The following is a 72089-nucleotide window of genomic DNA, read 5'->3' as shown; positions in this document are numbered from 1 at the left end:
CTCAACAAAATATTATGTCCAACAATCAAATGGACCAACCTACACCACCTCCTCCTCTTGCTCCAACTCACTCCTTCACAACATGAGCAAAAAATAATATCTTTAAACCCATTAATAAATTAAATCTCTCTGCCCAACGTACATCCGTTGAGCCTTCAACTGTTAAGCAAGCCCTTGTTGACCCAGGATGGAAGAATGCAATGGAATTACAATATAAAGCTCTTGTTGACAATGATACATGGGAGCTTGTCCCTCCTTCTCCATCTCAAAATTTAGTTGGTTGTAAGTGGGTTTTTCGGACTAAATACACAAAAGATGGACAGGTTGACCGGCTAAAGGCTCGCTTGGTGGCTAAAGGGTTTCATCAACGCCCTGGCCTGGACTATACAGAAACATTTAATCCTATCATTAAACCATCAACTGTACGTATACTACTCACTCTTGCTGTCTCAAATGGATGGAACTTAAGGCAACTTGACATCAACGATGCTTTTTTACAAGGAACCTTAACTGAAGATGTCTACATGGCTCAACCTGCAGGGTTTGTTGACCAAGAGAAACCTCATTATGTATGTCGTTTACGTAAAGCAATCTACGGTTTGAAACAGGCACCTCGAGCTTGGTATAATGAACTTCGAAATTTTCTTCTTAATAGTGGCTTCACAAACTCAGTCATGGATACTTCGTTATTTTTTAAAAAAGATACGCAGACACCCATATATGTCCTTGTATATGTAGACGACATCATAATCACAGGCCCATGCTCCAGTACTGTATCAAAGTTTATTAATCAGCTTGCTCTGCGATTTTCTCTGAAGGACCTTGGTGAGTTAAACTACTTCTTGGGGGTGGAGGTGCAACCTTGTTCTCGTGGCTTATTTTTAAGCCAACGACAATATATCATTGACTTGCTTCGACGTGCATCTATGTCGGAAGCCAAACCCGTCAGTTCTCCCTTGGATCTAAATGTTAAACTCACTTTAGAAGCTGGAACTAACCTGCACAATCCTACTGAATATCGTGCTTTGGTTGGGGGATTGCAATATCTCTTACTAACTCGGTTAGACATTGCTTTTGCTGTGAATAAATTATCCCAATTTATTCATCGTCCTACTACTTTGCATTGGCAGGCTCTAAAACGTTTACTTCGCTATCTTAAAGGCACTGTTGAACTGGGTTTAACTCTATACACAGGGTCTTCACTTTCTCTTCATGCATTCTCTGACGCCGATTGGGCAGGTGATATTGATGACTATAAATCCACTGGTGCATACATTGTATTTCTGGGCAAAAATGCTATTTCTTGGAGCTCTAAGAAACAAAAATCTGTTGCTCGTTCTTCCACCGAAGCAGAGTACCGTTCTGTTGCACAAACCGCAGCTGAGCTTGCTTGGGTTACTCATTTACTGTGTGAACTTGGTGTGTCATGTCCAAATCAACCAGTCATCTATTGTAACAATATCGGTGCTACCAAACTTAGTGCAAATCCAGTATTTCAATCCCGAATGAAGCATCTTGGTGTTGATTATCATTTTATTCGTGAACGTGTTCAAGCTGGTACTTTACGTGTTGTACCAGTAGCAAATGATGACCAGCTTGCAGATGCATTAACCAAGCCCTTGTCTCGATCTCGATTGCAGATGCTCATGTCCAAGATTGGTCTGTCCCTCCGACCGTCCAACTTGCGGGGGCATGATAAAGATATATGAGTGCAGTAGTTATCTCTTATGTGATAGCTATATTGGTTAGTCTGTTATAGAGTTTCGTAAATATCAGTTCCTAAGTTATAGGTTTTGTAATTCTATCGGTACAATGTGCTGTGTATAAATATCTGTAAAGCTAATACAAATGTATATACTTCTCCCATATATCTCCTATACTTGTCAGAAAGCAGGTCATCAAAAGAAAATAAGGTTTGCCTATACAAGCTGGGATTTTAGTAATAAAACTATAGAATAAAGCTAAAAGCAGGTTTAACTTGCACTGCTAGGTAAGATTCTTACGGCAGTATTCAGAACTGTTTACCTTTCCAACAAGTAATTTTGTACCTGGCCCTGCAGGACACCCACTGATGGTTTATACCACCTACAAGTGCACGATTACAAAAATAATCAAATAATAATACATAATCAAATTGCACTTTTATAAGCTAATCTCACTAGTTAACAACTCAGAAGTAATGAATATCCAATTGGTATGCATAATGCTGCATATGCCAGAAGGCTTGGTGCCAAATTTTTCTATGCGACGGACATATTCTTACACTGTTAAATAATTTACATGGTGGCCTACCACCCGCTTCAGTTAAAGAGGACAATACACGAAGTATTCCAAAAAAAAGGATATATAATCCAAGTTTTACAATCGTGCACATGCTATAGTAAGATTTCAGACACGATGACTACAACTATCCATATTGTATAACTACTGACAAAAATTAAAAAAAAGTATAAGATTTAATTTATATAATTACAAATATTATAAACTAAAAAGAGTTCAAATAAATAATATAACTACCAAAGGAGGTAGCAGATTTAGGATGGTGTGAAGAAGTACCCTGCTGTGTCCTTTCAAATCATGTAAGCAGGTTTTCTGTTTCATGCTCCTGGTCTGCAACATGGTTATATGAGTTTAAACTCTTTACTACTTGAATAACCATTACAAGTAATACAATGAGCAATTAAATTAATATCTAATGAACTACTGTATCTGTATGCATTAGGAATCAACAAGAAACAATGAGATAGAAATATATTGGAAAACTTTGACATGGTAACACACCGAATAAATTACCTTTGCAGTGTGATCGTCTGAGCATGAAGCATACTGATCAGTAGGATCCCACCTGACTGCATTCACTAAATTCTGAGTAGCAAAAAAATAGAAAAGCAGATTATTTTATTAGTTCGTATAGAACCGGAAGAAGTTAAATCTCTTACCAGATTTTGGGCAAGTAAGTTTACATGAACGTCGCAGCAAGGTATACTAAATTCTAAAAATAATAATAATTGAGCATAATTACAAAGCAGGGAAGAAATGCTACTGCACATATATCCTGGTCATCTAATTACTAAAGTCAATTCAATCAATACAGAGGAACGAAAATAACTGTGTCACATAACAATGTCTCTTTTAGAAATGATCATCTGATTAAGAATGACTTCTGTGGCAAGGGCAGGGGTAATGAGTTAGTTACAGCTTTGGATAGATGAGAATACTCTTCAGTAATGGACATCATATTTCGTTAAATAGTATGTATAAAGAAATTAAATAAGCAAAACAAACCTGATGCCCTAGATCCAGGTATCTTAAATTAAACTGTTAAAGGGTCTTATTTTAGGATCGGAAATGAAATAATGGAAAAAAGTGCTGATCAGACTCAGAGTCCCGATAAAGAAAAGATGGGAACTCTCAATTGAAGATATTGAAGGTGAATACTGGCGAATTATTAAGCAACCAACGGATGAAGTTAAACTATGCGCAACTCATATTTTTAATCGGTTTTCATGTATTCTTTTAATATCTTTAGGTTGGAATTTGAATATCTTTCCCATCTCCCAGGTTCTATGATCTTAGTTTTGAAGAATGTGACTTTTCGGGGATTCGGGTGCCATGGCTTTATGTTGGAATGTGATTTTCATCATTTTGTTGAGGAATTTTCTTTAGTCTAAACAATATAACTTCTCGATATTAAATAAAAATGGATTCTATGAGAAGATTAAAAGTGTAGACCAACTTAGTTTGGTCTACACTCGAAATCAAAGACACAAACTTCACCATTTGCTAAACAAGCTGCTATCCTATCACCTTCTTTATTCCAACATACTTCAAAGATCTCCGGTTTATAATATAATTTTTTACGATCATTGCCTCCTTGACAAACCAGACATGCTTGCTTATATACTGCAACCCACTGGCTAAGTAGTTATCATTGGGGCTAAAAGCAATTGAATATACAGGTTGCATGTTACAAAAAGTTTCTAATAGAAAGCAGTAAGTTGCAGTCAGTATACGTATAATTAGTGCATTGGATAAGATGTTATACAAGACAAAGCTAGAGCAGAATATATTTATTTAAAATTCGGATAACAAATAATCAAATATTAATACAGAATCCAATTGCACTTTTATAAGCTAATCTCACTAGTTAACAACTCAGAAGTAATGAATATCCAATTGATAGGCATAATGCTGCATATGCCAGAAGTCTTGGTGCCAAATTTTTCGACCTGACGAACATATTCTAATACTGTTAGATGATTTAAACGGTGGTCTAGTACCACTCGCTTCATGTAAAGAAGACAATACAAGATGTATTGCAAAAAAAGGTTATATAAACCCAATTTTCACAATCGTGCACATGCTATAGTAAGATATCAGACAGGATGATTACAACTATCCATATTGATACTACTGACAAAAATTAGAAAAAAAAAGTATAATATTTAATTTATATAATTACAAATTTACACGAAAAAGAGTTCAAATGAATAATATAACTACGAAAGGAGTTAGTAGATTTAAGATGGTGTATGGAAGTACGCTGTTGCGTCTGTTCAAATCATGTAAGCAGGTTTCCTGTTTCATGCTCTAGGTCTGCAAAATGGTTATATGAGTTTAAATAAATAATATAACTACTAAAGGAGGTAGTAGATTTAAGATGGTGTGAGGAAGTAATACAATGAGCAATTACACTAATATGTAATGAAGTACTGTATCTGTATGCATTAGGAATCAATAGGAATACTTTGACATGGTAACACATTGAATAAATTACCTTTGCAGCGTGATCATCTGAGCATGAAGCCAGTAACTGATCAATAGGATCCCAGTTGATTATATTCACTAAATCCTGAGTAGCAAGAAACAGAAAAGCAGGTTATTTTATTATATCGTATATATAGAACAGGAAGAAGTTAAATCTCTTACCAGATGTTGAGCAAGTCAGTTAAATGAAATAATAATTATCCAGGCTATAGTACATGGGACATGATAGGTATAATTAGGGTGCGCATGATTTTTTTTAATTTGAATATTAATATAAAAAAAACAATGATATGTGAGATTTTGAGAACAATATTGAGGGGAGAATAGGAGACATATGCATTTTAGACGTAAAATTTAAAAATGTAAGGTTTTGGAGGAGGGTTTGGGGGATCATTGCAACAATAAGCCGGCTCCCCTATCTCATCCAATCATTCTATAAGAGTATTAATGCATTGAAATTGATAGATAAATCTACAAATAAAAAAATTAATAATGAGGACCTTAACTTATAAATCATTTATAGTATACCGGAAAGCCTGAAAATTTTAATATACTCAAATTTTAATAAGAAAGATGAAATAAGTTATACCGGAAAGATGAAATTCAGAACAGTACATAAGGAAGAACATATACCAAAAGTAAACAACCATACATCAAGTATTTAATTAATTTTCAGATGAATACCCTTGGGCTTATGTATTCATGTAAAATGACCAAGTTAAAATATTTAAGGTCTAAGGGAAAGAAAAATTATCTGTGATCAGGAGGAGGGAAACATTTTCAAAATATATGTAAGCACTATAAACTTAATCCTCCTTCATAAATTAGGATTACTATATACACATTTGATTATAATCAGATTGTAATGTAAAATTATTATATCATAACAGTAAACCGTAAACCGTAACTATCCTTATGATAGATACATCTACAAGTAAAAAAAATGAGGGTGGTAAATCACAAATGACTTCTAATACTATGACATCGAACTTTGAAAACTTAGAAGCTTGTTCAGTTAACATATCACTTATTATTATCAGTTTCGATTCACTGAGAGATGTCAATCCTTGTTTTAAAAATGCAGGTGCTGTAAGGAGGATGAGTGTTGCAGAGGCGACACGAGGTGCAAACAAGTCACATAACGTCCCCGTCACAATCCTTGCAAACACAACTCCGGAAACTGCTGCAATCACAACATCTCCGATGTATGTTAAGGTCAAGATACGGTTGTCGCAAATCAGTGGTATTAGGGGCAGATCAGAAAAGGTAGATCCGAAACAAACAAAGAAAGATATCCATGATAGGTGAAATGGTCTCATGTGAGGTGATGCAATTGACTATATTCTTAGTTTAGTCGTCTTCTGCTCCGAATCCAGTGGAAACCTCTCGATTGTTCTTTCTGTTATTTTTTGTTTGATAAATATTCATCTCAGTCTTAGGGTACTAAATATCTCAAATGCTAGAAAGAGATAACAATAATATCAAACATTGTCTTTGCCGATTTTATACTAATTTTGGAAGAAGCTTACATATGTTGACGATGTTGACATATTGTATACTAATATCAACCTTGTCAACATATGTCACCCTCTTCCAAAATTTATTAATAAATTGGCAAAGACGACGTTGGATATTATTTTCATCTCTCTCTAGAATTTGATATATTTAGCATCCTAAAAATGAGATGGATATTTCTCAAACAGAAATCACCAATAGATGAAATAATCCAGGGTTTTCCACTCCGTAAATTCGGAGCACAAGGCGACTAAACTGAGAATACCCTCAATCGCAGCACGTCACATGAGAGCATTTCACCTATCTTGGATATCTCTGTTTGCTTGTTTTGTATCCACCTTTACTATTTCACCCCTCATGCCTCTGATTCGCGACAACCTTGACCTCAACAGACATCGGGAATGTTGTAATTGAAGCAACGTTTCTGGACCAGTGTTTGCACGGATTGTGATGAGAACATTATGTGACTAGTTTGGACCTAGTTTTGACCTTGTGTCACCTCTGCAGGACTGATGCTCCTTAAAGCACCTGCGGTCTCAAAAGCCGAACTGACATCTAAGGATTGTCTAAAAATTACCACATATACTTGTTCTGAATACACTCATAACTAAATTGCACCAATCTCGAAAACATGAACTGACATCAAAGTGAATCTGCACATACACGGGTGCATATTCACAATTTCATAAGTAAATTAATGCAACACATACACGCACAAACATTTCAAAAGTTTTTAAATTTTGTATCCTTAATTCAACCTCAATTAAACAAAAATGGATGATAATTCTCCATATTTAACATGCTTCCAACTAGATCATTGGGCTAATAAGAAATGGGTTTCTAAAATACAAGCACACATGTAACAAAGAAAGAAAAAGACTAAAAAAAATGAATTGATCAGTGAGCGTGTACCGGATTCTTGAAGATACCCAAATACAATCACGTTGAGATCAATTTTACTCAATGATATTATCTTTTCCAGTTATTGGATCCGTCACCGGAGAAAACTTTTATTGTCCCATTTTATTACGCTACATACAAGAAAATGAGCTGCCCGCTACACACTTGAATATAATCAGATTGTAATGTAAAATTATTATATCATAACAGTAAACCGTAACTATCCTTATTATAGATAAATTTACAAGTAAAATAAATGAGGGTGCTAAATCACAAATTAATTCTAATACTATGACATCAAAGTTTGAAAACTTAGATGCTAGTTCACTTAAGATATCACTTATTATTATCAGTTTCGATTCAGTGAGAGATGTCAATTCGTGTTTTAAAATTGCAGGTGCTGTAAGGGGGATGAGTGTTGCAGAGGCGACACGAGGTGCAAACAAGTCACATAAAGTCCCCATCACAATCCTTGCAAACACAACTCCGGAAACTGCTGCAATCACAGCATCTCCGATGTATGTTAATGGTCAAGTTACTGTTGTTGCAAATTAGTGGTATTAGGGGCATATCAGAAAAGGTGGATCCAAAGAAACAAAGAATGATATCCATGATAAGTGAAATGCTCTAATGGGAAGTAATGCAACCGAGTATATTCTCAGTTTAGTCGCCTTGTTCTCCGAATCCAGCGTTGTGGAAACCCCTCGATTTTTTCTATTGTTTTTTGTTTGAGAAATATTCATCTCAATCTTAGGGTGCTAAATATCCTAATTGCTGGAAGGAGATAACAGTAATATCAAACATTGTCTTTGCCGCGTTTATACTAATTTTCGAAAAAGGTTACATATATATCTTGACGATGCTGACATATTTTATACTAATATCAACCTTGTCAACATATGTCACCCTCTTCCAAAATTTAGTATAAAACCGGGAAAGACGATGTTGGATATTATTCTCATCTCTTCTAGAAATTGATATATTTAGCATCCTAAAAATGAGATTGGATATTTCTCAAACATAAACTACCAATAGAGGAAATAATCGAGGGTTTTCCACTCCGTGGATTCGGAGCACAAGGCGACTAAACTGAGACACTACAAGAAAAACATGATCCTACAACCGTTTTTCACCGTTGTTTGATGTCAAAATTTTTGGTCGTCTATTGAGGAGCCGTGTGATTTCGATCAGACAACAGTGCATCGAACCATTACTAGAAGCTACAGACACAACAGGTTCATAACTGTTACCGAAACTGTCATTCAACAACAGTTTGTATAAAAGACTGTATTGTTGGAACAGTTTACCTGCAACGGTTTTCCTCAAGAAGACAACGGTGTATTACTGTCAACTAAGAGTGCAAAATTTCTATATATTATTTGTCAAACAACGGGTAGTTTGTTGATTGTTGTTTGAAAGGCTAACCACAATAGGTTTAGGACAATACAGTTATGTTATGATGTCTTAGACAACACCTTGAGCCAGAGTATTGTAAGGAAGTCTTTCAAACATCGGTTTGTGAAATGTATTTCCAATAATGAGTTGTGGTTAACGGCCATTTTAAAGCTCTTTAGACCACATTTTTTGTTTAACTCCTATTGTAGTGCACCCCTTGAGACAACAGCGTCGTATATAATGTTGTTTGAAAGGCTAACCACAACAGTTTTAGGTCAATACTGTTATTTTATGTTGTCTTATACAACAGTTTTAGGTAAATATTGTAAGGAGCTATTTCAAACAATGGTTTGTGATAGTATTTTAATACTAAGTTATGTTAACTGCCATCTTAATGCTCTTTAGACCACATTTTTTGTTTAAAGCATATTGTAGTGTTATCCTTGAGATAACACCATCGTATATTTTGTCGTTATGTGAACATGATAGACACAATATTACCATGTTTTAAAGTGTTGTGAATAGAGCTTTAGTCAACTGTTAAAACAATGTTACAGTGTTGTTCCAATTAGTTTGGTACAATGGCTGTTTTTGATTGAGAACACAATCATCTGTTGTATATAAAATTTTGCATATAAAATCCTGATTTCATCCAAACCACCTGTTTTCTAAAAACTAAATCCCAAAAAATGATAGGCATGAGCAAAATGCAATAAGCAAACCTTTATCTGGTGCGACAATGATCAAGCCAAGCAAAGAGGAATTGCATCTAGCACACTTATGTGTTCTGCAAAATAGCAATCACATGAGGCAATATTTTGAGTAAGTTACTAACATATGTGTGTGTGTGTGTGCATTTTGTTATTTTCTCATTATCTGCAATTCGGTAAATATATTGAAGCAATTGATTTTACTTGTAGTGAACATATGGCATCTTTAATGCTAAGATACCAGCAGCATGAAAATGACGAGGTGTGGCTAAAAACCAAGCAGAATGAACAATTCCCCGAATGGTTCAGGAAAAAGGTAAGTTTTATTTATGTGTTTATTACCTTGTTACGTAGTCCTGATTAAAAACAATACAGACAAGTAATATAAGAAGTCGAAGACATCCAATAAAAAATAAAAACACAGACCTAAAAAAATTGTTTAATTTTTTTTTTATTGTACAGATTGAGACGGAATTGCTCCATGACCATAATAGCATAGGTGATGATATAAGGTGGATGGCAGAAGGGCCTAACAAGAATGTTCCTACGTTTAGTGGTTATAAAATCAGCGGGGTTATTTATAGCACCAAGGAGCGTGATAATAATAGACAAGTACAGTGTAGTGGTGTTTGTGTTGTTGCAGATACATTAATGCTTTCCGAAAAATTTAAATCTGTTGAACATACTTCACATACCTATTATGGAGTTATAACAAGTATATGGGAGCTAGACTATAATAATTTTAGAGTCCCTATATTTCGTTGCAATTGGGTAGATATGAACAAAGGGGTTAAGGTTGATGAGTTGGGATATACATTGGTTAATTTAAATAAATTAGGATTTTCAAATGATCCTTTTGTTCTAGGGAAACATGTTAAGCAAGTTTGCTACATTGATGATACTCTTGAAAAATTTTGGTCTGTGGTGTTGAAAGTCCCGGAAAAGAACTTTTATGACCACTGTGATGATGAAAATGAAGGCTCTGTAGAAATAGAACTTGAGAATGAGCTGCAGTTGCCCGTGTTCCCGAATGTTGATGAACTGGACGATGAAAATACTAGCTATATGCGAGAGGAAGAAGAATGGATTCAACTTCCATAGTGGTAATATATATAATTATTTATAGATACTTGAGTCCATGTACCGCTCACTTTATTCTTTTTGTAGGTGAAGCTCCCATTATCCATGTGTACTGCTCGTGAACCCCTTGATGAGATTACTTTTGCCGTGATAAAATCATCATCTAGTTGACTGAGTTTTCAATTTGTGAATGCTGCTGGTTGATGCTCTTCTTATAATAGATGATGATTTTATCATAGCAAAAATAATCATTCGGCGGACATACAAGTATGGCTAGCTTCTACTGCAGAAACAGGGCTTGGAGATATGTTATCTACTGCAGAGGATAAATTATAAAATTTTCCACATCAAACTTGTGCAAATTAATGTTGATCACTTGTTTTTGTGTTTATGCAGAATTACCAGCATACGGCGGTTGTCAAGGCGTGCAAAATTATGGCTAAGCAGCATGCATGTTACCAAAGGCAGTAAACAAGGATTGTGTTTCCATTTTCATTGTAATATTCACTACTAAACAACTCTGTCTTGTATATATGGAACAATGTAATTTGAAATCTCTGTCTTGTTTAATTGAAAGTGTATGGTTTGCCAATTTTGAGGAATGGCTTACAATTTTGATTGAGGATCTCTAGTTTGTTGTTGGTTGGACCTTTGGCTGATTTATGGTATTATATCTGTTGGTTTGGGTTTATTCAGATTGGACATCTTATTGTTGGTTTGTGTACAGCAGGGTTGGGATATGTAATATGTGCAAGTCAATTTTTTTTTCCATCTTTGCTGTATAGACAACGGTTTCTTTTGCTAATCAGTAAACTGTTGTATGAACCTCTATTATCCCATAATGTTAATAACCATTGTCTATGAACTTTGCTTTCTACAATGGTATTTTAAATCCATTGTTTGATAGAGTCTAAGATATCAGTTTTAGTAAACCATTGTCTAAATTAGACAACGGACTTGTCAAAAACTGTTGTCTTAAGATGGAATGAATTTTTGTACATACAACATGCATGCAACATTATGTAAAAGGGTTACAAACAACAGCTCGTAAAATAACAGTTGTCTTAAGATAGAATGAGTTTTTGGACATACAACATTGGTTCACGCTTGTTTAAAATAGTCATAAACAACAGTCCATGAAATCACAGTTGTCAAAATAAGTCAAATCGAAAAGCTTAGACAATAGTGTGCAAAAACCTCTATAAACGTTGTTGGATGGAAAGCAAGACAACTGTTTTTTCATAGCGAAGAAAACCCCGTGGTTTGATTTTTTGGGACAACGGGTATATTTTGAACCGTTGTCTCATGACAGTTGTGTGAATGAGATTTTGGTGTAGTGAGAATACCCTCGATCGCAGCACGTCACTTGAGAGCATTTCACCTATCTTGTATATCTTTCTTTGCTTGTTTTGTATCCACCTTCACTGTTTCACCCTGCATGCCTCTGATTCGCGACAACCTTGACCTCAGCAAACATCGGGAATGTTGTGATTGCAGCAAAGTTTCTGCATCTGTGTTTGCAAGAATTGTGATGAGAACTTTATGCGACTAGTTTTGACCCTGTGTCACCTCTGCAGGACGGATGCTCCTTAAAGCACCTGCTGTCTCAAAAGCCAAACTGAGATCTAAGGATTGTTTAAAAAGTAATGCATATACTTGTTTTTCGTACACTCATAACTAAATCACACCTAGTATCTCGAAAACACAAACTGACATCGAAGTGAACCTGGGCAAGCACATGTGCATATTCACAATTCCATAAGTAAATTAATGCAACACATACACGCACAAACATTTCAAAAGACTAAATTTTGTTAATTCAACCTCAATTATCCAAAAACGGCATATACATAATACTTCTCCCAATTTAACCTGTTTCCAACTAAAACATATATAGGGCTAAACAGGTTTCTAAAATACAAGTACATAATTCATAAAATACCATAAATTCAAAAAAGAAAGTAAAAAAAATAACTTTTGATTTGATCTAGTGAGCATGTACCAGATTCTTGAAGATACCCAAATACAATCACGTTGAGATCAGTTTTACTCATTGATATCATCTTCGCCGGCTATTGGATCTGCCATCGGAGAAGCCTTTTACTGTTATAAACCCCTTTATATTGCGCTACATACAAGGAAATGAGGTGACCACTCCTTTGTAAAATAGGACTACAGTATACACACCTGATTATATTGATTGTAATGAAATATTATTAGATCAAAACAGTACACCGTAACTACTCTTACTGGTACTTTGTGAAACAAGTACCTTATTTATCATGTATTAACATTATTATTCACACCATATTAATCAATAAATTAATAATCTCATTATAAGAATTAGACCCACCCTAATGCAAAAGCTTACCCGATGGACTCCAAGAAACATGCAACAACCTGCCAATATAAAAGCACAATATCAACAGCCTTTTAGTGGAATTCTAGCTCCTTTTTACTTGTACTAACTCTGAGAACAAACATTAAGGACAATCCTTTTTCTCCTGTCATAGAATTACATAACAGCCTCCTTACCCCTTCATTACACACATACATAGATATATACAGGCACTGGACATGATCCCTAGCTAAAATCAGCTATTTGCCACTTCCAGCCAACTTTGAACGCTTTATATCTACCAGTAGAGGAAACTAGAAATTGCACAGCCATTTATTAAAACACCGTATACACGATTGAGCATCCTTATAAACTAACTCCTATAGTCTTGGTATTCTGCATTATCCACATGTACAAGGACAGGTACGACCAGCACTTTCTATCACCGCAGAAATAATAAATCATGTTTTATATTTTTATGTAATTATCTGCTAAATTGGTATTCTACTCTTATTTGCATTCAACTAAAAAAACCATGTAACCTCAGAAGCTTTCCCTTCTAAAACCGTCATATCAGAGTCGGGAATAATGCCAATCATAGCTCGGTGAGTTTGATTAAATGTTAACTACCTCAAAGTCCTTCAGCTCCAGTTCTGATTTAAACTATCATAAAAACAGTAAGAAGACACTTACTTTAAGAAAGAGGAACCACTGAGAAATATAATTTCACTAATTTACTTCAAAATTTTAGAGACTAATAATGAAAGCAGGTTTTAAAAGGAGTTTGAATAGAAAGCTTGTGCAAAAAAAATCACGAAACTCAATAATTATGTCTTCCTCAAGTTCAATTTTTCATCCTCCACATCACTGAGTTCAGCATGTGGCACTTCTGTCTTTACCATTTTCTCTCTCTCCAATATCTTCCAGCTCTGGTTTTTTTTTTTTGGTATTTTTTTCACCATTTTCTCACTAGCATTATCATTCTCATGATCTTCCTTGCTCTTTCGAGCATGCTCTCTGTCAAGTTCACTTTTAAAAACATCAATACCTTTTTCCTTTTCTCTGTGTTTTGTTTCCGGAACACTATCTTTTGTTTCCTTCATGATCTCCTCTGATTCATAGGCATCCTTTGCAATATCCGAAGGTTGTAGGAATGAGAGGATCCACCAACAATTTCTGCATCATTATGAATAATGTATTAGGAAATAGTCGCTTAAAGTTCCTCTAATACGTATGGATTAATACATATAAAACTGGAAGGCGATAGGCTTACACAATTAACGTTTACTTCCAGATGAAAATGCTGGAATCCTTTCTGCACTGCTGGAATCCTTTCTGCACTAGTGCAAAAAGGTCTCCTGGTGGAACCATATTTTTATCTATGATACTTCTTCTAATCCCTGCTTCATTTTCGAACGTATGTGCTGAAGTTGAAAATCCTGCTCATATAACCAACCTGCTAAAGAGGGAAACAGACATACCGAGGCTTCAAGATATAAATATTCTCTTCCAATCTATCACAAAATTTACAATTTTCACATACGATACATAAATTCCTGAATGATGCAATACAATATTGAATGAGGGAATATCTTAATTTCTAATGAAAATGTCTTGTTGACCTCTGTACATAATTGATATATCAGCAACTCACAAAGAAATATATGACTTACACAGATATAAGCATGAACTTTAAAAAAAAAATCAGGTATAAGGCTGGAGAGAAAGTGGTGTATAGGTGAAAACTAAATGGTTGTGATATTATTGGTTTTGGAATATTATTATTGATACATATACAAAGTGGTTTCATCCAATATAAGCAACATTGCATCATTGTTATCCAGATCTATTACTAGGGTTAATAAATTTGTCAACAATCAAATTGACAAGAATCAATATGATGTGTACACAAGTCCTTAAACTTATTTGTCTCCTTTTTCAGCCTTCTGTTAGCAAAGCAAAAAGCCTTGAGTCGTACGCTAACCATATTTTATATCCCCGATCCGGACAGTATATTAGGGAAGAAATTATAGATGTGCTCGGCACCAAAGAAATTAGTTTGGAAGTTATTGAAAATCTTGTCCAGATCTTAAGCAATAACTTTCTCTTCCCAAAACATTGGATCCTCCACTCACAACCTATGTCACATACACCATGTTCCTTATAACACATTCCTTCTATTTCTGGCACTGCATTCTTTTTTCTTACTGAGCCTCCAACCGGACCATCAAACCATATTTGGAGCCCAGATTATCCACTTAATCACAGCATTTTTAATTTATTTGACCATTCTGATCTTCTCCCTTGCTCTAAATAGTGTACAGGGAAAGAGGGTCAATCCGGTACGTGGTACGAGTTCTTGTACGTGGGATGCAGTCTCCACGAATCTAGTAATATGACATCAGTTCACTTAGATTTCACTTCTTATTATCAGTTTAGATTCACTTAGAGATGGCAGTTCGTGTTTTGAATCTGCAGGTGCTGCAAAGAAGATGAGGGCTGCAGAGGCGACACCAGGCACAAACAAGTCACATAATGTCCCCATCACAATCCTTGCAAACATAACTCCCGAAACTGCTCCCAGCATTTCCGATGTATGTTGACCTAAAGTTTAGGTTGTCGCAAATCAAAGGTACGAGGGGTGGAGCAGTAAAGGTGGATACAAAACAAGCAAAGACAGATATCCAAGATAGGTGAAATGCTCTCATTTGAGGTGCTACGAGTGAGTATATTTTCAGTTTAGTCGCCTTGTGCTTCAAATCTAGCAAAGCGGAAAATCCTTGCTTGTTTTCCGTATTTGTTTTTTTGCTTTTTGTTTGAGAAATGTCTATCTCAATCTTAGGGAGCTAAATATCTCAAATGTTAGAAAGAGATATTTTTAATATCAAAGACAGTCTTTTCCGATTTATATTAAATTCTGGAACAAGGTTACATATGCCAATTTTGTCAACATATGTCAACTTCTTCCAAAATTTAGTATAAAATTGGCAAATGTGGAATTTGATATTATTATCATCTCTTTGTAGCATTCCATATATTTAGCAACCTAAATTGAAATGAATATTTGTCAAACAGAAACCAAAAGAAAAACAATATAGGTTTTCCACTCCGTGGATTCGGAGCACAAGGCGACTATATTGATAATACACTCAGTCGCAGCACATCACATGAGAGCATTTCATCTATCATGGATATGTATCCTTGATTGTTTTGTATCCACCTTTGATGTTCCACCCTTGTACATTTGATTATTGACAACCATGACCTCAACAGACATCGGAAATGTTGGGATTGCAGCAGGAGCTGTGTTTGCAATGATTTTGACCGGAACAGTATGTGACATATTTGGACCTACCGTCACCTCTGCAGGACTGATGCTCCCTGCAGCACCTGCCATCTCAAAAGCCGAACTGACATCGCTAAGAATAGTTTGGGAACTAATGCATATACTTGATCAGAATACACTCAATCTAAATTGCACCATGTATCTCGAAAACAAGAACTGACATCTAAGTGAATCCGTGCTTGCACACGTGCATATTCACAATCCCATACGTAAGTTAATGCAGCACATACACACACAAACATATCAAAAGACACTGAATTATATATATTCTTAATTAAACCCAAATTATCCAAAAACAACATACCTGGTACGTCTTCAAATTTAACATGTTTCCAAGCAGATCATATCTAGGGCAAATAAGAAACAGGTTTCTAAAATTCAAGCACCCACGTAGTAAAAAAATAAAAATACCATAGATACAAAAAAGAAAGTAAAAGAAATGAATTTGGTTTGATGAGGGAACGTGTACCAGATTATTGAAGATACCTAAATACAATCACGTTGAGATCTGTTTAACTCGTGATATCTTCGCCGCCTATCGGATGCAGCGCCGGTGAAACCTTTTACTGTTATTGTGAAACCCTTGTTATTGTGCTACATACAAGACAACGAGGTGGCCACTCTATTGTAAAATATAGGACTAGAGGCGGTCTATACAACAAGATAAGACTGACAACAAGATTGTAACTTCATAGGTAAAAAGCACGCACGTGTCTCTCTACGTGGCCATGTATACTCGGGGCATTTCATTGACCGATTATAATATTTGTAATGAGTGTAAAAACCCGTGCGAGACACGGCACTTCATATATACTGATATATTATCTCGAACAAATTTGTATTTATATAGAAATAATTTTTTTTGATTTATTAATTATCTTGTTATATTATAATTTTAATTATTAAAATTAATTTGGGAAATGTTTGGTTCCCTATAAACGAGCACTACAACAAAAATAATTAAATTCTACCAACTAAAAGCCACCGACGTTAAATTCCACCGATTTCGGTGGAATTTTTAGTCAACTAGAATTTTCATTGACGAATGAATAAAATCCACCGCGTGCGGTGGAATTTATAGTCGGTCGTTTTTAATCGGTGAAATTTATAGTCGGTCGCTTTTAATCGGTGGAATTTAATCTTAGATGTGCTTTTATTTTTATTAAATTCAATATTAACAGACGGGAAATTTGATTTTATACTAAAATCCACCGGATATGGTCGATTATAACTAAATTCCACCGATATTTGGCGGTGGATTTTAGTAATTTTTGTTGTAGTGGAGGTAAGAAATAAATTGGAGTGTGATTGAAAATTGAATTAGATTATAATTTATAGAGTTTGTAGTTATATTAGATACATGATTTAATTTTTTTATGATGGCGAAAAAATATACATTATGAGAGAATTTTAGTTTTTTGTGCTTGATAACATTCTAAAATTTAAATATTTGTTTAATATATTTGAAAATTTAAATATTTGTTTAATATATTTAAAAATTACAAGAGTTTCACGTCTATGTGCTTTATTCACTATAATTTTAAAAAAAATCGAAACATCGATATGTGACTTAAAGTACTAGTCAAATCACTAGTTGACTGAAAAAATAGCAAAACAAATGAATTTATTTTTTTCTGAAATTTTTTTCATCTCACTAATATATACAGGTCTTGACATGCGTATGGTTAAATAATTCATAATTATTTTTAAAAAAAGTGAAACATCGATATAGGACTAAACACTTAATTGTAAGAAGTAGGATTCAAACCACTGATTCACTATTAAAATAGCAAACCAAATAAAGTTATCTTTTTCTTGAAAATTTTGTCATATCACTAATATATACATGTTTTGACATCCGTACGGTTGGATCATTCATAAATATTTTTAAAAAAAATTAAAACAACGACATGGGACTAAAAACTAGTAAGAAGTACTAGTCAAATCACTGGCTGACTATTAAAAAGCAAAACAAATGAATTAATTTTTTTTTCTGAAAATTTTGTCATATCACTAATATATACTGGTCTTGACATCCATACCGTTGGATCATCAAAAATATTTTTAAAAAATCGAAACATCGACATGGAACTAAACACTAGTGGAAATTACAAGTCAAATCACTAGTTGACTATTAGAAAGCAAACCAAATGAATTTATTTTTATTTGAAAATTTTGTCATATCACTAATATATATTGGTCTTGACATTTTAAAAAAATTAAAACATTGAAATGGGACTAAACACTAGTAGAAAGTACTTGTCGAATCACTAGTTGACTATTAGAAAGCAAACCAAATGAATTTATTTTTTTCTAAAAATTTTGCCATATCACTACTATATACTGGTCTTAACATCCGTAGTGTTGGATCATTCAAAAATATTTTTAAAAAAATCGAAACATCAATATCGGACTTAACACTAATATGTAGTACTAGTCAAACCACTAGTTGACTATTAAAATAGCAAACCAAATAAATTTAATTTTTTTCTGAAAATTTTGTCATATCACTAATATGTAGGGGTCTTGACATCCGTACGGTTGGATCATTTAAAAATATTTAAAAAAAATGAAACTTCGACATGTGACTAAACACTAGTAGAAAGTTCTCGTTAAATCACTAGTTTACTATTAGAAAGCAAACCAAATGAATTTATTTTTTTTCAGATCATATCACTAATATATACTGGTCTTGACATCCGTACGGTTGGATCATTCAGAAATATTTAAAAATCTAAACAGTGGATGTGACTTAACACTAATACATAGTACTAGTCAAATCACTAGTTGATTGTTAAAATGGCAAACCAAATAAATTTAACTTTTTATGAAAATTTTGTCATATCACTAATATATAGGGGTCTAAACATCTATACGGTTGTATCATTCATAAATATTTTTACAAAAATCAAAATATTAACATGAGACTAAACACTAATAAGAAGTATCTGTTAGAAAATGAAAAGTTTGAGGCATATTTTATATATGTTCTTGAAATGATTTCCGGAAACTAACACTTGGAGGTTGTTCCTTGATATGAGGACTTAAACTTTCATATTTGAATCTAAGATATTTTCTTAGTGGAATCCATGAATATATTGAGACAAAGTTGCTTGTTTGAAATGGGTTATGGGGATTTTGTCCCACATTGATATTGTAAAATAAAGATATTGAGTTTATATAGCATCTTGTGTTAGTGTTGTTTGCAACTACTAGCATAGGTGGAATGCTTGTGTGACCTAGTGCTAGTGGGAACTCTTATATTTTTCTTTTCTATTACAAGTTTAATTATTTATATTGATTATTTAATTATTAATATAAAATATATTGAGTAATGATTATTTTAATCATACTCTGAATATATTTTGTAATATTAATATTAATTAATCAGGATATAATATAAATAATAAGGAAAACCCATTTTGTTTACTTTTTCTGTTTTGTTACTTTGTGTACCACATCGAGTAAAATAGAAGAAGAGCAACTTGTGATGCCTATATATTGAGAGGTATACTTGAGATTAAAATGACACAAGTCTCGGTGCCTACCTCGCAAACATATATGAGTTGCATAGGTTTTTTGGGCAAACTGAGGTGCGAGTCGCCGTTGATCATTGTTGGTTCTGTGGCCAGATTGATCTGTTGCTGTTTTATCCTGGAAGCGATATTGCTGCATTCCATCACAGCTTAAGGGGGGGCAATAATCTCTTCAAGATCAATCAAGTCATCTTGAAGGGTTTGGCGACTCAGCTGTTGTGTTCTTCTTCTTATCAGAATTTGGAAAGAGATAAGAGATAAGTTTTCTTTACTTTCTTTGTCAATTACAGTCTTTATAGTTTGTTATTGCCTTCGTATTTGTTTCGTTAGTTGGTTATTTGCCATGTTCTTGTTATTATATATATAACTGCCCATTGTTGCTGTGTAGTTAAGATTATACCTAACAATCTTGAAGAGATTATTGTTATATATAGTTAATTAGCAAGATGGTTAACGAAACTGATGTTCCTAAAATTATTGAGACTGATTTTGGTTCTGGTGGTACTACTACCATTGACTGGACCACGTATCGTTTTCCCCATCCAATTGATTTATCGGGTATGCCTAATAAATTTAGTGGTGGAGCTTCTTTTTCTCTTTGGCAGAAAAAGACGAAGCTCTAGTTAACGGTTAAGGGTCTATTGTTAGTGGTACAGTATGATCCTCCTGGGTTGGATCAAGAGAAAGTTGAATCTGTTAAGGTTTATGCTTTATGGGCTGAGAAGGATGGGGTGGCTAGGGCAGCCAATTTTGGCATCCTTGAAGAACACCTTGTTCGATGTTTATTCATCAGATGCCTATACTGCTAAAGTCTTATTGGATAAGCTGGACCAAACCCATAATACTGATTCTCAAGGATTTGAGAAGTATTATGTGGCTAGGTTTCTTGATTTTAAGCTGGTGGATGGAAAATCCATGACTGAACAAGTTCATAAGTTTGAGATGTTAGTTCATGATTTGGGTGAGTCCGGTATGGTCTTGCTTGAGAAGTTTCGAGTGATGTCTGTGATTGAAAAGCTCCCTAAGTCTTGGGAAGAGTTTGCTCTCTCCTTGAAAAGACAGAAAGGAGAGATCACATGGACTAACTTGATGTTGGACATCTCAGTACCGGAGCAGCACAAGTCCAAACAGGGACATGTGTTGCCTGTGGAACATGGGAGCTCGAAGGTGAATGTAGTGACTGTAGGACAGAAAAGAAAGGTAGTCACTAAGAAGGCTAACACTAAACATGACAAGAACAAGGCTAAGAAACCAAAGACGAACAAACCATGTTGGTCTTGTGGACGGGTTGGTCATTTGAGCAAGGACTGTCTAAGTAAGAAAGCTAAGAAAGCTGGAGTGGTAGCTCAAGCAAATACTGTGCTTGGACTTGGAACCATGAATGGGCCAGTAGCTAACATGGTCATTGGTGAGGTTGTTGCCTCTGGAACCGATGACGGGTATGTTACTTACAACCCTGTACTACTTTCCACTTATCTGTCACATGAGTGGTTGATTGATACTGGAGCTAATGTACATATTTGTGCTGATATTAGCTTGTTTGTATCTTATCAACAGAGTCATGGAGTGACAGTGACGATGGGGAATGCTAGTGCTGCACAAGTGCTTGGAATAGGAAACGTGGACCTGAAGTTTGCTTCTGGGCGGATTCTATCTCTCACTAGAGTGTATCATGTTCCCTCTATTCGTAGAAATATTATAAGTGGAAGTTGTTTAGTTAAAAATGGCTTTGAACTTTCTTTGAAGTGTAATAAAGTAGTTATTACTCATACTGGTACATTCTTTGGCAAGGGTTACTTGTCTGATGGTTTGTTTTTAATAAATATTGAACCCGTTTTGGGCGGTTTTATTAATGATAGTGTTGCACCTTCTGTTAATTGTGTAGAATCATCTGATTTGTGGCACTTACGACTTGGTCATTTAAATCTAGGTGCTCTAAAGAATATGTTGAATTTAGAGTTGATTCCAAAGTACGCCATTGATAAGAAATCTAAGTGTCAAGTTTGTGTAACTGCTAAACAAACAAGGAAACCTTTTCATAATGTTGTTAGGGATTCAGACTTGTTAGATTTAGTGCACTCAGACATATGTGAATTTGGTGGTGTGTTGACCAAGGATCACTGTAGATATTTCATTACCTTTATAGATGATTGTAGTAGATATTGTTATGTTTATTTGCTTAAACATAAGGATGAAACACTAGATAAATTCATTATGTATAAAAATGAAGCTGAAACACAAATTGGCAAAGTACTTAAACGTTTGAGGTCTGATAGAAGTGGTGAGTATATGAGTACCTTGTTTAATGAATTTTGCGCAAGCAATGATATAGTTCATGAGGTTACTCCACCATACACACATGAGTCTAATGGGTGGCAGAACGAACGAACAGAACTTTTAAAGACATGATTAACAGTATGCTAATTAATTCTGGGTTGCCTAAGTACATGTGGGGAGAGGCTCTGAATACGGCTTGCCATATTCTGAATAGAGTCCCTCTGAATCAAATGGACAAGACACCATATGACTTATGGAGAAAGCGTAGGACAAATTTGAGTTATCTTCGTGTGTGGGGGTGCCTTGCTAAGGTGCTTTTCCCTGAACACAAAAGAAAGAAACTGGGTCCGAAAACTGTTGATTGTATCTTTCTGGGCTATCTTGAAACCACAACTGCTATGAGATTTTTAGTATAAAAATCTGACATAGATGGTATTGTGGCGAATACGATAGTTGAGTTTCGTGATGCAACTTTCTTTGAGGAAGTATTCCCAATGAAGACTGGTATATCTTTGGGTAGTTCTGAGGATGATCCCACTCACACATCAAGTTCTATTCCTGATTATGTGGAAAAGATGACAAATGTGGGGGTGGATCCTGGTAGTAGCTCTACTCCTAACAAAGTAGAGGAACCTAGAAGGAGTAAGCGTGCAAAGGTAGTCAAGGACTTTGGAAGTGACTTTATCACTTACAATGTCGAGGATGAGTCTTTAACTTTCCGTCAAGCCAAGGATTCTTCGGAGTCAAGGCATTGGAAAGGCGCTTTAAAGAGTGAAATTGACTCAATTGTTTCAAACGGAACATGGGAGTTAGTTGATCTCCCTCCAGGGTGTTCTACTATTGGATGTAAATGGATCTTCAAGAGAAAGCTAAACCCTGATGGCTCAATAAATAAGTACAAGGCTAGGCTAGTTGCTAAGGGCTTTAGGCAAATTGAAGGCATTGATTATTTTGATACATATTCTCCAGTTGCCCGAATGACAACAATCAGAATGCTTATTGCATTGGCTTCTGTAACAGTTTTTCTTCATGGTGACCTTGAAGAAGAGATTTATATGGATCAGCCTGAGGGATTTGTTGCTTCTGGTAATGAGAGGAAAGTATGTAAACTAGTCAAGTCCATCTATGGCCTTAAACAAGCACCTATAGACTTCCATAAAAAGTTTGATGAAACTGTTTTAGACTTCGAATTTTTTAGTTAATGAAAGTGACAAGTGTGTCTACTATAAGGTTAGAGGTAATGATTGTGTGATCGTGTGCTTGTATGTAGATGATATCTTGTTGTTTGGAACCAATATTGAGATTATTAACGAGATAAAGAGTTTCTTGAAGATGCACTTTGAGATGAAGGATATGGGTGAAGCTAGTGTGATTCTTGGGATCAAGTTGACTCAGTCAACTGATGGAATAACTTTGTCACGTTCTCATTATATAGAGAAATCTATACTTGAGAAGTATGGTTATTCAAATTGTAGAATCGCTAGTACACCATATGATTCAAAAGTTGCCTTAGTCAAGAATAGTTCAGGAGTTCCTGTGTCTCAGTTAAGGTATTCTCAGATTATTGGGAGTTTGCAATATCTTGCTAATGTGACTAGGCCATATATTTCTTATTCTGTGCCTAAGGTGGCTAGATATACAAGCTGTCCAAACAAGACTCATTGGGAGGCACTGGATAGAGTTCTTAGATATCTAAAGGGAACTATTTCCCTTGGCTTGCATTACCGGAGATTTCCGGGGGTACTCGAGGGGTACAGTGATGCAAGTTGGATAGCTAAGAAATCTGGTTCCAATGGAGTGACTGGATATGTGTTTACCCTTGCGGGTGGAGCAGTGTCCTGAAAGTCTTCTAGACAGACTTTGATTACTCGGTCTACTTTTGAGGCTGAGTTGTGTGCACTTGATGCCACGGGGACGGAGGCTGAATGGTTACATGGACTCATGAGTATGTTACCTGTAGTAAGCAAGCCGCTTCCTGCCATTTCTGTTCATTGTGATAGCCGTACAACTATCGACAAAGTCAGAAGTGTAAAGTATAACGCTAAAACAAAGAGACACATCCAAGTTAGACTAAAGTCTATAAGGGGTCTTGTGTCTGATAGGATTATTGCTATAGAGTTCATAGGAACTCAGGATAATATAGCTAGAGCTGTTCACGAACCGAGACGAGCCGAGTTTTGATCGAACCGAGCCGAGCTTTCATTTTTTTTCTAACGAGCCGAGCCGAGCTTTCTTAACGAACAAAAACCCGTGTTCGAGCTCGAGCTCGTTAACGAGCGAGCCGAACACGAGCTTTTATCGAACAAAATCGAGCCGAGTCGAACCGAGCCGAACACGAGCCGAACACGATCTTTCTCCATCAAAACGAGTCGAGTCGAGCCGAGCCGAATTAAAAAATTCTGGTCAAAACACCGGTTGACTGTTAAAATAATGAACCAAATACTTTTATTTTTTTCTAAAATTTTTGTCATATCACTAAAATATATAGATCTTAACATCCGTACGGTTGGATCATCTATAAATATTTTTAAAAAAATCAAAACATGAATACGAGACTAAACACTAGTTACAAGTCTATGTCAAAACACCGGTTGACTGTTAAAATAACAAATCAAATATATTTATTTTTTTCTAAAAAAAATTCCATGTCACTAAAATATATAGATATTAACATCCGTACGGTTGGATCATTCATAAATATTTTTTTAAAAAATTGAAACAATAATATGAGAATAAACACTAGTTACAAGTACTGTTCAAACAATTGGTTGATTGTCAAAATAACAAACAAAATAAATTTATTTTTTTCTAAAATTTTTATCATGTCACTAAAATATATAGATATTAACATCCGTACGGTTGGATCATCTATAAATATTTTTAAAAAAATCAAAACATTAATACGAGACTAAACACTAGTTACAAGTACAGGTCAAAACACCGGTTGAATGTTAAAATAACAAACCAAATTCATTTATTTTTTTTCTAAAAATTTTGTCATGTCACTAAAATATATAGATCTTAACATCCGTATGGTTGGATCATTCATAAATATTTTTTAAAAAATTGAAACATTAATATGAGACTAAACACTAATTACAAGTAATGTTCAAACAATTGGTTGATTGTCAAAATAACAAACAAAATAAATTTATTTTTTTCTAAAATTTTTATCATGTCACTAAAATATATAGATATTAACATCCGTACGGTTGGATCATTCATAAATATTTTTTTAAAAATTGAAACATTAATATGAGACTAAACACTAATCACAAGTAATGTTCAAACAATTGGTTGATTGTCAAAATAACAAACAAAATAAATTTATTTTTTTCTAAAATTTTTATCATGTCACTAAAATATATTGATATTAACATCCGTACGGTTGGATCATTCATAAATATTTTTTAAAAAATTGAAACATTAATATGAGACTAAACACTAGTTACAAGTAGTGTTCAAACAATTGGTTGATTGTCAAAATAATAAAAAAAATATATTATTTTTTTCTAAAATTTTTATCATATCACTAAAATATATAGATATTAACATCCGTACGGTTGGATCATTCATAAATATTTTTTAAAAAATTGAAACATTAATATAAGAATAAACACTAGTTACAAGTACTGTTCAAACAATTGGTATTGTCACAATAACAAACAAAATAAATTTATTTTTTTCTAAAATTTTTATCATGTCACTAAAATATATAGATATTAACATCCGTACGGTTGGATCATTCATAAATATTTTTAAAAAATTGAAACATTAATACCAGACTAAACACTAGTTACAAGTACATGTCAAAATACCGGTTGATTGTTAAAATAACAAATCAAATACATTTATTTTTTTCTAAAAATTTTATCATATCACTAAAATATATAGATATTAACATCCGTACGGTTGGATCATTCATAAATTTTTATAAAAAATCGAAACATCAATACGGGACTAAATAGAAGTACTGGTCAAACTACTAGTTAAATTAAAATAGCAAACCAAATATATTTATTTTTTCTAAATTTTTTATTATATCACTTAAATATATAGATCTTGACATCCATACGGTTGGATTATTTATAAATAATTTCAAAAAATCGAAATACCAATCAGGAAATAAATACTAGTTACAAGTAATAGTCAAATCACTTGTTAATTATTAAAATATCAAATTAAAAAATTTATTTTAATATCTGATTTTTTTCAAATTACTAAAATATATAATTTGAAATTCGTATAATTCAATAATTTAAAAATATTTATAAAAATCTAAATAAAATTCATAATAATTAAATATATAAAAAATTAAAAAAAAAATAATTTTTTTCGAGCCGAGCCGAGCCGAGCTCGAGCCGAACCGAGCTCGAGCCGAGCTCGAGCCGAACATGCCAAAAGCTCGGCTCGAGCTCGTTTTCTTAACGAACACATTTTTGTGTTCGAGCTCGAGCTCGAGCCCTTAACGAACCGAGCCGAACCGAGCCGAACCGAGCCCTTAACGAGCCGAGCTCGAGCTTGTTCGCGAACAGCTCGGTTCGCGAACAACTCTAAATATAGCTGATCCGCTGACTAAAGGGATTGAGCATGCCATAGTCCTTAAGTCGAGGTTGGGGATGAGACTGGTAACCCATCATAATTCATCAACAGCGGGAACCCAATACACCTGAGAGGAGATCCCTCGAAGTGTATTCAATGTGGTAATAACAAGTTGTAAGGATGAATTGGTAGTACCTCTACCATATACATTTAGATACTTATGTATCTGAGTCTATTCCCTGTAAAACTTAAGAGGTACTTGAACTGCTAGTTAGCAAGAGTTATTTGAACTCTGAATGGGGTCAAGTCGTTTGACGAGATGATAGCAATACATCTCTGGAGATGCCCAGCTAAGCGAATGTAATTGTGTGGTCGCAATTAGAGGAAAGGGTTATTCCTCGAAACATTCGACGAACAGGATCGAGACATGACCATTAACGTCTCAAAGCCGTAGATTGGCACCATAGCCTTTGACTTGTCGTCGTCTATGGAGTGTGGTTACACCCAACGGATAAAGATTCAAGGTGAAACATTCCATCTGTATCCGGTAGCCATCGAAGTAGAGGACTTAGGAGGGTTCAAACTCGGGAGAGTACTCACTCTGAAAAGCAAGTCATGATAAAATCTGGTATGCAATTTAATTATGGATTTGTGGGGGATTGTTAGAAAATGGAAATTTTGAGGCATATTTTATATATGTTCTTGATATGATTTCCGGAAACTAACACTTGGAGGTTGTTCATTGACATGAGGACTTAAACTTTCAAATTTGGATCTAAGATATTTTCTTAGTGGAATCCATGAATATATTGAGACAAAGTTGCTTGTTTGAAATGGGTTATGGAGATTTTGTCCCACATTGGTATTGTAAAAGAAAGATATTGAGTTTATATAGCATCTTGTGTTAGTGTTGTTTACAACTACTAGCATACGTGGAATGCTTGTGTGGCCTAGTACTAGTGGAAACTCTTATATTTTTCTTTTCTATTACAAGTTTAATTATTTATATTGATTATTTAATTATTAATATAAAAAATATTGAGTTAGGATTATTTTAATCATACTCTGAATATATTTTGTAATATTAATATTAATTAATCAGGATATAATATAAATAATAAGGAAAACCCACTTTGTTTACTTTTTCTGTTTTGTTACTTGGTGTACCACATCGAGTAAAATAGAAGAAGAGCAACTTGAGATGCCTATATATTGAGAGTTATACTTGAGATTAAAATGACACAAGTCTCGGTGCCTACCTCGCAAACATATATGAGTTGCAAAGGTTTTTTGGGCAAACTGAGGTGCGAGTCGCCGTTGATCATTTTTGGTTCTGTGGCCAGATTGATCTGTTGCTGTTTTATCCTGAAAGCAATATTGCTGCATTCCATCACAGCTTAAGTGGGGGCAATAATCTCTTCAAGAACAGTCAAGTCCTCTTGAAGGATTTGGCGACTCAGTTGTTGTGTTCTTTTTCTTATCAGAATTTGGAAAGCGATAATAGATAAGTTTTCTTTACTTTCTTTATATTTTGTTATTGCCTTCGTGTTTTATTTCGTTAGTTGGTTATTTGCCATGTTCTTGTTATTATATATTTAACTGCCCATTGTTGCTGTGTAGTTAAGATTATACCTAACAATCTTGAAGAGATTATTGTTATATATAGTTAATTAGCAAGATGGTTAACGAAACTGATGTTCCTAAAATTATTGAGACTGATTTTGGTTCTGGTGGTACTACTACCATTGACTGGACCACGTATCGTTTTCCCCATCCAATTGATTTAACTGCCCATTGTTGCTGTGTAGTTAGAATTATACCCAACAGTGACTTCTCGGGGATTCTGGTGCCATGGTTTTATGTTGGAATGTGATTTTCATCATTTTGTTGAGGAATTTTCTTAAGTCTAAACAATATAACTTCTCGATATTAAATTAATATAGATTCTATGAGAAGATTAAAAGTTTAGATTTAAGACAATTACCCAGCAAAATGATTAAAAACACATGCCAACATAAAGTCATGGCACCAGAATCCCGGAAATGTAACATTTTTCGAAATAAAGAATAGAGCCTCGGAGACGGGAAAGTTATTCAAATTCCAACCTGAAGATATATAGAGATTTGATTTTTTTGAGATAATCTGGAAAACACTTCCAAATATTGCAGTTTCCAAGACAACTCCATGGGACTCGATCCAGGAAGCCTTGGATCACTTTCAAATTACAATAAACGGCTCTACGAAAAAAAGGGTTGGGTTTGGATCGTTTTCGAAGACAGGATTAAACAACCAACTTAGTTCGGTCTACACAAACTTCACCATTTTCTAAACAAGCTGCTATCCTATCACCTTCTTTATTCCAACATACTTCAAAGATCTCCCGTTTATAATATAGTTATTTGGGCGGGATTTTCATATTTTAGGTGAAAAATTAAATTTGATTGTCCTCTGTCAAATTTTTTCGGTTGAATTTAAGCGGTCGTAAATATCCGGTCGTAATTAGCCGGTCGAATTTAGTTAAATACGACCTAACTCTTAAATTCGACTCCCTTTATTACAACCTAAGCTAAATTCCACCGAATTTTTTCAGTCTAATTTAGCCTTTTTTCTTGTAGTGTTAAAAGTGGTTTCGAGATGATCTCAAGAAAACTAGACCCTTAGATATCTTCAGGTGGAATTTGAATATCTTTCACCATCTCTCAGGTTCGATTCTGTATTTTGAAAAATGTGATCTAAATTCTAGTGTCATGGCTTTATGTAGGAATGCGTGTTCACATCATTTTGATTGGGTAATTATCTTAAGTCTAAACAATTAATCTTTTTGTTATTAAAAAAAAATGATAAAAACACATGCCAACATAAAGTGATAGGCACCCGAAGGGGGAAATGCACATTCTTCGAAACAAAGAATAGAAGTTGGGAGACATTGAAAGTTATTCAAATACCAACCTGAACACTTAGAAAATGCAGTATTTGGAAGTGGTATCGAGATGTTCTCAAGAAACCAGACCCTTAGGTATCGTTAGGCTAGAATATGAATATTTTTCCCCATCTTCCACGTTCTATTCTAATCTGTATTTTGAAAAATGTGATCTCCGAGATTCTGGTGTCATGGCTTAATGTTGGAATGCTTGTTTTCATCATTTTGGTTGGGTAATTATCTTAAGTCTAAACAATTTATGTCCCGTTATTAAACAAAAACGGATTTTATGAGAAGATAAATAGTATAGATTTAAAGATAATTACCCATAAAAATGTTCAAAAACACATGCTAACATAAAGTCATGGCACCAGAATCCCGGATATGTCACATTCTTCGAAACAAAGAATAGAGCCCGGGAGATGGGGAAAGTTATTCAAATTCCAACCTGAAGATACATAGAGATCTGGTTTTCTTGAGATCATCGGGAAAACACTTCCAAATAGTATAGTTTCCCAATTGCATTATTTGGTAGTGGTTCCCGATGATATCAAGAAAAACAGATCCCTCTGTATCTTAAGGTTGGAATTTGAATATCTTTCCCCATCTCCCAAGTTCTATTCTTAGTTTTGAAGAATGTGACTTCTAAGGAATTTTGGTGTCATGTCTTTATGTTGGAATGTGGTTGTCATCATTTTGCTGGGTAATTATTTCAAGTCTAAACAATTTAACTTCCCATTATAAAACAAAAATGGATTCTATGAGAAGATAATTTGTATCGATTTAAGAAAGTTACTCCAGCAAAATGATCAAAAACACATGCTAACATAAAGTCATGGCACCAGAATCCCGGAAATGTCACATTCTTCGAAACAAAGATTAGAGCCCGGGAGACGGGGAAAGTTATTCAAATTCCAACCTGAAGATACATAGAGATCTTGTTTTCTTGAGATCATCGGGAAAACACTTCCAAATACTGCGGTTTCCAAGGCAGCTACATATTATACTTTAGATATCAAAGGACCGCCAGCATGTAATGTTTAAATAAATCGGTTGGTTTCTCAATAATTTTCCAAAATTCATCTTAAATATCTTCGATTGAGGATTCACATCTCTTCTTTTGGTCATCGGGACTCTAAGTCTGATCAGCAGTTTCTTCCACTATTGCATCTCTGGTCCCAAATGAAGACTCTTTACGGTTAGATAATCTAAATTCAGATTATGTTAAATTGAACTATTGCAGGAGGTATTTACCCATCACACGGCTCACCAACTCACTTGCCTCTATGGGCCTCTCTCCAGGATACATCGAACATATACCAATGCAGTGGGCTTTCAAGAGAGAAAAATGTTAATGAACAAGCCCCCGTTTATTTTATCACATTACTGTCAAGCATTAACCAAGTTACCCAAGTGCCAGGCTCACTTAATAGCCTTAGAAGTGTTTGAGGAATTGAAATTATTATGATTTCTGCAAAGTATACATTACTAAAATAGAATTAAGAGAAATAGATGGCATATTGGACCAAAAAAAATCAACATTACTGTAAAGAAATGGTCAATGTCTGGAAACTGCATTCTTAGGCCATGTCACAATTAATCGGTCCGGACTGGGTTAAAAAAAACATTCTAACTGATGTTGTACATCTAGATACAAATTGGAAAATAAATAATGGCTCAAGGACATTAATAGGCAACCCTAGAAAGCAGGTCTTTAAAAGAAAATAAGGTTTTCCTATATAAGGCTGGTATTTTAGTAACAAAACTATAGAATAAAGCTTAATGCAGGTTTAACTTGCACCGTTCGGTAAGACTCTTACAGCAGTATTCAGAACTGTTTAACTTTTCAATAAAAGCTACGGATTTGAAATGTTTGTACCTGGCCCTGCAGGACACCCCCTGATGGTGTATACCACCTACAAGTGCACAATTACAGAAATTATCAAATATTAATACATAATCCAATTGCAGTTTTATAAGCTAATCTCACTAGTTAACAACTCAGAACTAATGAATATCCAATTGGTAGGCATAATGCTGCATATGCCAGAAGGCTTGGTTCCAAATTTTTCTATGCGATGGACACAATCTTACACTGTTAAATGATTTACATGGTGGCCTATCACTCGCTTCATTTAAGGAAGAAATACATGACGTATTTCAAAAATAGGTTATATAAACCCAAATTTTACAATCGTGCACATGCTAAAATTTCAGACACGATGACTACAACTATCCATATTGTATAACTACTGACAAAAATTAGAAAAGAAGTATAAGATTTAATTTATATAATTACAAATATAAACTAAAAAGAGTTCAAATAAATAATATAACTACCAAAGGAGGTAGCAGATTTATGATGGTGTGAAGAAGTACCCTGCTGTGTCCTTTCAAGTAATGTAAGCAGGTTTCCTGTTTCATGCTCCAGGTCTGCAACATGGTTATATGAGTTTAAACTAGGAATCAACAAGAAACAATGAGATAGGAATATATTGAAATACTTTGACACGGTAACACACTGAATAAATTACCTTTGCAGTGTGATCGTGTGAGCATGAAGCCAGTAACTGATCAGTAGGATCCCACCTGACTGCATTCACTAAATTCTTAGGAGCAAAAAAATAGGAAAGCAGATTATTTTATTAGTTCGTCTAGAACCGGAAGAAGTTAAATCTCTTACCAGATTTTGGGCAAGGAAGTTTACATGAACGTCGCAGCAAGGTATACTAAATTCTAAAAATAATAATAATTGAGCATAATTACAAAGCAGGGAAGAAATGCTACTGCACATATATCCTGGTCATCTAATCACTAAAGTCAATTCAATCAATACAGAGGAACGAAAATGACTGTGTCACATAACTATGTCTCTTTTAGAAATGATCATCTGATTAAGAATGACTTCTGTGGAAAGGGCAGGGGTAATGAGTTTGTCACAGCTTTGGATAGATGAGAAATATCTTCAATAATGGATATCATATTTCGTTAAATAGTATGTATAAAGAAATTAAATAAGGCAAAACAAACCTGATGCCCTGAATCCAGGTATCTTAAATTAAACTGTTAAAGAGTCTTATTTTAGGATCAGGAACGAAATAACGGAAAAAAAGTGCTGATCAGACTCAGAGTCCCGATAAAGAAAAGATGGGAACTCTCAATCGAAGATATTGAAGGTGAATAATGGCGAATTATTAAGCAACCAACGGATGAAGTTTAACTATGCGCAACTTATCTTTAATCGGTTTTCATGTATTCTTTTAATATCATTACACATTACATGATGATACTTCTTTGATATCCAAGGTATATTATGGAGCTGACTTGGAAATGTTCCTTGTAGTTTTCAAGACAGCTTCATATTATACTTTAGATATCAAAGGACCACCATCATGTAATGTTTAAAGGTATCAAAAGATTACAAGAAAAATGACTAAAATATAAGTTGCACATACTTTAATTTAATCCGTTGGTTTCTCACTAATTTTCCAAAATTCATCTTAAATATCTTCGACCGAGGATTCACATCTCTTTTTTTGCCCATCAGGATTTTGAGTCTGATCAGCAGTTTCTTCTACTATTGCATCCTTGATCCCAAATTAAGACTCTTTAAAGTTAGATAACCTAAATCCAGGTTACCTTAAATTGAACTATTGCAGGAGCTAGTTGCCTATCATACGACTCACCAACTTCACTTGCCTCTATGAGACTCGCTCCAGGAAGCCTTGGATCACTTTCAAATTACAATAAACGGCTCTACGAAAAAAAGGGTTGGGTTTGGATCGTTTTCGAAGACAGGATTAAACAACCAACTTAGTTTGATCTACACTCGAACTTCAAGATTTACTAAACAAGCTGCTATCGTATCACCTTCTTTATTCCAACAAACTTCAAAGATTTCCTCTTTTAAAATTGACAGACCACACATGCTTGCTTTTATCCTGAAACCCACTGGCTAAGTAGTTATCATTGGGGCTAAAATCAATTGAATATACAGGTTGCATGTTCCAAAAAGTTTCTATTAGAAAGCAGTAAGTTGCAGTCGGTATACGTATAATTAGTGCATTGGATAAGATGTTACACAAGACATAGCTAGAGCAGAATATATTTATTTAAAATTCAGATAACAAAGAAATAAAGAGCAGGAAGTCCTCCTGGCATATTCAATGTATGACCTGTGACTATTCAAGCTGTAGATTAAAGTAGACTCCCTGATTCCACATCCCATAGCTTATAAACAATTGTGGTCGTATGAACCACAATTGAGGGAAAACATACAAGTAAACAAAATGTCAGACTTCTTACAAAGATGCAGCATCCCGATGAAGTATGGAAACTGCTAAATGTATTTGAAGCATAGTCTCAAAATTAGCATGTAGCATTGTATTGATGAAACTTGTAAAATATAGTTTTATGAAATTCTACACGTGCCAGGACGGATGAGTGAAGGAAGAGATCATTAAGGGTTGAGTATCTCATACTAGTTGTCGAGAGGTTGTAATGCGAATTTAATAAGCAACAAGTTACCTACTACATTAGTATGAGGCAATTGGGGATGCGCTTATAAACAAATCTGAGTAGAAATGGGTCAAAGGGGACAAAATAATAATAATGTGGATTTACGGCACGATAGCGTCACACCGGCCCAGCAAAAGATTATGGTAGAACAGGTCGTCTAAATAGATCGAAGTTTAGGAGTGGTATTGGGTTCTAAACCTTCTACTCCTCAAATTCTCAATATTTTACATTTAATATTTTAAATAATATGTAGTGAGTTTGAGCTATTGCTAGATTGTTATGATTATCCATTCTTTACCTCATTGAGATATCGAGTGAGAGTGTTGGTCTACAAGATTCATTCGGTGAATTTCTCCAACACATTAAAATTTTGACAAAGTGATCATCGAACATATACCAATGCAATCGGCTTTCAAGAGAGGAAAATGTTGAACAAGCCCCCATTTGTTTTATCACATTACTGTCAAGTATTATTAACCAAGTTACCCAAGTGCCATGCTCACTTAATAGCCTTAAGTGTGTTTGAGGAATTAAATTATTATGATTTCTGAAAAGTATACATCACTAAAAAAGAATTGAGAGAAATAGATGGCATGGACCAAACGAAATCAATATTACTGTAAAGAAACAGTCAATGTCCCAAACTGCAATGTCCAAAAGGACCAAAACTGCATTCTTAGGGCATGTCATAATTAATCTGGCCAGGCTGGGTTAAAGATACATTCTTACACTGATGTCGTATGTCCAGATACAAACTGGAAAACCAATAATGGCTCAAGGACATCAATAGAAAAACCCTAGGAAGCAGGTCATCAAAGAAAATAAGGTTTGCCTATATAAGACTGGTGTTTAAGTAAAAACTATAGAATAAAACTAAAGGCAGGTTTAGCTAGCATAGCTCCGTAAGACTCTTACAGTATTCAGAACTGTTTACCTTGCCCACAAAAGTTTGAAATGTTTGTACCAGGCCCTGCAGGACACCCCCTGATGGTGTATACCACCAACAAGTGCACGAGTACAGAAAATATCAAATAATAATACAGAATCCAATTGCACTTTTATAAGGTAATCTCACTAATTAACAATTCAGAAGTAATGAATATCCAATTGATAGGCATAATGCTGCATATGCCAGAAGTCTTGGTGCCAAATTTTTCGATGTGACGAACATATTCTAAAACTGTTAGATGATTTAAATGGTGGCCTACCAGTCGCTTCATTTAAAGAAGACAATACAAGACATTGCAAAAAAAGGTTATATAAACCCAATTTTTACAATAGTGCAAATGCTACAGTAAGATTTCAGACACGATGATTACAACTATCCATATTGTATTACTACTGACAAAAATTAGAAAAAAAGTATAATTTTTATTTTATATAATTACAAATTTAAACTAAAAAGAGTTCAAATAAATAATATAACTATTAAAGGAGGTAGTAGATTTAAGATGGTTTGAAGAAGTACCCTGCTGTGTCCGTTCAAATCATGTAAGCAGGTTTCCTGTTTCATGCTCCAAGTCTGCAAAATGGTTATATGAGTTTAAACTCTTTACCACTTGAACAACCATTACAAGTAATACAATGAGCAATTACATTAATATCTAATGAACTACTGTATCTGTATGCATTAGGAATCAACACGATACAATGAACAAGGAATATGTTAGAATACTTTGACATTGTAACAGGCTGAATAAATTAACTTTGCAGCGTGATCATCTGAGGATGAAGCCCGTAACTGATCAATAGGATCCCACTTGACTATATTCACTAAATCCTGAGTAGAGAGAAATAGAAAAGCAGGTTATTTAATTAGATCGTATAGAACCGGAAGAAGGTAAATCTCTCTTACAAGATTTTGAGGAAGTCAGTTTACATGAAATAATAATTATCTAGGATGTAGTACGTGGGACATGATATATGAGATATTGAGAACGATTTTGAGGGGAGAATAGGAGACAAAATATGCATTTTAGATGTAAAATTTAAAAATGTAAGGTTCTTGAGGAGGGTTTGAGGGAACATGGCAACAATAAGCATGCTCCCCTATCTCATCCAATAATTCTATAAGAGTATTAATGTGTCAAAATTGATAGATAAATCTACAAATAAAAAAATTAATAATGAGGACCATAATTTATAAATCATTTCTAGTACACCGGAAAGCCTGAAAATTTTAATATACTTAAATTTTAATAAGAAAGATGAAAAAAGTTATATTTTGATAATTCAGAACAGTACATAAGGGAGAACATACCAAAAGTAAACAACCATACATCAAGTATTTAATTAATTTTCATATGAAATCCCTTGGGATTATGTATTCATGTATGATGACCAAGTTTAAATAGTTAAGGTCCAAGGAAAGAAAAAGTATCTTTGATCAAGTGGAGGGAAACATATTCAAAATGTATGTAAGCACTATCAACTTAATCCTCCTTCAAAAATGCAATCGCTTTATATTCTAAAATTCTTTTGGGTAAATATATAACATTCTTTCCTATCCTCTATCTAATATATGTTTATGCCACTAAATATATGCATGAATACCTATTTGTACTTCGATGGGTAAATAACATTCTGTGCTATGCTCTATCTAATATATGTTTATGCCACTGAATATATGCATGCATGAATACCTATTTGTACTTTGTGAGACAGGTACAGTATTAATTACTATGTATTAACATTAATAAACGCACCATAGGAATTAGAACACTATTATTAGGTACGGTATCCTATAATCAATATGTTAATAAACTCATCATAAAAAGTAGACTGACCCTGATGCAAGAAGCGAACCCGATGGACTCCAAGCACATGCAACTACATGCTAATATTAGAGCACAAATTTAACAACCTTTCTAATGGAAGTCTAGCTTTTTTTAATTTACAATAACTCTGAGGACAAACATCAAGGATATATCAGACTGGCAATTATTTTTCTCCAGTGAAAAATGCTCTTACCTTTTCATTCAATTAGTCAGCACAAACTTCAAATGATGTCATGGTGCATGTCTTCCCAAAAATGGACACCTACATATACTACAATTAGTTTAGAAGTTGTAGAAAATTTTGCCAAAGTCCAAATCATGAGCAATAACTTTCTCTTCCAAAACATCGGATCTAAATTATATACTTACTCTTTCTTCCTACACCTCCAACCGGCCCATCAAACTATATACAGAGTCTAAATTATATACTTACTCTTTCAGCATTTACACTTGACCTAACTGATCAAAACAGTGTTACACAGCAAGCGGGTAATGCCGGTACATGGTACGAGTTCTTCTACGTGGGACGCAGTCTCCACACATGTAATACTATGACATCATAGTTTGAAAACTTAGATGCCAGTTCACTTAAGATGTCACTTATTTTTAGAAGTTTCGATTAACTTAGAGATGTCAGTCCGTGTTTTAAAATGCAGGTGCTGTAAGGAGGATGAGTGTTACAGAGGCGACACAAGGTACAAACAAGTCACATAATGTCCCTATCACAATCCTTTCAAACACATCTCCAGAAACTGCTGCAATCCCAACATTTCCGATGTATGTTAAGGTCAAGTTAAGGTTGTCGCAAATCAGAGATATAAGAGGCGGAGTAGAAAAGGTGGATACAAACAAACAAAGAAAAATATCCATGATAGTTGAAATGCCATGTGAGGTGATGCAACTGAGTGTATTCTCAGTTTAGTCGCCTTGTGCTCCGAATCCAGTGTCGTAGAAAACCCTCGATTGTTTTTTCTATTGGTTTTTGTTTGAGAAATATCCATCTCAGGCTTAGGGTGCTAATTATCTCAAAATGCTAGGAAGAGATAATAGTAATATCAAACAATGTCTTTGCCGATTTTATACTAAATTTTGGAAGAAGTTAACATATGTTGACGAGGTCGACATATTTATTAATATCAACCTCGTCAACATATGTCACCTTCTTCCAAAATTTAGTATAAAATTGGCAAAGACGGAGTTGGATATTACCTCGAACATGTGTCACCTTCTTCCAAAATTTAATATAAAATCGGCAAAGACGGAGTTTGATATTCTTATCATCTCTTTCTAGAATTTGATCTATTTAGCACCCTAAAAATGAGATAGATATTTCTCAAACAGATACCAATAGAGAAAACAATCAACGGTTTTCCACTCCGTAAATTCGGAGTACAAGGCGACTAAACTCAGAATACCCTTAATCGCAGCACATCACATGAGAGCACTTTACTTATCCCTTGGATATCTTTCTTTGCTTGTTTTTTATCCACTTTTGCTGTTTCACTCCTTATACCTCATCTTCGCGACAACCTTGACCTCTATAGACATCGGAAAACAATCAAGTATTTGCAAGGATTGTGATAGAGAACATTATGTGACTTCTTTGGACCTAGTTTGGAGCTTGTGCTACCTCTACAGGACTGATGCTCCTTAAAGCACCTGCAGTCTCAAAAGCCTAACTGACATCTAAGGATTGTTTGAAAATTACGCATATACTTGTTCTGGATACACTCATAACTAAATTGCACCAAGTATCTCAAAAACACGAATTGACATCCCAGTGAATCTGGACTTGCACAGGTGCATATTCACAATTCTGTAAGTAAATTAATGCAACACACACACACTAACATATCAAAAGACATTACCCCAATTATCCAAAAGCAACATACACATGATACTTCTCCAAATTTAACATTCTTCCAAATACATCATATACAGGGCTAATAAAAAATGGGTTTCTAAAATAACAGCACACATGAAATAAAAAAATAAAAATACGAGCGTAAAAAAAATGAATTCATGAGTGAGCGTGTACCAGATTCTTGAGGTACCCAAATACAATCACGTTGAGATCAGTTTTGCTCATTGATATCAACTTTTCTGGATATTGGATCCGCCACCGGAGAAAACTTTTACTATTATAAACCCCTTTTTATTGCGCTACATTCAAGAAAATTAGCTGGCCACTCCTTCATAAATTAGGATTACAGTACACACACTTGATTATAATCAAATTGTAATATAAAATTATTATATCATAAGAGTAAACCGTAACTATCCTTATGATAGATAAACCCCTTTACTTTTATAAACCCCTTTTTATTGCGCCTCATACAAGGAAATGAGGTGACCGCTCCTTTGTAAATTAGAACTACAGTATACACACTTGATTATATTCAGATTGTAATTCAATATTATTGGATCAATACAGTACCGTAACTACTCTTGTGATATAGGTAAATCTACAAGTAAAAAAATGAGGGTGGTAAATCACAAATTACTTCTAATACACTGTAAAGCCAAATTACAAATAATATCATAAGAGTAAACCGTAACTATCCTTATGATAGATAAATCTACAAGTAAAAAAAATGAGGGGGTAAATCCCAAATTACTTCTAATACTATGACATCAGAGTTTGAAAACTTAGATTCTAGTTCACCTAAAATATTACTTAGAATTATCAGTTTCTGTTCACTAAGAGATATCAACCCGTGTTCAAAAAATGCAGGTGCTGTAAGGTGGATTAGTGTTGCAGAGGCGACACGAGGTGTAAACAAGTCACATAACGTCCCCGTCACAATCCTTGCAAACACAGCTCCAGAAACTGCTGCAATCACATCATATCCGATGTATGTTAAGGTCAAGTTACGGTTGCAAATCAGAGGTATTAGGGGGATATCAGAAAAGGTGGATCCAAAACAAACAAAGAAAGATATCCATAATAGGTGAAATGATGTCATGTGAGGTGATGCAACTGAGTATATTCTCAGTTTAGTAGTCTGTGCTCCGAATCCAGTGTTGTGGAAACTTCTCTATTGTTTTTCTATTCTTTTTTGTTGGAGAAATATTCATCTCAGTCTTAGGGTATTAAATATCTCAAATGCTAGAAAGAAATAACAGTAATATCAAACATTGTCTTTACCGATTTTATACTAATTTTGGAAGAAGTTTACATATGTTGACGACGTTGACATATTTTATACTAATATCAACCTTGTCAACATATGTCATGCTCTTCCAAAATTTAGTATAAATTTGGCAAAGACAATGTTGGATATTATTTTCATCTCTTTCTACAATTTGATATATTCAGCATCCTAAAAATGAGATGGATATTTCTCAAATAGAAACCACCAATAGAGGAAATAATCGAGGGTTTTCCACTCCGTGGATTCAGAGCACAAGGCGACTAAACTGAGAATACCCTCAATCGCAGCACGTCACATGAGAGCATTTTAACTATTTTGGATATCTTTGTTTGCTTGTTTTGTACCCACCTTTATTGTTTCACCCCTCGTGCCTTTGATTCGCGACAACCTTGACCTCAACAGACATCGGGAATGTTGTGATTACATCAAAGTTTCTGGACCTGTGTTTGCAAGAATTGTGATGAGAACATTATGTGACTAGTTTGGATCTAGTTTGGGCCTTTGGACCTTGTGTCACCTCTGCAGGACTGATGCTCCTTAAAGCACCTGCAATCTCAAAAGCCGAATTGACATCTAACGATTGTTTAAAAATTAACGCATATACTTGTTCTGAATACCCTCGTTACTAAATTGCACCAAGTATTTCGAAAACACGAACTGACATCGAGGTGAATCTGGGCATGCACAAGTGCATATTCACAATTCCATAAGTAAATTAATGCACTACATACACACACAAACATTTGAAAAGACATTAAATTTTTATATCCATAATTCAACCTCAGGTATACAAAAACGGCATATACATAATACTTCTCCAAATTTAACATATATAGGGCTAACAAGAAACAGGTTTCTAAAATACAAGCACACAATTAACAAAAAAAATACCATAAATACAAAAAAGAAAGTAAAAAAAAAATAAATATATTTTGATTTGATCGAGTGAGCTTGGACCAGATTCTTGAAGATACCCAAATACAATCACGTTGAGATCAGTTTTACTCATTGGTATCATCTTCGGCTCTTCCCCGACTATTGGATCCGACTCCGGAGAAGCCTTTTACTGTTATAAACCCCTTTTTATTGCGCTACATACAAGGAAATGAGGTGACCGCTCCTTTGTAAATTAGAACTACAGTATACACACTTGATTATATTCAGATTGTAATGCAATATTATTGGATCAAAACAGTACCGTACCTACTCTTGTGATATAGGTAAATCTACAAGTAAAAAAATGAGGGTGGTAAATCACAAATTACTTCTAATACACCGTAAAGCCACATAACATTACTGTACTGAAGTATTGATGACAATAAGTTATATATTGTAAACAGGGTGATTCAGAAAAATCAATGAGGAAGCACATATACCAAAAAAATAACAACCAAATATCAATTATTTAACTCATTTTCATATGAATACCCTTGGGCTGTATTCATGTACAATGACTAAGTTTAAATATTTAAGGTCAAGAGAAAGTATCTGTAAGTCCGAACTGCGATAAAGAGAGAAAACATATTCAAAATATATAACACTATATATGCACTATCAATGATCTTCCTTAAAATGCAAGGGTGCTTAATATTCTAATTTTTTTGGGTGTCTAGGATTTCATCCAATACTCTATCCAGTATATGTTTAGGCCACTGAATATATCTATACCTATTGGTACTTTGTGAAACACGTACCTTATTTATCATGTATTAACATTAATATTCGCATTATAGGAATTAAAACACGATGATTAGGTACAACGAACAAGAAATAATCTAATACCGTACGGTCTCTAATAACCAATATATTAATAAACTCATCATAAGAATTAGACCACCCTGATGCAAGAAGCTTACCGGATGGACTCCAAGAACATGCAACAACCTGCCAATATAAAAGCACAATATCAACATCCTTTTAGTGGAATTCTAGCTCCTTTTTACTTGTACTAACTCTGAGAAAAAACATTAAGGACATGTCAGACTGGCTCACAGTCCTTTTTCTCCTGTGATAAACGCTTTATCTAACAGTAGAGGAAACTATAAATTGCACATCAATCTAATAAAACACCGTATACACGATTGAGCATCCTTATAAACTAACTCTTATAGTCTTGGTCTGCATTATCCACATGTACAAGGAAAGGTACGACCTGCACTTTTATCACCGCAGAAATAATAAATCATGTTTTATATTTTGTTTATTTATCTGCTAAATTAATTAGTATTATACTTCTATTTATATTCAACTAAAAAAACCATGTAACCTCAGAAGCTTGTCCTTCTAAAACCGTCACATCAGAGTTGGGAATAATGCCAATCATAGGTGGTGAGTTTGATTAAATGTTAACTGCCTCAACGTGCTTCAGCTCCAGTTCTGACATAAATTATCATAGAAACAGTAAGAAGACACTTCCTTTGAAAAAAGGAACCACTGAGAAATATAATTTCACTAATTTACTTCAAAATTTTAGATACTATGAATTAAAGCAGGTTTTTAAAGGAGTTTGAAGAGAAAGCTTGTGGCAAAAAAACTACGAATCTCAATAATTATGTCTTCCTCATGTTCAATTTTTCATCCTTTGCATCAGTGAGTTCGGCAAGTGGCGCTGCTGTCTTTGCCATTTTCTCTTTCTCTTCCAAATCTTCCAGCTCTCTTTCTTTTTCCGTATTTTGTTTCTCCATTTTCTCACTAGCATTATCATTCCCTCTTTCAAGATGCGCTCTGTCAAGTTTGCTTTTAAAAACATCGATACCTTTTTCCTTTTCTCTGTGTTTTGTTTCCGGAACACTATCTTTTGTTTCCTTCATGAGCTCCTCTGATTCATAGGCATCTTTTGCGATAGGATCCGGAGGTTGTAGGAATGAGGATCCACCAACAATTTCTGCATCATTCTGAATAATGTATTAGGAAATAGTCGCTTAAACTTCCTCTAATACGTATGAATTAATACATATAAAAGTGGAAGGCGATAGGCTTACACAATTAACATTTGCTTCCAGCTGAAAATGCTGGAATCCTTTCTGCACTAGTGGAAAAAGGTCTCCTGGTGGAACCATATTTCTATCTATGGTACTTCTTCTAATCCCTGAGCTTCATTTTCGAACGTATGTGCTGAAGTTGAAAATCCTGCACATATAACCAACCTGCTAAAGAGGGAAACAGACATACAGAGGCTTCAAGATATTAATAATCTCTTCCAATCTATCACAAAATTTACAATTTTCACATACGATACATAAATTCCTGAATGATGCAATACAATATTGAATGAGGGAATATCTTAATTTCTAATGAAAATGTCTTGTTGACCTCTATGTACATAATTGATATATCAGCAAGTCACAAAGAAATTTATGACTTGCACAGATATAAGCATGATCTTAAAAAAAATAAGCAGGTATAAAGTTTGAGAGAAAGTGGTGTATAGGTGAAAACAAAATGGTTGTGATATTATTGGTTTTGGAATATTATTATTGATACATAAATGAATGGTTTCATCCAATATAAGCAACATTGCATCATTGTTATCCAGATCTATTGGTAAGGTTAATAAATTTGTCGACAATCAAATTGACAAGAATCAATATGATGTGTACACAAGTCCTTAAACTTATTTGATTCCTTTTTCGGCCATCTGTTAGCAAAGCAAAAAGCCTCGAGTCGAATGCTAACCAGATTTTATATTCCAGATCCGGACAGTATTTTAGTGAAGAAATTATAGATGTGCTCGGCACCAAGGAAACAAGGTTGGAAGTTATTGAAAATCTTGTCCAGATCTTAAGCAATTCCTTTTTCCCAAAACATTGGATCCTCTACTCACAACCTACGTCACATACACCACTTTCCTTATAACACATTCCTTCTATTTCTGGCACTGCATTCTTTTTTCTTACTGAGCCTCCAACCGGACCATCAAACCGTATTTGGAGCCCAGATTATCCACTTAATCACAGCATTTTTAATTAATTTGACCATTCTGATCTTCTCCCTTGCTCTAAATAGTGTACAGGGAAAGAGGGTCATTCCGGTACGTGGTACGAGTTCTTGTACGTGGGACGCAGTCTCCACGAAACTAGTAATATGACATCAGTTCACTTAGATTTCACTTCTTATTATCAGTTTAGATTCACTTAGATATGGCAGTTCGTGTTTTGAATCTGCAGGTGCTGCAAAGAAGATGAGGGCTGCAGAGGCGACACCAGGCGCAAACAAGTCTCATAATGTCCCCATCACAATCCTTGCAAACATAACTCCCGAAACTGCTCCCAGCATTTCCGATGTATGTTGACCTAAAGTTTAGGTTGTCACAAATCAAAGGTATAAGGGGTGGAGGAGTAAAGGTGGATACAAAACAAGCAAAGACAGATATCCAAGATAGGTGAAATGCTCTCATTTGAGGTGCTGCAAGTGAGTGTATTCTCAGTTTAGTTGCCTTGTGCTCCAAATCCAGCAAAGCGGAAAACCCTTGATTGTTTTCCGTATTTGTTTTTTTGCTTTTTGTTTGAGAAATGTCTATCTCAATCTTAGGGAGCTAAATATCTCAAATGTTAGCTAGAGATAATATTAATATCAAACACAGTCTTTGCCGATTTTATATTAAATTTTGGAACAAGGTTCCATATGCCAATTTTGTCAACATATGTCACCTTCTTCCAAAATTTAGTATAAAATTGGCAAATACGTAATTTGATATTATTATCATCTCTTTGTAGCATCTCATACATTTAGCACCTTAAATTGAAATGAATATTTGTCAAACAGAAACCAAAAGAAAAACAATATAGGTTTTCCACTCCGTAGATCGGAGCACAAGGCGACTATATTGATTAGACACTCAGCCGCAGCACATCACATGAGAGCATTTCATCTATCATGGATATGTATCCTTGATTGTTTTGTATCCACCTTTGATGTTCCACCCTTGTACCTTTGATTCGCGACAACCATGACCTCAACAGTCATCGGAAATGTTAGGATTGCAGCTGGACCTGTGTTTGCAATGATTGTGACTTGGAACAGAATGTGACATGTTTGGACCTACCGTCACCTCTGCAGGACTGATGCTCCCTGCAGCACCTGCCATCTCAAAAGCCGAACTGACATCGCTAAGAACCGTTTGGGAACTAATGCATATACTTGATCAGAATACACTCAATCTAAAATGCACCATGTATCTCGAAAACAAGAAATGACATCTAAGGGAATCCGAGCTTGCACACGTGCATATTCACAACACCAGATGTAAATTAATGCAGCACATACACACACAAACATATCAAAAGACACTGAATTATATATATTCTTATTTAAACCCCAATTATCCAAAAACAACATACCTGGTACATCTTCAAACTTAACATGTTTCCAAGCAGATCATAACTAGGGCAAATAAGAAACAGGTTTCTAAAATTCAAGCACACACGTAGTAAAAAAACAAAAAAAAACATAGATACAAAAAAGAAAGTAAAAGAAATGAATTCCGTTTGATGAGGGAACATGTACCAGATTATTGAAGATAACCGAAATACAATCACGTTGAGATCTGTTTGACTGATGATATCTTGCTATCGGATCTGGCGCCAGAGAAACCTTTTACTGTCATGAAAGCCTTGTTATTGTGCTATATAAAAGGCAACGAGGAAGCCGCTCTATTGTAAAATATAAAACTACAGTCGGTCTACACATTGGTAGAATGTTCGCGTTCCCCTAAAACTCTTTTTTCTTACTGCGCCTCCAACCCGCCCATCAAACCATATATGGAGCCCTGATTATCCACTTATTCTTTCAGCATTTTTAATTTATTTGACCATTCTGATCTTCTCCCTTGGGAAAGCGGGTCGTTCAGGTAAATGGTACGAGTTGGTGTACGTGGGACGGAGTCTCCACGAATCTAGTAATATGACACAGTTCACTTAGATTTCACTTCTCAGTTTAGATTCACTTAGAGATGTCGGCTCGTGTTTTGAATCTGCAGGTGCTGCAAAGAAGAGGAGTGCTGCAGAGACGACACCAGGTGCAAACAAGTCACATAATGTTCCCATCACAATCCTTGCAAACATAACCCCCGAAACTGCTCCCAGCATTTCCGATGCATGTTGACCTAAAGTTTAGGTTGTTGCAAATCAAAGGTATAAGGGGTGGCGCAAGAAAGGTGGATACAAAACAAGCAAAGACAAATATCCAATATAGGTGAAATGCTCTTATTTGAGGAGCTGCGAGTGAGTGTATTCTCAGTTTAGTCGCCTTGTACTCCAAATCCAGTAAAGTGGAAACCCTTGATTGTTTTTTGTATTGGTTTTTTTTTTTGCTTTTTTTTTGAGAAATATCTATCTCAATCTTAGGCAGCTAAATATCTCAAATGTTAGCAAGAGATAATATTAATATCAAACACAGTCTTTGCCGATTTCATACAAAATTTTGGAACAAGGTTACATATGCGAATTTTGTCAACATATGTCACCTTCTTCCAAATTTTTGTATAAATTTGGCAAATACGGAATTTGAAATTATTATCATCTCTTTCTAGCATTCCATATATTTAGCACCCTAAATTGAAATATATTTGTCAAACAGAAACCAAAAGAGAAAACAATCGAGGTTTTCCAGTTCGTGGAATCTGAGCACAAGGCGACTATATTGATAATACACTTGGTAGCAGCACGTCACATGAGAGCATTTCATCTACCATGGATATATATTCTTGATTGTTTTGTATCCACCTTTCCTGCACCACCCTTATACCTTTGATTCGCGACAACCATGACCTCAACAGACATCGGAAATGTTGGGATCGCAACAGGAGCTGTATTTGCAATGATTGTGACGGGAACAATGTGCGACTTGTTTGGACCTACCGTCACCTCTGCAGGACTGGTGCTCCACGCAGCACCTGCCTTCTCAAAAGCCGAACTGACATCTAAGAATCGTTTGGGAACTAATTTATATACTTGATCAGAATACACTCAAATATGCAATTTAGGAAAAAAAAATAAAAATTGAACCAAGTATCTTGAAACAAGAACTGACATCTTGCATACGTCATATTCACAATTCCATACGTAAATTAATGCAGCACATCCACACACAAACATATCAAAACACACTGAATCATATATTCTTATTAATTAAACCCCAATTATCCAAAAATAACATACCTGGTACGTCTTCAAACTTAACATGTTTCCAAGCAGATCATATCTAGGGCAAATAAGAAACAGGTTTCTAAAATTCAAGCACACACGTAGTAAAAAAAATAAAAAAACCCTAGATACAAAAAAGAAAGTAAAAGAAATGAATTTGGTTTGATGAGGGAACGTGTACCAGATTATTGAAGATAACCGAAATACAATCACGTTGAGATCTGTTTGACTGATGATATCTTCGCCGGCTATCGGATCTGGCGCCGGAGAAACCTTTTACTGTCATGAAAGCCTTGTTATTGTTAAACCCTTGTTATTGTGCTACATACAAGACAACGAAGTGGCCGCTCTATTGTAAAATATAGGACTAGAGGCGGTCTATACAACAAGATAAGACTGACAACAAGATTGTAACTTCATAGGTAAAACGCAGGCACGTGTCTCTCTACGTGGCCATGTATACTCGGGGCATTTCATTCACCGATTATAATATTTATAATTTTATTATTTTATAAAAATAAATTATATAAAATAATAATTATATATTATTAAAATTAATGAAGTTAAAATATTTGTATTATTATGGGCATTTCATTGACTGATTATAATATTTGTAATTTATTATTTTATAAAAATAAATTATAAAAAATAATAATTATATATTATTAAAAATTAATGAAGTTAAAATGTTTGTATTATTATGTGTATATTATATTGTTGAAAAATTCAAAATTATATAATTAAAATTTTAAAAAGTCCTCCTACTACTACGGTTTATAGATCGTTTTGGTGCAAGATGCACTATAAAAAAGTAGGAGTTTTGAATATTATTGATGTATGTGGATGATTTAGTATTATTTTTTATATTGCCTTTTTAATTTTTTTTGATTTATTAATTATTTTGTTATATTATAATTTTAATTATTAAAATTAATTTGGGAAATATTTGGTTCCCTATAAACGAGGTAAGAAATAAATTGGAGTGTGATTGAAAATTGAATTGGATTATAATTTATAGAGTTTGTAGTTATATTAGATACATGATTTACTTTTTTTTATGGTGGCGAAAAAATATATATTAGGGGAGAATTTTAGTTTTTTGTGCTTGATAATATTCTAAAATTTAAATATTTGTTTAATATATTTGAAAAAATTACGAAAAAAATTACAAGAGTTCCACGTTTATGTGCTTCATTCACTATAATTTTAAAAAAAATTGAAACATCGATATCGGACTTAAAGTACTAGTCAAATGACTAGTTGACTAAAAAAAATAGCAAAACAAATTAATTTATTTTTTTCTGAAAATTTTATCATCTCACCAATATATACAGGTCCGTATGATTAAATAATTCATAATTATTTTTAAAAAAGCGAAACATCGATATAGGACTAAACACACTATTAAAACAACAAACCAAATAAAGTTATCTTTTTCTTGAAAATTTTGTCATATCACTTATATATACATGTTTTGACATCCGTACGGTTGGATAATTCATAAATATTTTTTAAAAAATCAAAACAACAACATGAGACTAAACACTAGTAAGAAGTATTAGTCAAATCACTCGTTGACTATTAAAAAGCAAACCAAATGAATTAATTTGTTTTTTTTTCTGAAAATTTCGTCATATCACTAATATATATTGGTCTTGACATCCATACCGTTGGATCATCAAAAATATTTTTAAAAAATTGAAATATCGACATGGAACTAAAAACTAGTGGAAAGTACGAGTCAAATCACTAGTTGACTATTAGAAAGCAAACCAAATGAATTTATTTTTTTTTGAAAATTTTGTCTTATCACTAATATATACTGGTCTTGACATTTTAAAAAAATCGAAACTATTGAAATCAGACTAAACACTAGTAGAAAGTACTCGTCAAATCACTAGTTGACTATTAGAAAGCATGTTAGGTCACACTTTCACTGTAGAGGGGGTGAATACAGTGTTTATTACAATCAAATCAAACTTCAAAAACTTATGTAACAGAAAACAAACTTTATTGAAACAATAAACTCTGTTACAATCTAGAACTGTTATCTCTCAGTGATGAACAAAATATCACGAGAGCTGCTAGGGTTACAGTAAATAATATTCTCGATAATGATAACACTTATAGTGTAAACCATATGTCTGTGTTTATATATTACACAGTTACAAGATAATCGCTAATTGATATGGAATATAATTCTGCTTCCTAATATATATCAATCAGATATCTTTTATTCCAAGTATTCCATTCTTTATGGAATTCCTTCTTCATGCATATCTCTTCTTATGTTTATCTTGATCTTCTTAACTTTAATCAGCTGCTGTCCTTATCTGATCGTCCTTCAGCACTTAAGTTCTGATATCTATCTCCTGATGCTTATCTCCTGATAACATAAGTACTGATATCCCTTAAGTCCTGACGTCCAGTATAAGTACTGATCAGTTAAGTACTGATTTGTCCTGTTCAAATAAGATCTGAAATCTAAACATAAAACATATTAGCCATGACATTATCAAATATATCTAACAATCTCCCCAACTTGTAAATTAGCAAAATATACAAGTTTAACAGATATTTGATGATGTCAAAAACATTAAGTACAAATGCATGAGAATTAGACAAGATAACTACAACTTACAGTCCTTAAAGCTTTTACCAATTCAACTTCTAATAACAACTTTAGTCTGTATACACATCAGAATTTAAGCAGTTGTAGATCTTCGACTTGGCTTCATCATTTTCTGATCTCTCTGATGTCAGGAGTTGTTCTGAGATAATTCTTCAACAAACATTTTTCAGCATATCTGAGTTCATCAATCATTCTCCGTTTGACATCTTAAGCTCTGCAGTATCTTCACCAGTTTGAAATATTGCGGCTCTGAGATCATTAATCTTTGCTTTTCTCAACTCCTGATCTAGTCTTATGACATAAGCTTTGTCAGACTCTAGATTAAACTCAAGCCCCTTAATACCAAGATATGTTCTGATCTGTGCAGTATTAGGCTTCATATCAACAATATCACCATTGTGATTTCTGTACTTTGGAACATATATGCTGTCAGACTTAACAGAATAAAGTCTTTTCTGTCTCTGAATCTATTCTTTCAAATAGTTTGCAGCAGTCCCTGTCAATCTGTCATCCACTTGAAGTAAGAATAATACATGCTCCAATTCTTCAAAATACTTCAATGGAATGACATTCTGTCTTATATGATATACCCTACCATCTGTCATGAAATACAACAAGATGTGTTCCTTCAAGTAGGTATGGTAAACCATTTGTACAGATTCCAGTTGATTCAATCTTTCAGGAGTTGCTCCAATACCTGGTTCACTCAAGGAAGTTGGATCATTGGTAGTGTTGTGTACTCTTCTTTCATCAGCACTTCCCAATCCAGTTTTATCTCTTGCTTCCTTTCCAGTAACTACTCTAGCTTCAAAACGACTTGCAGTAGTCTTCAAAGGTTGAGTTTGTTTTGCTTTAGTGAATCCTGGTAGGAGTGTTTTTGATCTTCCTTCTGATATCAAGTTAACTTGAGCTGTGTCAGAGGTTACTTGCTTCTTTTGAATATCAGAACTTTTAATTTCTTGACTCTGAACAACTTGAGCCATGTCAGAGGTTGTTTTAAGAACTTTTCTTGAAGTCAGAGCAAGATTATCTTTGTCATCAGTAATTTCTTCATCTTCAGGAGGTACATAAACTTTAACAGGTTCACCAACCTTTTCTTTACCCTTGGATCTTGGATCTATCTTTGGTTGTTATTTAACAAATGTTGCTTCAGTTTGTGCCTTTTCTTTAATCACAATACCTTTCAGTTTTGGAAGTGACTTTTTACCAGAAGCTTCAGATTTAGATGTGGCTTTCTTTGATTTAAGTCTAGCTTCTTCTTCCTTTAAACTTTCCAAGTCCATTCCTGGATTTTCTTGAAGAAATAACTGTCTTGACATTTCTTCATCAAGATCTAGAAGTTCATCAGAATTTATTCTTTTACCAGTATCAGAACTTAATCTCTTCCCAGTATCAGAACTTATCCTGTGACTTGCAATTTCAGCATTTCTTGATGAGAATCTTTTACCTTGACTATGACCTCCACCCATTCCAGAGTTTCCTTGGTCATCTTTTTCATCATCCTTTCCTTGCAGTGTCTTGTCATCCTTGCATTTGGACTTAATTACTTTCTCCCCCTTTTTGGCATCAGCAGGAAGTAGAAGAGAGATAAGCAATTCCACAGAAGATTGGATTTCAGTCAATTGTGATTGCTGAGAAGCTTGATTTTGCAGAATTTGATCAATCTGTGCTTGTTGACGATCTTGAGTCTTCTCAATATAAGCAATCCTGTCAATAGAAGGTTGAAAGAACTTTTTCTTATCAAGTTTCCAAACTTGGTCCTGCTTGATTAAGTTCTCCTGAATCTGGTGTATTTCTGCATGAGTGGTTGAATGAAGACCTTGTAGATGTTTAGTACTCAATGCAGTGACACGAAGCTGGGTTTTGAAATCATCAGAATTTAACATTTCATCAGCTTTAGTCAAGTGCTCAGTAAGATGTAACGCAGATGGAATACATGAAACTGAGTTCCATTCCTTAGTCCACTCCTGACCTGCAGGAGTTTCACTCCAAGGCACTGGTGGTTCCTCTGTAACAAACTTCTTTACTAGTTCAGACTTAGAAAGAGGAATATGTCCTGAAGGACCTGCTACATCAGTATCTGCAGTTGGAGCAGCATCACCAGTATCTCCAGCATGTGCAATATCAGAACTTATAGAATCAGTATCATCTGATATAATAGCAGTGTGAGTAGCAATGGAGGCTTCAGCATCCTCTAATTGCTGATCTGATGCTAAGTTCTGATCAACAGCCATATCCTGATGCTCACCTAAAGTCTGAAAATCAGTGTCTAGATGCAGAGAAGGTGACTTAGATAATTCCGGAGTTTGAATAGCATCAGTAACAGGTGTTGGCAAAAGATTTGTTGCTGTTGGAGCTTTTAAGAAAATTACTCCAGGCACAACTAAGTGTTGATCAGCATTATCAGCACTTGTGCCTTGATTACCAAGAGACACAGAAGGGGAATTAGCCTTGTCAGATACTGTTTCCTGAGATGGAGTGGATGGAGAAGAAGTAACTGGAGCACATTCTTTTTCTTGTGAGATCAGAGATTCCTGATCCCCTTCCTTAGCTGCTTCCTCCTCATCATCTGAAACTGGCCTTTGTGCCCTCTGTTTCTTGTATTTCCTTGGTAATTTAGAGTCCTTGGAAGTTTCAGGAATTGTCATTTTTCTAAGCCTCTTGAGAAGCTTAGATCCTCCAAGTTCAGAATCCTTCTGAGAAATCTTTTTCTCAGCTGCAGTTACCACAGGTTCTGAAGAAAGAATCTGTTCCTCAGAATCTGATTCATTTCTCAAAGTAATCCTCCTCTTCTTCTGAGGTGTTTGAGAAACAGTCTTTGTTCTCTTTGACTTAGAAGATGTAGGCTTCACATAGGACTTGAGATATGTTCTGAGAGATGGTTGAGAGGTTTGAGGTGGCTGAGTAGAGGTGGTAGGTGCTGATGAGCCAGGTTCTAATGTGTGAACATCAGGATAAAGTGCAGTGTACTTAACAGGATCATAGGTGATTAAGGCTTGTTTGACAGATAAAGGTATTAAGAGGGGTCTTAACACAACCTTTTTAGTATCAGAAGATAATAAATCAGTAAAAGCTCTCTTAGCTATTCTGAAAGATGGAATTAGATCACCAAAATTTTGGGGCTGATTACAACAAAAACTATAAATAAGCTGACAAAATCTTGCAAAATATACAGTATTGCGATCTTCTGTCATCCTATCCCCAATAAAACCTAAGACTGCTCGTGCATAATCAAAATCAGTGTGATTTAGAAGTGCATACCCGATTTGTTGGCTGAATATGGGAATTGCATCAAAATTTGAACATTTGTTGGTGAAAGCTTTGGTAATGCAATCAAAGAAGAAACTCCATTCCCTCCTTATGAAAGATCTCTTCAACTGTCCAAGCTTCATGTTTTGAAGAACTGAGTCATCAACAGTAGAATAAACACAGTCCTCAGTTTAGTCGTCTTGTGCTCCGAATCCAGTGTTGCGGAAACTTCTCGATTGTTTTTTCTATTCTTTTTTGTTTGAGAAATATTCATCTCAGTCTTATGGTACTAAATATCTCAAATGCTAGAAAGAAATAACAGTAATATCAAACATTGTCTTTACCGATTTTATACTAATTTTTGAAGAAGTTTATGGTGACGACGTTGACATATTTTATACTAATATCAACCTTGTCAACATATGTCATGCTCTTCCAAAATTTAGTATAAATTTGGCAAAGACAATGTTGGATATTAGTTTCATCTCCTTCTACAATTTGATATATTTAGCATCCTAAAAATGAGATGGATATTTCTCAAATAGAAACCACCAATAGAGGAAATAATCGAGGGTTTTCCACTCCGTGGATTCAGAGCACAAGGCGACTAAATTGAGAATATCCTCAATCGCAGCACGTCACATGAGAGCATTTCACCTATCTTGGATATCTTTGTTTGCTTGTTTTGTACCCATCTTTATTGTTTCACCCCTCGTGCCTTTGATTCGCGACAACCTTGACCTCAACAGACATCGGGAATGTTGTGATTACATCAAAGTTTCTGGACGTGTTTGCAAGGATTGTGATGAGAACATTATGTGACTAGTTTGGATCTAGTTTGGACCTTGTGTCACCTCGGCAGGACTGATGCTCCTTAATGCACCTGCAATCTCAAAAGGCGAATTGACATCTAACGATTGTTTAAAAATTAACGCATATACTTGTTCTGAATACCCTCATTAGTAAATTGCACCAAGTATTTCGAAAACACGAACTGACATCAAGGTGAATATGGGCATGCACAAGTGCATATTCACAATTCCATAAGTAAATTAATGCACTACATACACGCACAAACATTTGAAAAGACATTAAGGTTTTATATCCATAATTCAACCTCAGGTATACAAAAACGGCATATATATACGACATATACATAATACTTCTCCAAATTTAACGTTCCCAACTAAAACATATATAGGGCTAATAAAAAACAAGTTTCTAAAATACAAGCGCACAATTAACAAAAAAAATACCATAAATTCAAAAAAGAAAGTAAAAAAAAATATATTTTGATTTGATCGAGTGAGCCTGTACCAGATTCTTGAAGATACCCAAATACAATCACGTTGAGATCAGTTTTACTCATTGGTATTATCTTCGGCTCTTCACCGGCTATTGGATCTGACTCTGGAGAAGCCTTTTACTGTTATAAACTCCTTTTTATTGCCCTACATACAAGGAAATGAGCCTGAGTATTTCTAGAGGAGAAATTAGGATTATATTATTGCCTTTGATTGTGGTTGTAAATGACATTTGCTTGTTCCATTGCTAATCCAGAGGGATTGAACTGACAAATATTTTGAGTGTGTCCAACTACACCACAAATCTCGCATGAGGCAACTATAGATGAAGTTCTAGAAACCAATTTCTCAGTCTTCTTAACCATTTCCTGCATAGTAGTATTCAACATGGTTAGAACATCAACATCATACTTACCTCCCTTCATAGGATGATTTTTGTCACTATACAGATTGTTATCATTAGACGCCATATCATCTAACAAAGGTTTCACATCCTCAGTTTTCTTTTTCATAATAGATTCACCAGAAGCAGCATCAACAAAAATTCGGAATTCTTATGTTGACCCATTGTAGAATGTCTGGATCAACAACCAATCAGGAATGTCATGATGAGGACATTATCTCTGAAGCCTTTTGTATATTTTCCATGCATCATGAAGAGACTTCTCATCATCTTGATGAAAGTTAGATATGTCATTCCAGTCTTCTTCTGACTGAAAAAATTAAGTAGAAAGGCCTTTGCTAAACCATCCAAAGTAGTGAACTTGTTCGGAACTTCATCTTTCAACTAATATTTTGTTGCATCTCGAAGAGAGAATGGAAATAATCGCAGCTTTATTGCATCATCACTAACATTAGTCAACTTTATTGTATCACACTTCTCCAGAAAACTCTCAAGATGATCAATAGGATTTTCAGTGGACAATCTTGCAAAAGAATCATTGGAGACGAATTGGATGAAATGAGGTTTGATTTCAAAGTGGGTAACCGTGACTGTTGGTCTGAGAATACTGGAGAGTACGTCTTTAGTGTCTGGCATACCCTGCTAATTGAGAGCTTTAGCTGGTTCTACGTAACCCATAACTTCCTTATCTTTCTGTTTCCTTCGTGCACCCGCTTGTCTTCTTGCTGTAGCTTCAATTTCAGGATTAAAAGCAATCAAGTTTTCGGTACCAGAACTTTGAGTTTGCATGCAACCAGAAAACTAGAAACCCAATATCAAATAACAAGGGAATAATAGCTGAAGCACACAACTAAAAGTCTTAGCTAAACTAACCCAAAAATTTACTAATCTAATACTGTTTTATCCCCGGCAGCGGCGCCAAAAATTTGACAAGGCTGTCGCGTGCCTATCAAATAATAATTCTTAACAAATCCTTCTAACTATGTAGTAGGGTAAGTCAGAGTCGATCCCATAGAGACAAAGGTACCAATCACTAGTAATTCTTGACTTGATTTAACTAAGCAAGTAACACAATAAAAAATTGAGAGATTGATTGACTAAAATTATACTAAAGCAAATACGTTGTATTATTCAAATAACTAAAAACATCCATAATTAAGTATCCCCACTAGCATGAATCAATGCAATTAAGATTTCCCACCCCAAATCAATCATATACTACTCACGAGGAAAGACGCGCCCTATAAAATATCAATAACCTTTCTCGAGTATTAATGACTTCTCTAAAATACAATTGAGCCTATTTTTATGGTATCATGCAATTTAGAGACATTAAACACAACATCCTAACTTCCTAACAATCCGTTCTACCTATTTTCATGAAGAAGTTAATGTCCATATTGAATTAATCACAACCACCTAAATCCAACTTTCGCTGATAAATAGATATTGGGTTCAAACAATACACATAATCACGTCTGACCAGTTATTGTTAATTAAGCACAACTCAATAACCAAGAGCATGTAATATAACTAATTTGTGGAATTGGGAAAATCATACATCAATCATAACTAGGGTTCAACTTAACCCTAGATTAAAAATCTACACTCATAACTAGATTAACAAAACACATAATATAATAAGAACACATAATTGATATTAATGAAAATAGAGAAGAAAACTTTCAATCTTTTTACAAGAAGAAAAGTAATGATCTCCGTCCCTCTGTATATGTCTCTATGTATATATAATAAAAGTCTTTTAATGCTTCTAGGAGAATAGAAGCATGTTTCTTAATAAACTGATTCGGTTTCTAAAGAAAAATTCACAGCTGACTTTTCTTCAATAAATCTGGGCTGCTCCAGTTGTATTTTGATACTTGGACCTCTGTAGAATGAAAGATAATTCCGTTAGGTTCGCGTGGGCTGTTAAATCGTCCAATTTTGATTTCTAGAACTCAAGATACAGCCCAAACAGTGAATTGCGCGCACGCAATCCAATAAATCCGAATTTCCTTCTAATAAATCTCCAAATTTAACTCTTATTCTCCAATCCATCCAAATTTAGGATTTCCTTGCTTCCTAAAATAAAACATTAAAATCTAATTAATAAAAATCCAAATCAATGAAAATATAACAAATATGAGGAATGAAATCATATAAAATAGGCTTAATGACCTTTTCGCCCTCAAAGTTTGCACCCGTTTACCCATAAAGCCCTAAAGTTTGAAAGCGTATCTTTTCATCCATCGGGTATCCAAAATGTGTTTTTTACCCTTGACCCGAGATTGTTCAGAAATCGGTAGGGCTATTTTAGTAATTGTCCAACCGATGTTCAGATAAGTTTAAAATGTACCTTTTGGACCTTAAAGTTTGGAATTACACCCCTAAACCCTTAAAGTTTTACATGGATATGAAATAAACGGGTGTTCACCTAGCTTTTGATTCAACAGTCACAAGGTGATCCTATTCCCAAATCAACACAGACTACAGATGACACACCGACACCAGTCCAGGTGGCTAGCTTGACTGCAAGCAGTAGCAGTTCAAGCAACAATGGGAGTATAAAAAGTACAGTTTTTTCCCGCTTTTTTGCTGCATCTAAAGCGTCTGGAAGTATGCATTCTCAAGCAAGTGGATTTACTACTTTTGTTTATGCCATGGCTGAAGCTGATCCAATGCATGACCTGAGACCATCTTTATCAATAGAACCAACTTCCCTTTGCCTCAAAACCAATCACGGGTCATCAATCTTCGGAACTACGGGGCAAGAATGTAGGCAACATGCCCTTCCACCACAACCAGCATATGCCCCAAGTACTACTACTTGATACGCATCTTCTACTCGCAATTGTTAAGCACACAATTTGTATGCTCAATCTGTTTCTTGCTTCTACACAAATTGGTCTAACTCTCTCTAGATTAGTCAACATTAACATGTCGTAAATAACTAAGTTTCTCCAGCTCCAGCAATGCTAACCGTCAATTATCAGAGGAACGGACTTCATCTGATTCATTGAGTTGTAAACAAGCTTAGAAAGGTCTAGAAATATTTGGTAACATGCATGTTGCGTATTGTGCGGGCATGTGTTATCAAGTTTAGTACTACTCCCTCCGTCCCGATATACGTTGCCTAATTTGACTTTCGGTATTGTTCACAGTAAGCGATTGACTATTAATTTACGTCTAATCTATAATATCAAACATAGTCATGAGTGATCTCGTTGGATTCGTATTTATCAGTATTTTAATAAAGTGAAATTTTTATATTTAATACTTAATATGAATTTAAAGATATTAACAATCAAAAGTGTGCATTGGCAAACGTGTTCAACACAAATAGGAAACGTTTTTAGGGACGGAGGGAGTATCATTTAACTAAAATTACTAAAAAGCACACCAGATCATGAAACTTGAGAATGTAAAATATTTCAAGATATCTTCTTGTCTCACGCCTTTCTAGTTTAAAAACATACTTCCAGAAGTTGTAAACTTCAGCCAGTGCCATAAGCCTTTTTGAATATATCTTCTATGTATACCTAAATAACAGTCATAAGCATTTGAACGCCAAATTACTTAACTATTTTTTAATTTTAACCAAGAACATTAGGAGGTCATACTTTTCGTATATCCTTGGAAGCCCTCCATCAATTTTTTTTTCCAGTAATTTGAATCCTCCTTGCACCGCTGAAAAATTTTAAAATTATATCAGCAGCCCTTTCAGGGTGATATGGATCAATATGGAATCCAGAAACACCATCTTCGATGATTTCCAGGGCAGCGTGATAAGTTGCAAATGTTGGGGGTCCACAAGTCATTGCCTCCACCACAGTTAGCCTAAATGCTTCATAAAATGCCGGCTGAAGTAATAAGATAATATATAGATGGAAATTAAAAACCTTGGCATGATAAATAGTTATCGAAAGGGTAACTGCTTTGGAGCAACCCTTCTATACCTGTACGAAGATTTCATTTCTACCAGCTATATAGCGATAGAGCTCCCCGTTTCGTGCTCTATTTGTTTGGCTTGATATCCGACGCAAATTACCATTCTAAGTTGTATTGTCTAATGAGATCAGACATCTTCTGGATTTCTACAATCTCTTCCCCGTCATTGAATTTCTTTAGTAACCTACTACAGGATCCTAAGGTCATTGTCTCGGACTTGCCTGATAAGATGTCCTTGAAAATGCTGCAGCTAATAATTTACTTGAGGTGATCGAGTTTGTTAACGAACCTGGTTTTGACTTGGTAGTTATAAACTTCAAAGCAAAATGTTTATAATTTTGTAAACTTGACTCTGGAACAGGTGACTTTTATAACAGATGAGGTTAATTTCAATTTATATGTTCAGGAAAGCTTGTTTATTTTCAATATATGTGTATCATTTTCGTTTCTTTAGGGACATATGGGTGCAATTCCAAACTTTAAGATACAAAAGTACGAAAGGTACATTTCTTTAGCGACATATGACTTAATTTTATGGGTAAACAACATAAAAACCAAGACTGCATATTAACGTTATAGAGAAATGCAACTACAGTTTGAGCTCAGGAATCTTACTCACCAATGTTAATGACCTGAACTAAAAGAAATGCAACACAAGGAAGTCGAATGGCCCCTAGCTTGTCAAATGTTCATATTTCAATAAAAAAAGTTTATACTACAAGATGCAGTACATGCACAGTAATTCATCTGCAGAAGAATATCAATAGGAACACGACAGGGGTGTAGAACCCACACAAACTGAAACTGAAAAGTTTAATGATCTTGGCCTCAGGGCAAACTCAAGAGAGAATTAAACAAAACTTTCACTTGTTCAGGTATTATTGCTCTAGCCATACAAAAATTACCATGTGAGCAATCCAAAGTTAAAAATGCTAACATGTGTAATAATGAAAGGCTCCTGGGCAAGACTCACTGGATTAGTTAGAATTTGACGAAACCATTAGTAAATGCTAGATCACCCATCAACATAAAATCACATCTAAATTGTCTCTCTTTCTCTAGAGCGGATTCAGCTGATTTTTCATTTCAAAAATTACAAATAAAAGCATAATTAATATGCAATACACAAACAACAATAAAACTTGAGCTAAATTCAAATTTATATATGCCTCATAGCTTTGATTCCGATATTAAACTCCACAGCTCTAGCTTTCCTACAATCCAGATCATATTCATGAAGTCATAAATCACAGAAACACACAAATTCATGTAATACTTCCAAATATCACATACTAAAATTTATATATACAGACACAAAGCAAGAAAAAAACAATAATTTACAGGTAGAGTTACTGAAATAAGCAATATTGTTACCAAAAACAAATTTAGAAACCTCAAGTGCCAATACCTTTAAAGATATGAAGATAAGTAGACATGTCTCCAAAAAATAAGTTTGAACAACAAAATCTTAATACGAATAACCAAAATTTGAATCATTTACTAGATAAAGTGAATAGACCTTTAAATGGCATGGTTTCAACCAACATCACAATATATTGTGCCCAGATTTACAGTCCTAAATTATTAGTTGAAAAAAGATGGACAGAGGAATACTATAAGCAAATATCTGGAAACTGAGATCAGTTTCAAGAACAAAAAACTTAAGCAGATACCTATGAGTTTCTTCAAACTATATATTCAGTTAAATTTTCGTCCTAGTTTTCAATGAGATAATTTGGTATGCGGAAAGCTGAAGAAATATACCTGAGACTTTCCTTTATATAGATATATAGATACCTTTACACATTACACGATGATGCTCCTTTGATATCCAATGTATACTACTCAGAAAATGTAGTATTTAAAAGTGGTTTCGAGATAATCTCAAGAAAACGAGACCCCTAGGTATCTTCAGGGTGGAATTTGAATATCTTTCACCATCTCCCAGGTTCTATTATGTATTTTGAAAAATGTGATCTCCTAAATTTCAGTGTCATGGATTTATGTTGAAATGCGTGTTTTCATCATTTTGATTGGGTAATTATCTTAAGTCTAAACAATTTAACTTCCCGTTATATGAGTTTAAACTCTTTAAGACTTGAATAACCATTACGAGTAATACAATGAGCAATTATATTAGTATCTAATGAACTACTGTATCTGTATGCATTTGGAATCAACAAGAAACAATGAACAGGGAATATATTGGAATACTTTGACATGGTAACACACTGAATAAATTACCTTTGCAGTGTGATCGTCTGAGCATGAAGCCAGTAACTGATCAGTAGGATCCCACCTGACTGCATTCACTAAATTCTGAGTAGCAAGAAAATAGAAAAGCAGATTATTTTATTAGTGTTTTACTGACTCTTGCATTTTCCAGGTGAATACATGAATCTCATCTTCTCTTAATCTTTCTAGAAAATCCTGGAATACACTTCTCTATTCTTCCTTTTTTGATGAGCAAATTAATTTACTCTAACAATGCCTCCCTTAAATTAGATTTGCTCAATACTTCCAAGCTTTCAACATGCTTCTTGAAGATTTGTCTACTCAGCGGTTTTGTGAATATATCCGCCATCTGATCTTCTGTTTTGCAATACTTGACTTGGACATCACCATCATTTACAAGCTCCCTCAGAAAATGATATCGAATACGAATATGTTTTGTCCTGCCATGAAGCACTGGACCCTTTATGACTGAGATTGTTGAACTGTTATCGCAGAACAAACTGGTTGCTTTATCTTGGTTCTGATTAAGACTTTCAAGTATTCCACGTAACCAAATCAATTGGCAGCCTGCATAACATGCAGCAATATATTCGGATTCAGTAGTTGAGAGTGCCACAATTGCTTGTTTCTTTGAGCTCCAAGAGATTGCACCTCCTCCAAGATGAAAGATATATCCAGAAGTGCTTCGGCTATCATCAGTACTTCCTGCTAAGTCACTATCAGTATAGCCAATGAGGTTAATAGGAACATTAGCTTTGTAGAAAATTCCATAATCAAGTGTCCCTTTAACATATCTTAAAATTCTCTTGGCAGCCTCCCAATGATTAGAATAGGGTTTCTAGCATGAATCTGTTCACAACTAACAGCATACATGATGCCGGGTATTGTAGATGTTAGATACATCAAATTCCCAACAAGGCTCCTGAACATCGTCGAATTCACAAGTTTACCTTCCCCCTCTTTAGATAGTTTTAAACCTGTGATGCATGGAGTAGAAACCGGATTTGCATTTTCCATCCTGAATTTCTGAAGTATTATCTTCGCATAGCTCTCCTGATAAATAAATATTCCACTAGTGGACTGATGAAATTCGATGCCCAGAAAATGATGAAGTTCTCCCAAATCAGTCATCTTAAACTCAGCCATCATTGAGTGCTTGAATTCGTTCAACATCTTGACATCATTTCCGGTAAAAACAAGATCATCAACATAAAGACTAACGGCCATGAATTTCCCTTGAGAGTCACATTTGAAGTAGAGAGTATGCTCATAGGGGCATTTTCGAAAACCACATTTCTGAAAATAAGAATTAATTCGACTATACCAAGCTCGTGGTGATTGTTTCAGCCCATATAAAGCCTTCTTTAGCTTATAAACTTTATTTTCTTCTCCTTTCTTGACAAATCCCGCTGGTTGATTCACATAAATTTCCTCCTTAAGAACACCATTCAAAAAAGCCGACTTCACATCCATTTGAAATAACTTCCACTTATTTTGGCCTGCAAGAGAAATTAGTAAACGAACTGTTTCAAGTCTCGAAACGGGAGCAAAAATTTCTGTAAAATCTTCTCCTTCTTTTTGCTTATATCCTTTTGCCACTAATCGAGCCTTGTGCTTGTTAACTGACCCATATGGATTCATTTTTGTCTTAAATATCCACTTTACTTCAATGGAATTTTTATTTGCTGGCAAATCAGTAAGCTCCCAGGTTTGATTTTCTTGAATGGAGTTAAACTCCTCCTTCATGGCGTTTCTCCAAATTTCACTCTGATTTGCTTTGTCAAAAGAAATAGGATCTTCTCCTGCAAAGAAAGCAAATAACATAGCTTCATTTTGTTCAACTTCATCGGTCACCTCGTACAATTCTTGAAGACTTTTCATTTTTTTTACAGGGCTATCTGGTTGATCACCATTACTTCCCGTACTTTCAGGTGTTTCTCCATCATCTTCAGGCACATAGATTGGATGCTTTTCTCTTTCAACTTCCACATCATCAAATGCAGAATTTTCATCAAAACGAACATCTCAACTTATCACCACTTTCTTTGTTACCGGATTATACAGCCTGTATGCTTTACTTCTCTCACTGTATCCAATAAAAATATATTTTTCTGATTTGTCATCTAACTTATTTCTCATAGCAACTGGAATGTGAGAGAAAGCAACACATCCAAAAACTTTTAAATGATAAACATTTGGTCTTTTCCAATACCATGCTTCATGTGGCGTGCAATTTTTTAAAATCTTTGTTGGTGATCTGTTGATAAGATAGACTGCACAAGAAACTTCTTCTGCCCAAAAATTTTGGGATAAATTCTTTCTTTTGAGAAGACATCGTGCCATCTCCATGATTGTCCTATTTTTTCTCTCACACACACCGTTTTGTTGAGGTGTGTATCTAGCTGTCAGATGCCATTATCTCTGCAAAATTTTTCAAACTCATTTGAAATATACTCACCTCCACGATCAGTTCGTAAGGTGTTTATTTTCAATCCAGTAAAATTTTCAACTTTTACTTTAAAATCTTTGAACTTCCCGAAAGTTTCTGATTTCTCTCTGAGACAATATACCCAGACTTTACATGAATAATCATCAATAAAAGAGATAAAATAACAATTACCTCCTAAAGATGAAACCGACATCGGGCCACAAAGATCAGAATGAATGAGTTGTAATGGCCTTTTTGCTCTCCAAGTGGACTGAGATGGAAAAGAAGTTTGATGTTGCTTCCCAAACTGACACGTCTCACACACGTCATCAAGATGATCAATTTTTGGCAATCCAATCACCATCCTTTTTTTGAAAGTATCTCCAAGTTTCCATAGTTTATGTGACCATATCTATCATGCCATAACTTGGAAGTTCTTTTGTCAATGCCAGTAAACAAGACATATCTTGACTGTGCAGTTTGAGTGAGAAGAGGTTGTTTGAACTGATTCTAACTTTAGCAATAACTTGATTTTTTCTTGACAAGTAACAAGCCATATCATGAAAATGAATATCATACCCCTTTTTTAAAAGGTGCCCTACACTGAGTAAATTGTTTCTTAAGCCAGGAACAAAATAAACTTCCGACATCCTTTCAACCTTCCCTTATTTTGTTTTAAATTCTATTTCACCAATACCACTAATTTGGTATGATTTTCCATCACCGACTTTGACTTCTCCATATTTATTTTCATATAATTTAGAAAACAAATTTTTGTTACCTGTCAAGTGTTTGCTTGCGCCACTGTCGATTTACCAGACATCTTCACGATCTCCTCCATGTGAAACAAGCAATAACGTATCATCTTCTTGATCTTTATCTTCACTCACAAAATTAGCATTATTTTTCCTTTCTTCTTTGTACCAGCAATTACTTGAAAGATGACCAGGTTTGTGGCAGTTAAAGCATTTGAAATAACCGCGTCCTCTTCCTCTTTGATTTCCACGGCCACGTCCTCTTGAGTAAGTCATTATTCTTTCACTATGAAAAGTCTGGCGTTCCGTAGAACGACCACGGTCACGACTAAAATTTGCACTTCTTCCTCTGCCACGGCCCCTTCCTCGTCCATGATTTTGACCTCTTTTTTGAAATTGATCTTGTTCTTTATTTTCTCCAAGAGAGACCTTGGTTTAAAGAGCATGAGAATCAGGTTCTTCTTTCTCTAATACCCTTTCTGCATAAGCTTGTAATGACCCCATGAGTAGATCCACTTGCATCGTATCAATGTCGTTTGCCTCTTCAATGGTAACTCCCACAAGTCGTAACTTGGTATTAAGAGATCTGAGAATTTTCTCGTTAATACGTACATCATCGATTTTTTCTCCAAATTGCTTCATTTGATTTACCACTTGTGACACTCTTGTGAAGTAATCTTGGACTGATTCAGTCTCCTTCATTTTTAATGCTTCGAATTCACGACGAAGAGTTTGAAGACGTACCTTTTTTACTTTGTTGATTCCTTTAAAATTATTTTGTAATATTTCCCAGGCTTCTTTCGCTTTTGGTGCTGTAGCAACTTTCTCAAACATGGCTTCATCTAAGCCCATGTGAATGATTGAGAGAGTCTGTTGATCTTGCTTGCGGGCTTTTCCAAGGGCATTTTTCTGATTCTGATTCAGGGTACCTTCGTTCTCAGGTTCATCATAACCTTTCTCAACAATATCCCAGGCTTCCTGTGAGCCTAGCAGAGCTTTCATACGGAGACACCAATGACCATAGTTTTCCTTTGTAAGTTTAAGAACAACAAAAAGAAATGAATTACTCATTACTTTCAAGGCTCTGATACCAATTTATTTTACTGACTCTTGCATTTTCTAGGTGAATACATGAATTTCATCTTCTCTTAATCTTTCTAGAAAATCCTGGAATACACTTCTCTATTCTTCCTTTTTTTGATGAGCAAATTAATTTACTCTAACAATTAGTTCGTATAGAACCGGAAGAAGTTAAATCTCTTACCAGATTTTGGGCAAGTAAGTTTACATGAATGTCGCAGCAAGGTATACTAACTTCTAAAAATAATTACTAAATGATCATACTTACAAAGCAGGGAAGAAATGCTACTGCACATATATGATATATCCCGGTCATCTAATCACTAAAGTCATTTCAATCAATACAGAGGAAAGAAAATAACTGTGTCAAATAACAATGTCTCATTAGACTAAGAATGTGTGTATGACTTCTGTGGCAGGGGCAGGGTAATGAATTAGTCACAGCTGTAGATAGATGAGAAAACTCTGCAGTAATGGGCATCATATTTTGTTAAATAGTATGTATAAAGAAATTAAATAAGAAGAAAAAAACCTGATGCCCCAAATCCAGTTATCTTAAATAAAATTGTTAAAGAGTCTTCCAGAATGCAATAATGGAAGAAAGTGCTGATCAGACTCAGAGTCCCAATAAAGTAAAAGATGGGAACCCTCAATCAAAGATATTGAAGGTGAATATTGGCGAATTATTAAGCAACCGACGGATGAAGTTAAAATATGTGCAACTCATATTTTAATCGGTTTTCATGTACTTTTTTAATATCTTTACACATTACATGATGCACCTTTGATATCCATGGTATAGTGTGTAACTGACTGGGAAACTGCATTATTTGGAAGTGGTTCCCGATGATCTCAAGAAAAACAGATCCCTCTGTATCTTCAGGTTGGAATTTGAATATCTTTCCCCATCTCCCAGGTTCTATGCTTAGTTTTGAAGAATGTGACTTCTACGGAATTCTGGTGCCATGTCTTTATGTTGGAATGTTGTTGTCATCATTTTGATGGGTAATTATTTTAGGTCTAAACAATTTAAATTCCCGTTATTAAACAAAATGGATTCTATGAGAAGATAATTAGTATCAACTTAAGATAGTTACCCAGCAAAATGATCAAAAACACATGCCAACATAAAGTCATGGCACCAGAATCCCGGCAATGTCACATTCTTCGAAACAAAGAATAGAGCCAGGGAGACGGGGAAAGTTATTCAAATTCCAACCTGAAGATACATAGAGATCTGGTTTTCTTGAGATCATCGGGAAAACACTTCCAAATACTGCAGTTTCCAAGACAGTTCCATATAATACTTTAAACTAAAAAGAGTATAAGATTAGAAAAAAAGTATAAGATTTAATTTATATAATTACAAATATAAACTAAAAAGAGTTCAAATAAATAATATAACTACCAAAGGAGGTAGCCGATTTAGGATGGTGTGAAGAAGTACCCTGCTGTGTCCTTTCAAATCATGTAAGCAGGTTTCCTGTTTCATGCTCCGGGTCTGCAACAACATGGTTATATGAGTTTAAACTCTTTACGGCTTAAATAACCATTACGAGTAATACAATGAGCAATTAAATTAATATCTAATGAACATAGTATCTGTATGCATTAGGAATCAACAAGAAACAATGAGATAGGAATATATTGGAATACTTTGACATGGTAACACACTGAATAAATTACCTTTGCAGTGTGATCGTCTGAGCATGAAGCCAGTAACTGATCAGTAGGATCCCACCTGACTGCATTCACTAAATTCTGAGTAGCAAAAAAATAGAAAAGCAGATTATTTTATTAGTTCGTCTAGAACCGGAAGAAGTTAAATCTCTTACCAGATTCTGGGCAAGTAAGTTTACATGAACGTCGCAGCAAGGTATACTAAATTCTAAAAATAATAATAATTGAGCATAATTACAAAGCAGGGAAGAAATGCTACTGCACATATATCCTGGTCATCTAATCACTAAAGTCAATTCAATCAATACAGAGGAACGAAAATAACTGTGTCACATAACAATGTCTCTTTTAGAAATGATCATCTGATTAAGAATGACTTCTGTGGCAAGGGCAGGGGTAATGAGTTTGTCACAGCTTTGGATAGATGAGTAAATTCTTCAATCATGGACATCATATTTCGTTAAATAGTATGTATAAAGAAATTAAATAAGGCAAAACAAACCTGATGCCCTAAATCCAGGTATCTTAAATTAAACTGTTAAAGAGTCTTATTTTAGGATCAGGAATAAAATAATGGAAAAAAGTACTGATCAGACTCAGAGTCCCGATAAAGAAAAAATGGGAACTCTCAATCGAAGATATTGAAGGTGAAAACTGGCGAATTATTAAGCAACCAAAGGATGAAGTTTAATTATGCGCAACTCATATTTTTAATCGGTTTTCATGTGTTCTTTTAATATCTTTACACATTCATGATGATGCTCCTTTGATATCCAAGGTATATTATGAAGCTGACTTGGAAACTGCAGTATTTGGAAGTGGTTCCCGATGATCTCAATAAAACCAGATCCCTCTGTATCTTCAGGTTGGAATTTGAATATCTTTCCCATATCCCAGGTTGGAATAAGGTTTGCCTATATAAGACTGGTGTTTTAGTAAAAACTATAGAATAAAACTAAAGGCAGGTTTAGCTAGCATAGCTCCGTAAGACTCTTACAGTATTCAGAACTGTTTACCTTGCCCACAAAAGTTTGAAATGTTTGTACCAGGCCCTGCAGGACACCCCCTGATGGTGTATACCACCAACAAGTGCACGAGTACAGAAAAAATCAAATAATAATACAGAATCCAATTGCACTTTTATAAGGTAATCTCACTAATTTAACAATTCAGAAGTAATGAATATCCAATTGATAGGCATAATGCTGCATATGCCAGAAGTCTTGGTGCCAAATTTTTGGATGTGACGAACATATTCTAAAACTGTTAGATGATTTAAATGGCGGCCTACCAGTCGCTTCATTTAAAGAAGACAATACAAGACATATTGCAAAAAAAGGTTATATAAACCTAATTTTTACAATCGTGCAAATGCTATAGTAAGATTTCAGACACGATGATTACAACTATCCATATTGTATTACTACTGACAAAAATTAGAAAAAAAGTATAATTTTTATTTTATATAATTACAAATTTAAACTAAAAAGAGTTCAAATAAATAATATAACTATTAAAGGAGGTAGTAGATTTAAGATGGTTTGAAGAAGTACCCTGCTGTGTCCGTTCAAATCATGTAAGCAGGTTTCCTGTTTCATGCTCCAAGTCTGCAAAATGGTTATATGAGTTTAAACTCTTTACCACTTGAACAACCATACATCAAGTAAACAACCATACATAAGTAAACAACCATACATCAAGTAATTAATTAATTTCCATATGAATATCCTTGGGCTTATGTTTTCGTGTATGATGACCAAGTTTAAATAGTTAAGGTCTAAGGATAGAAAAAGTATCTTTGATCAAGAGGAGGGAAACATATTCAAAATGTATGTAAGCACTATCAACTTAATCCTCCTTCAAAAATGCAATCGCTTTATATTCTAAAATTCTTTTGGGTAAATATATAACATTCTTTCCTATCCTCTATCTAATATATGTTTATGCCACTAAATATATGCATGAATACCTATTTGTACTTTGATGGGTAAATAACATTATGTGCTATGCTCTATCTAATATATGTTTATGCCACTGAATATATGCATGAATACCTATTTGCACTATGTATTAGAGCACAAATTTAACAACCTTTCTAATGGAAGTCTAGCTTTTTTTAATTTACAATAACTCTGAGGACAAACATCAAGGATATATCAGACTGGCAATTCTTTTTCTCCAGTGAAAAATGCTCGTACCTTTTCATTCAATTAGTCAGCACAAACTTCAAATGATGTCATGGTGCATGTCTTCGCAAAAATGGACGCCTACATATACTACAATTAGTTTAGAAGTTGTAGAAAATTTTGCCAAAGTCCAAATCATGAGCAATAACTTTCTCTTCCAAAACATCGGATCCTGCACTAACAACCCCTATCCCTTCTAATTCTGGCACTGCATTCCTCTTTCTTCCTACACCTCCAACCGGCCCATCAAACTATATACAGAGTCTAAATTATATACTTACTCTTTCAGCATTTACACTTGACCTAACTGATCAAAACAGTGTTACACAGCAAGCAGGTAATGCCGGTACATGGTGCGAGTTCTTCTACGTGGGACGCAGTCTCCACACATGTAATACTATGACATCATAGTTTGAAAACTTAGATGCCAGTTCACTTAAGATGTCACTTATTTTTAGAAGTTTCCATTAACTTAGAGATGTCAGTCCGTGTTTTAAAATGCAGGAGCTGTAAGGAGGACGAGTGTTACAGAGGCGACACAAGGTACAAACAAGTCACATAATGTCCCTATCACAATCCTTTCAAACACATCTCCAGAAACTGCTGCAATCACAACATTTCCGATGTATGTTAAGGTCAAGTTAAGGTTGTCGCAAATCAGAGATATAAGAGGCCGAGTAGAAAAGGTGGATACAAACAAACAAAGAAAAATATCCATGATAGTGGAAATGCCATGTGAGGTGATGCAACTGAGTGTATTCTCAGTTTAGTCGCCTTGTGCTCCGAATCCAGTGTCGTAGAAAACCCTCGATTGTTTTTTCTATTGGTTTTTGTTTGAGAAATATCCATCTCAGGCTTAGGGTGCTAATTATCTCAAAATGCTAGGAAGAGATAATAGTAATATCAAACAATGTCTTTGCCGATTTTACACTAAATTTTGGAAGAAGTTAACATATGTTGACGAGGTCGACATATTTTATACTAATATCAACCTTGTCAACATATGTCATGCTCTTCCAAAATTTAGTATAAATGTGGCATAGACATGGTTGGATATTATTTTCATCTCTTTCTACAATTTAATATATTTAGCATCCTAAAAATGAGATGGATATTTCTCAAATAGAAACCATCAATACATGTAATAATCGAGGGTTTTCCACTCCGTGGATTCAGAGCACAAGACGACTAAACTGAGAATACCCTCAATCGCAGCACGTCACATGAGAGCATTTCACCTATCTTGGATATCTTTGTTTGCTTATTTTGTACCCACCTTTATTGTTTCACCCCTCGTGCCTCTCATTCGCGACAACCTTGACCTCAACAGACATCGGGAATGTTGTGATTACATCAAAGTTTCTGGACCTGTGTTTTTGCAAGGATTGTGATGAGAACATTATGTAACTAGTTTGGACCTTGTGTCACCTGTGCAGGACTGATGCTCCTTAAAGCACCTGCAATCTCAAAAGCCGAACTGACAACTAACGATTGTTTAAAAATTAAGGCATATACTTGTTCTAAATACCCTCGTTACTAAATTGAACCAAGTATTTCGAAAACACGCACTGACATCCAAGTGAATCTGGTCATGCACAAGTGCATATTCACAATTCCATAAGTAAATTAATGCACTACATACACGCACAAACATTTGAAAAGACATTAAATTTTTATATCCATAATTCAACCTCAGATATACAAAAACGGCATACACATAATACTTCTCCAAATTTAACGTTCCCAGCAAAAACATATATAGGGCTAACAAGAAACAGGTTTCTAAAATACAAGCACACAATTAACAAAAAAATATCATAAATACAAAAAAGAAAGAAAAAAAATAAATATATTTTGATTTGATCGAGTGAGCCTGTACCAGATTCTTGAAGATACCCAAATACAATCAGATCAGTTTTACTCATTGGTATCATCTTCGGCTCTTCACCGGCTATTGGATCCGACTCCGGAGAAGCCTTTTACTGTTATAAACCCATTTTTATTGTGCTACATACAAGGAAATGAGGTGACGGCTCCATTGTAAATTAGAACTACAGTATACAAACTTGATTATATTCATATTGTAATGCAATATTATGAGATCAAAACAATACCGTAACTACTATTGTGATATAGGTAAATCTATAAGAAAAAAAATGAGGGTGGTAAATCACAAATTACTTCTAATACACCGTAAAGCCAAATTACAAATTATATCATAAGAGTAAACCGTAACTATCCTTATGATAGATAAATCTACAAGTAAAAAATATGAGGGCGGTAAATCCCAAATTACTTCTAATACTATGACATCAAAGCTTGAAAACTTAGATTCTAGTTCACCTAAAATATTACTTAGAATTATCAGTTTCGGTTCACTAAGAGATATCAACCCGTGTTCTAAAAATGCAGGTGCTGTTTGGTGGATTAGTGTTGCAGAGGCGACACGAGGTGTAAACAAGTCACATAACGTCCCCGTCACAATCCTTGCAAACACAGCTCCAGAAACTCCTGCAATCACATCATATCCGATGTATGTTAAGGTCAAGTTACGGTTGCAAATCAGAGGTATTAGGGGGATATCAGAAAAGGTGGATCCAAAACAAACAAACAAAGATATCCATGATAGGGGAAATGATCTCATGTGAGGTGATGCAACTGAGTATATTCTCAATTTAATTGTCTTGTGCTCCCAATCCAGTGTTGTGGAAACCTCTCGATTATTTTTTCTATTCTTTTTTGTTTGAGAAATATTTTTCTCAGTCTTAGGGTACTAAATATCTCAAATGCAAGAAAGAAATAACAGTAATATCAAACATTGTCTTTACCGATTTTATACTAATTTTGGAAGAAGTTTACATATGTTGACAACGTTGATATATTTTATAATAATATCAACCTTGTCAACATATGTCATGCTCTTCCAAAATTTAGTATAAATTTGGCAAAGACAATGTTGAATATTATTTTCATCTCTTTCTACAATTTGATATATTCAGCATCCTAAAATTGAGATGGATATTTCTCAAATAGAAACCATCAATAGAGGAAATAATCGAGCATTTTCCACTCAGTGGATTCAGAGCACAAGGCGACTAAATTAAGAATACCCTCAATCGTAGAACGTCACATGAGAGCATTTCACCTATCTTGGATATCTTTGTTTGCTTGTTTTGTACCCACCTTTATTGTTTCACCCCTCGTGCCTCTCATTCGCGACAACCTTAACCTCAACAGACATCGAGAATGTTGTGATTACATCAAAGTTTCT

At 34.6% G+C, this 72089-nt stretch overlaps 2 protein-coding genes, 2 long non-coding RNA genes, 1 other non-coding gene and 1 pseudogene across 17 annotated transcripts; 1 reads left to right on the top strand and 5 right to left on the bottom strand.

Annotated features, from left to right (window-relative positions):
* Positions 1-4178: 4178 nt before the first annotated feature.
* Positions 4179-16683, bottom strand: LOC141721804 (uncharacterized). 10 transcript variants are annotated; one of them, XR_012574902.1, is made up of 9 exons: positions 16538-16683; positions 16356-16398; positions 13979-14161; positions 13754-13881; positions 13248-13368; positions 12739-12767; positions 12370-12554; positions 4778-4852; positions 4263-4596 (listed from the first exon to the last, which is right to left on the bottom strand). It is a non-coding gene; the product is annotated as an uncharacterized LOC141721804 (long non-coding RNA). The 10 variants fall into 10 exon arrangements; XR_012574903.1 differs by lacking the exons at positions 4263-4596; positions 13248-13368 and adding an exon at positions 4179-4229 and having other exon boundaries at positions 16538-16682; XR_012574904.1 differs by lacking the exon at positions 13248-13368 and having other exon boundaries at positions 4335-4596; positions 12721-12767; positions 16538-16682.
* A 14125-nt stretch (positions 16684-30808) lies between these two features.
* Positions 30809-37722, bottom strand: LOC141721803 (uncharacterized). Its single transcript, XR_012574894.1, has 6 exons — positions 36815-37722; positions 35520-35624; positions 35313-35366; positions 31861-34828; positions 31706-31759; positions 30809-31242 (listed from the first exon to the last, which is right to left on the bottom strand). It is a non-coding gene; the product is annotated as an uncharacterized LOC141721803 (long non-coding RNA).
* A 2377-nt stretch (positions 37723-40099) lies between these two features.
* LOC141721801 (uncharacterized) lies at positions 40100-47290 on the bottom strand. Of its 4 annotated transcripts, none has more exons than XR_012574883.1 (4): positions 47100-47283; positions 46934-46976; positions 42758-42922; positions 40100-42660 (listed from the first exon to the last, which is right to left on the bottom strand). XR_012574883.1 is itself a non-coding variant. In XM_074524918.1 (4 exons), the coding sequence occupies exons 3-4, from the start codon at positions 42833-42835 to the stop codon at positions 42326-42328; spliced, it is 423 nt and encodes a 140-aa protein (XP_074381019.1). In that variant the 5' UTR covers positions 42836-42922; positions 46934-46976; positions 47100-47290; the 3' UTR covers positions 40100-42325. The 4 variants fall into 4 exon arrangements, 1 of the variants encoding a protein (XP_074381019.1); XM_074524918.1 differs by having other exon boundaries at positions 40100-42670; positions 47100-47290; XR_012574885.1 differs by lacking the exon at positions 40100-42660 and having other exon boundaries at positions 42862-42905; positions 47100-47285.
* A 7413-nt stretch (positions 47291-54703) lies between these two features.
* Positions 54704-54808, top strand: LOC141722698 (small nucleolar RNA R71). Its single transcript, XR_012575703.1, has one exon. It is a non-coding gene; the product is annotated as a small nucleolar RNA R71 (small nucleolar RNA).
* A 2673-nt stretch (positions 54809-57481) lies between these two features.
* On the bottom strand, positions 57482-58661 carry LOC141720193 (sucrose synthase 2-like; annotated as a pseudogene).
* A 583-nt stretch (positions 58662-59244) lies between these two features.
* Positions 59245-67971, bottom strand: LOC141721800 (uncharacterized). Its single transcript, XM_074524916.1, has 6 exons — positions 67924-67971; positions 67649-67698; positions 66639-66713; positions 66361-66453; positions 60699-64901; positions 59245-59668 (listed from the first exon to the last, which is right to left on the bottom strand). The coding sequence occupies exons 4-5, from the start codon at positions 66442-66444 to the stop codon at positions 64308-64310; spliced, it is 678 nt and encodes a 225-aa protein (XP_074381017.1). The 5' UTR covers positions 66445-66453; positions 66639-66713; positions 67649-67698; positions 67924-67971; the 3' UTR covers positions 59245-59668; positions 60699-64307.
* Positions 67972-72089: the final 4118 nt, after the last annotated feature.

This window comes from Apium graveolens, chromosome 4, assembly GCF_009905375.1.
Source record: "Apium graveolens cultivar Ventura chromosome 4, ASM990537v1, whole genome shotgun sequence".
NCBI classification, from domain to species: domain Eukaryota; kingdom Viridiplantae; phylum Streptophyta; class Magnoliopsida; order Apiales; family Apiaceae; genus Apium; species Apium graveolens.
Note: the sequence above shows the minus strand (reverse complement) of the source record. Positions and strands in the feature narration are given on the sequence as shown.

Bases quoted from the DNA above. Each gene is read 5' to 3' on its own strand.
- LOC141721801 (XM_074524918.1), bottom strand. From the start codon at position 42,835: ATGGTTCCACCAGGAGACCTTTTTCCACTAGTGCAGAAAGGATTCCAG. The intron at 42,671-42,757 runs GTAAGCCTATCG...TACATTATTCAG, and splicing joins TGGAAGCAAATGTTAATTGT to AATGATGCAGAAATTGTTGG.
- LOC141721800 (XM_074524916.1), bottom strand. From the start codon at position 66,444: ATGAAACAGGAAACCTGCTTACATGATTTGAAAGGACACAGCAGGGTA. The intron at 64,902-66,360 runs GTAGTTATATTA...AAACTTACAAAG, and splicing joins TAAATCGGCTACCTCCTTTG to GAAAACTATGGTCATTGGTG.